Source organism: Astatotilapia calliptera, chromosome 10 (assembly GCF_900246225.1).
Source record: "Astatotilapia calliptera chromosome 10, fAstCal1.2, whole genome shotgun sequence".
In the NCBI taxonomy this organism is placed as follows: domain Eukaryota; kingdom Metazoa; phylum Chordata; class Actinopteri; order Cichliformes; family Cichlidae; genus Astatotilapia; species Astatotilapia calliptera.
This window is the reverse complement of record NC_039311.1, coordinates 2,737,731-2,809,523: the sequence shown is the minus strand read 5'-3', so window position 1 is coordinate 2,809,523 and position 71,793 is coordinate 2,737,731. Positions and strand designations below refer to the sequence as shown.

Here is a 71,793-nt window from a genome sequence, read left to right as displayed (position 1 = left end):
ACAAATCCGATATTTTCAAATCCGATCTGGGTCACTTTCGTATGTGGTACTGAATCCGATGTCTCAGAAAGCGACTGCTGTGTGAACGGTCAAGTTGCATTAAATCCGTCTTTTACGTCACTGACACAAGACAGAGGCCAATTATCAGCGCCAGAGAAGACACCGTGAACGCTTCCTGGCCATCCAGTGAAACTGCTGGGAAGACAACGTTGGAGAAACGTTAACATTTTATTTGTACTGCATAACCTGCAGGTTCTGACAGAAATCTGCAACTATCCTTTGAAGCACCGCTCCTCTAAAACAGCAATAAGGATCATTATGAGGTTATCTACATTATTATGTAAATAACAAAATAACTTAAAGCAAAAATCGGGAAACATGAAGTCCGAAGTCTTTATATTAAGGCCATCAGTCAAACAATATAGTTTGTTCTGGGTCTAAACAGAGCGCGTTGTGTGTGGCGTCTTCTTTTGCGCATGCGGCTGCTTTGAGCGTTCACACTAGAGCACGTTTGCTGTCGCATTTTATTTGTAGTGTGAACGAGCAGACAAAAAAATCGGATTTGATCAAAAAATCGGAATTGAGCATTAAGACCTGCAGTGTGAACGTAGCCTTAGTGACAACAGCTGTGTGCAGATCAACAATGGATCACATATCGATTGTGGGAGAGAGTATGAGCGTGCAGCGTTTAAAGCGTGGAAGTACTGACCTTACCTTGAGTTTGATTCCATAAAAAGTGACAAAAACATTAGCGTCCATCGTGCGTGGGAAGAAAACTTCTTTTTACAGCGAAAAAAACCCCTAAACTTCCAAGCAAGCACCGAGTAGCTACGACATAATGGGAAATTCACAGAGAAACTCGCGGATTCTTCAACTGACCGCGGCACACCTGCACCAGGGTAAACCTCCGCCTACCGCAGTCCTGCTTTACAGGTGAAAATAGAGCAACAGGACCGCTGAGTCTTTGACTTTATTTGTTTTCTGCTGTGTTTTACTTGCATCTATTTGAAAGAGTGAGTGTAAACACAAAAAAATATTTTATTTTATGTGCTGGAATGTGCAGAAAATAGGTTTAAATGTTAAACGAATTTATTCAAGTCAGAGAATGTTGCATATAATTAAATTTTTGTTTGATGCATAAAGTTAAAAGATTAAAACTGATAAAACAAGTAAAAAAAAAAGAGACTTTTCCATTTGATTACATTTTGTATGATGGATTATGCAGAAAAAGTAGAATTGGGCTGAAAGATCTATCACTTTATCACCTCTTCAGGTTGTAAATCGTGTTTTTAAAAAGTAACTAAGTAATTAATTACTTTTGAAAATAAGTAATCAGTAAAGTAACGGGATTACTTTTTGGGGGAAGTAATCAGTAATTAGTTACTGATTACTTTTTTCAAAGTAACTTTACCAACACTGGTGCCAACAGTCCCGTGTCCATGCCCTGACACGTCTATTTTGGCAGCACAGGGTGCACCTACACAATATTGTGCAATATAATATATACCATATTATGGTTATGCTTCCTGATCACTGTATCTAGGGAATTATTGTAATTATCCCGGTAATACACCCAAATGCAGTGTTTGTATGCTAAATTTATTTCAATTCTCTATTACAGTAGCCTGTCTAGAGACATTATTCTTTGCAAAATTGAAGAAAATTCTAATAGGAAGAGAGTCTAGAAATGGGATAAATTAACAATTATTAATTTAAGAAATTACAGAAACGGTTATGAGCTAAAAAAAAAAAAAAAAAAAAGTAAATAAATAAATCATTTGTCACTTACACACAGAAACAGTTTAGTTTATCATAGTATTCATCTGTTCCAGAAAATATTTAAACATTTCCCATGTATGTAGTTGATCATGAGCAGTTGTATTTTTGCAGCTGTATTTTTCTCAGGGCGGTAAAGAAGTACGATGTAACCGTGTCAGGGTAGTGTCATTCACTCAGGGGAAATGAATAAATGTCCCCTGCCGAACCGTGAGAAATGACTTCAGCACAAAGCCAACGCACTTGTTTCCAGTGAAGTCATGTTTGGACTGTATGCACACCATTGAGCAAGTGGACGATGACTGCATGAGAAGGGCTGCACAAGAGCACACACAGAGGCAAGAAGCTGTACCCACACGTATCCTGTCGCCATTTTCCCAAGCTAAACTACAAAGACTTGGCTCGAGGAGTACACACCCCTCTCACAGTCATATGCCAATGGATAGTCTTTCCACACTAGCACTGTAAACGCAAAATGTGTTTTGTTTTCGCGCACATAGACATAATTCAAAGCCGTGGAACGTTTAGAGAGAAAATTAAGACGTTTCTGGCCAGCTGAAAGACGGCTTTAATGACAATTTTGCCTTGTTTAGCAGACGGCTGCACAGAAAGACAAATACCTCACCATAATTGTTGACTGACGTGTCACGTATCCACACGGATAAGGGCACAGATTTGAAATGGTGTTGCCGACTGCTGTGTTCTCCAATCAGCGTGCAGCGTGGGCGGGCAGAAGCGCCGTCAATCATGCAGGAACTATAACTGTTTGAATAGGGAGGTAGGGGGAGAATCCAATCCGGTTTGAGCTAGTTTTTCTTCCAATGGAACATTAACGTCTCCCTGCGCTGTATTAGACTGTACTGGCAAAGCTTTATCCAGAATATACCACTGTACTTTCTCCTGTATTCAGTTACATTTAGCTATTTTTAAACCCACAAACCAACCATGCCTAAAAGGAGCAAAGTGAGTAGACCATTATCTTTCATGCCTTTAATAACACAGTATTTATAACCCACAGCTAAAATTTGTTAAGGGGCTTGTGGCGAGAGTTGTTCAAACGTTGCTGCAATATGTCCGTTTTATGTACCAAGTGAACGTCAACAGCAGTGTTGTGTATCGCGGAGTTTAGTTAGCATGTAGTGTCTGTTTTGATTTTGTCAAGCGGCTAATTATTGAAGCTTCTCTTTCGTGCAGTGACTGTCGGCGGCAAGTGGTTGCCCGTTTTATAGCAGAAAAACAGTTTGTGCAGCTGCATCGAATTCATTTACCGTGCCGATAGATGGCTTTTCTGCGCAGAAAGTTGGCGGCATATCGATTGTTTTCTGTTGGGGTCGTCACCCTGGATGCGAAAGTTTTCCTGAAAGAAGACCCAGTAGCGAAAAAAAACGTACAAAATTCCTAATTGGTTTATTATTCTGTGGCGGTTGGCTGTAACGTTAATTTTAATGCGGGCACAAAGTGGCCTCTGTAGTTCTTTTGTTGGACAAAACAAACAAACACATAATACGCTTTGATTAGCGATATTGTTTTATAAAGTTAGTGTGCAGGCGTTGTTTATTAATGCACGGCAAGCGAAAACGCAGTTCTTGGAAGGCGTACGGCTCGTTAGCCGAGAGGCTTTCTGTGTATTGTCGGCTCAGGCCAGTTGTAGGTTATGCAATGGCGAGCCTCCGTCAGCACAGCGCTGCTCCTGTTGCTGGGGGTTCTAGTAGATTCTGCATGCAGACCGACAGAGTCGCAGAGCATCTCGGAGATATTCTTTTTCAAATTCGTGGCGGGAACACTGGCTACGCTGCTCGGGTTTCTCCGGCCACTGGCAATCCCATTTATTACCAATGAATGAATGTGTCGTGAGGAGGCGGAGTCGGCCCCCTCCTCCACTGAAGTATTACTGTAGGCAAATCACTAGCAGGAGCTGGGAGAGCAGCACCACGTGACTCAGTTTAAACTACATTATGCTATTATATTGCCCTGACTTTTGTAGGCCAGCATGTTACAGGGCACTTTATTCCTGCTCAGTTATCGTTGCGCTGGAAAATGTAGTTCCTGAAGGAGTAGCATTTAGTGTTAACATGCTGATTAAACTGCTTTTAGTTTTTAAATGGCCTTGCATGTATTACCTTACTCAACTCAAATAGGATAATAACTTATTAAAAAAAACTGTCCTCACCCAGTACCAGATAAATCAATCAGAGGCACAGCAGAATGCAGACAGTTATCATAATCTGATTTATTTACTTTTTCTCTTGTTCTCCTTACAGGCAGGTGCAGGTGACTCAGAAGTAAGCAGTCATTTCTGAATTTCTTGTTTTTTGGTTTTAGATATTTTAACAGTTAGCCTCCACACTCACCAGGGGTCAGTAATATCTCATCTTTCAAAGCCATTGCCTGAGACTGACTGTTAAAAGTAATCACTATGTTTGTTTATTCTCTGCAGCCCAAGAGGAGATCTCTCAGGTTGAAAGATGTAAGTATGGAGAAGCATAGATAAAATGCTGTCTTTTTACTGTGTTATTTTTTTTTGGTTTAAAAGAAAATGATCTTCTTTACTCACAGAGACCTGAAAATGCAAAGCCAGAGCCCAAACCTAAGCCAAAGGTAGGGTCTCATTTTAATTACTTCTCATAAGACCTGAACTGTTAGCATATGGTGGCTAATATGTGGTTAATATTTGTTTTTGCAGAAGGGACCTGCTAAGCCTAAGAAAGCTAAGGAGGTGGAAAAGGCCAAGCCAGAAGAGAAGGCGCCGGAGGCTCCTGCTGAGAATGGCGAAGCCAAAGCTGAGGAAGAGGTAAGTGCTGCGACACGTTTAAACACATCGAAAGATAATAGTCTTCTTGGCGGTGCTGTTAAACTCTGAATGTCATCTTACAGGCACCCACTACAGATGGAGCTGAACAAAAAGATAAGGCAGCAGAATAACATCTCTCAAGCCACGTCTTTTACCAGTGCTCCCTGTACCTCTTTTCTTGTACAATTCAGGGGAATATTTTTATCAACTATTTTCTAAATACAGGTTTTTTTAGTAGTTTGATTGTAGAGAACACTTTTTTAAATGAAAGAGGGGAAAAAAACAAGTCAATTGGAGACGGGGAATTTCATCACATCTCACAATTGTGCATCGCCATGAAAATTGCGATCATTGTTGTTACTGTCAGTGGATTTTTTTTTTTTTTTTTTTTCAGTTTGTGTAAATGTGAAGGAGTGGAGGGTGCGGGACAGGTTACCGTGTCGGCACACAAGCATGACGTTCACAGGAGCTGGGGAAACAACTGGAAGAGCTTGCCTGCGTGGATTACATTCCATATGCTTTATAAGGGACAGTGTGTGTAATCTGTGCCGGGGTGGGGCTTGACAAAGTCACAGGGCACCTCATTCTCTTATTGTTTTTATTGAAGAACAGTGTTTTAGGGTGTGTGTAAAAGCTTTGTTCCTATTTGTTAACTCTTGTACTGATGCAGTTTTCTTAACAAATCTGACCAATAAACCTAAAACCCCTAGTACTGCGGCTCTCTCTTTCAGAACTGTGCATTGCGCGTGTTGGTTGTGTCTGTTCTGTGATAGCATTGCAATGAATTTGTATAGTTGCTGTGAAAAAGGATTTCAATCTTTCTGTATGCAGTGTGTAATGGTACTTTGTAAGGATGGTAAAAATGGAATTTGTTCCTCTTTTTTTTTTCTTTTCTTTTTGGGCCACATTAATGTGGTATGTAACCGTTAAAAAAATAGATTGGCTTAAAGGCCAACAAACTGTACATTTATTTGAAATGTCGAATTCATACCAGCAGTAGCAATATTCATGTGGGTTTTAGGTATTTGTGTCAAGTACAAGTGTGCGGTTTCTCATGATTTGTTTATAGATGTAACTGTGTATGATTGTTATCAACAAACCAATAAAACTCAGTTGGTAGTTGTTACACTGTTTTATTCTAAGAGCGTAATAATGCAGAAAAAAACAAGAACTAACATTCAATTCAATCTATAACAGCAATAAAATATCTGATAATTAAACTTTAAAGCTGATTAAAAAAAATGATTAAAACAAAACCTGTTTAACAGATTTTAGTAATTGGATTGTGCAAAATGAATTACAGCTTTTGACGCTTAACTAAAATCTGTAAGACAAGTATTAATACCACCATAAGTGATGTTGTATTATCGATTTTAAGGATTGTTGCTTTAATATTGACACAAATCAACATTTTTCTTTTAAATAATATTATAAATAATTTGTATATTTAGAAAAGCTAACTTATTCTTCTAGATAATAGAAAAAAAAATAATAAAAGGGTGGTTTCAGAAGGAATCCAACTAAAGTATTTGCCAGCTCAGGTTTTTCATTCCATAAGTTGTCAAAAAACAAAAGAGAGAGAAGGTAAAGGCAGTTTTCAGCACCACGGACAGCTCCGCACCACGGTGGGCTGTTCTTTATCCTGCGCTGCCCATTTCATCCATTTTACGAAAATAATATTAACTCGGTGTTAGCAAACAAACTGATAATGTTTGTCCTGACGTGTGAATGACACACTCGCGGCCTCGCGTTCTGATAGGTTTGCACAAACCGTAAAAGTGCGGGCCTTTATAACGTGTGGTGTTACACACCCAATCACCCCCCGCCCCCCAGTGTTGTAAATGTTTAGTAGTTACTTACATTTAAGATTCCACCTACAGCAAGTGAATATGGAGACAACACGTGACAATTCAATAATGGATTCGCGAGCTTTTAATTATGGGTTTTTAATTAAGCCTTATTCATTACTGATCGGAAAAGTGACATTTCTATTTAAATTTAAAGCTTGATTTGACTAGTGATTCCTGCATTTGCTTTTAGGTCTTTCTGATCACTGAAATAAATGTGCATTCAAAACATTTTGTAAAAAGCCCACGTAAATGCATAGAGGTGTTTTAAGATGGCTATAGGGTCAGGAATTGCTTCTGGGAGAAGTTTGGCATTACTGATGCATCATACTGGGCATATCAGGCCAGTGTGGCCAGAGACTGAGTAGATTCACTTTTTGTTTTTCCTCTTTAAGACGCTACTGAAACACACTGATACAAATATGATACTGAACATGAGTTTAAAAATACAACCCAACTCCCAAAAATGTTGGGACACTGGCTAAAATGTAAGTAAAATCAGAATACTACGATTTGAAAGTTTCATAAGTTTCATATTTTATTCAAAGTAAAAAAATAGAAAACATATCAAATATTTAAATAGATACATTTTACTAGTTCATAAAGAGCAATTAGCTCATTTTGTAATTTATGCCAGCAACATGTCTAAAAAAAATGGGGAGCAGATAACTAAAGCTCACAAAAAATAATAAATAAAAAAAACATTTTTTCAATGTATTAATACACATTACATGAGCGATTTAAGATGACATAGCAACAAGATACAGCCACATTGAGTCTCTAGTTCAATTTGGGTTGAAAGTGCAGACTTCAAACTATACACGTTTTAAATTGTGTGGATGTTTTGGAAATTGTGTTCCCACCTCTCTGGGGACATCTCAGGCTCTCCGAGTTATGGAGGCCTGTCTCCCCTCACCACACTCCCTGCCAGTGGCTGATGCCCTCAGACGTTGGTGTGTTGGTGGTTCTTGGTGTCTGGGCGCTCATTTATGTACCGACTCACTCCTGGTGGCCGATTGGCGGGGCCTGGCGCCTGTGGCCCGGCTGGGCCTCTTCCAGGGGGTGGGGTGCCCTCAGGCCTGTGGCCTCTGGGCCCGAGGCCTGGTCCTCTCTGTCACAGCTGGCTACCGGCAGAGCCCACGGGCATGTCACTGCAACCCCCTCTGGCCTCTGCTCCGTGGCTGCTGAGTGACCTCTCATTTGGGGCTCTCCTCAGCTCTTCCCAGGAGGGTGGCACAGTTGCCCCTGTGGTGGTCCTCCTTGGGTCCTCGTACTCTGGGGCCGCTGGATGTCTGGGGCCTGGATCTTCTTCATACCTGCTTCATGCCCTGGGGGACGGGGCTATGAGTCCCCACACTCCCTACTAGATCGATACATGGAGAAACCTTTTGAATACAAGCATGCTGATCCACACAGGTGTTCACAGACACAAACTACACCTTTCTTGGCTGCTACCTCAAAGCACATTGTGCGCTGTCGATCTTGCGTGCTGCACAATAACATGTAATATTAGTTAGTTGATATTAGTATCTACTGTTATCTACTGTTAGCTAGTATATTGTGATGGTGTTGTATTTATTATGTTGCTCTTTCTTGTTTGTTTTCTCTTCTGTTTTTTTCTCATCTCCATACAGGTGATCCAGGTGTTTTGTTTGCTTTTCTTTCTTCTTCCCCCCTTTCTCACCGTCTCTTCTCTCCTCTGGTTTTCTTTCTCTCCCTCTCTTTCTTTCATTCTTTCTCCCTGTCCTATCCCCCAGTCATGTCTGTCCCGTTTGTAGCAACTGAAAATCAAATCAAATAAATACATAATTATAATAAAGGTCAATCAAATGGACCAATATGGCAAGGCCATGATGATCCACTTGGTAAAGTAAATCCGCTTGGCATCTTTCTTGGCCTTCAGACAACAATTCTGACGGCTAAAGATCCAAACGGGACAGGTAAAAATAAATAAATAAATAAATAGTGTGGATGGACCACGTAAAACCAGAGTTATGATAAAAATAAATATACTCAATCCTTTTTCCTCAATACTATCGTCACTTTTAGTGTGGGAAGAAACGATAAGAACGGCATTTTCTAAGAGCAGTGAGGGAAAACGCAAGAAAAGAAAAACACAAAACCCCTTTCCTATGCAGGAAAACATTGTACCATGTCGACTAATATACTGATACACCTGCTGTCAGGCTCATGATGTGCTCCTCTGTCTTGTGGTGGACAGAAACTATTTTTTGTAGTGGCACAAATGATTTGTGTGCCATCTTATTGTGACACCTTATTGTATAAATTTACAATTTATATTTGAATTCCTACATGTTTGTTGTTTTTACACTAATAAATATTGTTTTTTCCTACTCTGATTTTAGTTTGTGTGTGTGTGTGTGTGTGTGTGTGTGTGTGTGTGTGTGTGTGTGATTTTAGATCAATTGTGCTCATACAGCATGTCAAAACACAAATTAAATTCAGACATGTAAAATAAAATGAAAGTAGGTTGTCTTTAAAGTTAAGATCAAAAATAGTAAAAAGACAGCCAGTTATACCCTGAAGTCCAGAAGTTGTAAAATATTAAGTAAAGATGGATAGAGGTTCACAAATCTGCAAAAAAAAAAAAAAAAAAAATCAAAAAAATCAAAATAAAATCTAGAAATTGTGAAACAATTTCAGAACAATTTTCATGTAGTGGTTTGTTGTTAATAAACCCTCAGACAGGATGGGATACAAGGCGTATTCTCAGTGGCAGGGGAACAATATTAGAACAGCTCCACCAAGACAGGAGATGGAGAAATAGGGGAAGAGCATACTGAAGAAGGACAAAACCCATAACAGCAATCCACAGTGGCTAGTGGATCTAAGAGCAGATCACAGCAACCTCCCTGAACCGGATCCAGTAAGCATCACAGTGGCAGGCATCTAAGAAAGGGTCTCCAGTATGATGAGCTGGATAGCATCACATGATGATTGACATCAAGACATGATTCACGCCTACTGGCTGAAGAGCCGGACCGCACTCCATGAAACATACAGGGAGTGCAGAATTATTAGGCAAATGAGTATTTTGTCCACATCATCCTCCACATGCATGTTGTCTTACTCCAAGCTGTATAGGCTCGAAAGCCTACTACCAATTACAGTGGGGCAAAAAAGTATTTAGTCAGCCACCGATTGTGCAAGTTCCCCCACCTAAAATGATGACAGAGGTCAGTAATTTGCACCAGAGGTACACTTCAACTGTGAGAGACAGAATGTGAAAAAAAGAATCCATGAATTCACATGGTAGGATTTGTAAAGAATTTATTCGTAAATTAGGGTGGAAAATAAATATTTGGTCAATAACAAAAATACAACTCAATACTTTGTAACATAACCTTTGTTGGCAATAACAGAGGTCAAACGTTTACTATAGGTCTTCACCAGGTTTGCACACACAGTAGCTGGTATTTTGGCCCATTCCTCCATGCAGATCTTCTCGAGAGCAGTGATGTTTTGGGGCTGTCGCCGAGCAACACGGACTTTCAACTCCCGCCACAGATTTTCTATGGGGTTGAGGTCTGGAGACTGGCTAGGCCACTCCAGGACTTTCAAATGCTTCTTACGGAGCCACTCCTTTGTTGCCCGGGCGGTGTGTTTTGGATCATTGTCATGTTGGAAGACCCAGCCTCGTTTCATCTTCAAAGTTCTCACTGATGGAAGGAGGTTTTGGCTCAAAATCTGACGATACATGGCCCCATTCATTCTGTCCTTAACACGGATCAGTCGTCCTGTCCCCTTGGCAGAAAAACAGCCCCATAGCATGATGTTTCCACCCCCATGCTTCACAGTAGGTATGGTGTTCTTGGGATGCAACTCAGTATTCTTCTTCCTCCAAACACGACGAGTTGAGTTTATACTAAAAAGTTCTACTTTGGTTTCATCTGACCACATGACATTCTCCCAATCCTCTGCTGTATCATCCATGTGCTCTCTGGCAAACTTCAGACGGGCCTGGACATGCACTGGCTTCAGCAGCGGAACACGTCTGGCACTGCGGGATTTGATTCCCTGCCGTTGTAGTGTGTTACTGATGGTGACCTTTGTTACTTTGGTCCCAGCTCTCTGCAGGTCATTCACCAGGTCCCCCCGTGTGGTTCTGGGATCTTTGCTCACCGTTCTCATGATCATTTTGACCCCACGGGATGAGATCTTGCGTGGAGCCCCAGATCGTGGGAGATTATCAGTGGTCTTGTATGTCTTCCATTTTCTGATGATTGCTCCCACAGTTGATTTTTTCACACCAAGCTGCTTGCCTATTGTAGATTCACTCTTCCCAGTCTGGTGCACGTCTACAATACTTTTCCTGGTGTCCTTCGAAAGCTCTTTGGTCTTGGCCATGGCGGAGTTTGGAGTCTGACTGTTTGAGGCTGTGGACAGGTGTCTTTTATACAGATGATGAGTTCAAACAGGTGCCATTCATACAGGTAACGAGTGGGGGACAGAAAAGCTTCTTACAGAAGACGTTACAGGTCTGTGAGAGCCAGAGATTTTCCATGTTTGAGGTGACCAAATACTTATTTTCCACCCTGATTTACGAATAAATTCTTTACAAATCCTACCATGTGAATTCATGGATTTTTTTTCACATTCTGTCTCTCACAGTTGAAGTGTACCTCTGGTGCAAATTACTGACCTCTGTCATCATTTTAAGTGGGGGAACTTGCACAATCGGTGGCTGACTAAATACTTTTTTGCCCCACTGTAAGCATATTAGGTGATGTGCATCTCTGTAATGAGAAGGGGTGTGGTCTAATGGCTGGAAGGCTGAAAGACGACCACCACTGAACAAGACACACAAGCTGAAACGTCAAGACTGGGCCAAGAAATATCTCAAGACTGGTTTTTCTAAGGTTTTATGGACTGATGAAATGAGAGTGAGTCTTGATGGGCCAGATGGATGGGCCCGTGGCTGGATTGGTAAAGGGCAGAGAGCTCCAGCAAGGTGGAGGTGGAGTACTGGTTTGGGTTGGTATCATCAAAGATGAGCTTGTGGGGCCTTTTCGGGTTGAGGATGGAGTCAAGCTCAACTCCCAGTCCTACTGCCAGTTTCTGGAAGACACCAGGTCGCTGATTTGTTTTTGTTTTGTTTTTGAATGTCAGAAATGTATATTTGTGAATGTGGAGATGTTATATTGGTTTCACTGGTAAAAATAAATAATTGAAATGGGTATATATTTGTTTTTTGTTAAGTTGCCTAATAATTATGCACAGTAATAGTCACCTGCACACACAGATATCCCCCTAAAATAGCTACAACTAAAAACAAACTAAAAACTACTTCCAAAAACATTCAGCTTTGATATTGAGTTTTTTGGGTTGTTCAATAATAAAATTATTCCTCACAAATACAACTTGCCTAATAATTCTGCACTCCCTGTAAATTAGCCAGCTGCTAGTACACTGGTACTGGCATACCAGTAGCTGATGGTTTCTACCACAAATCCAGCTCCCTGAGACTGTATGCTAAGCAAAAGGAAGGAGGACGAGGACTAGTGGGTGTCAGAACCACTGAGACAAACATCTATGAGTACATCAGCAAGATGGCCACAACTGACCGCATGCTTATTTATTTATCTCAGGCGGCAGAAACCGGAGAAAGAAATGGAGCAAGGAGAGGAACCATCGTGGAAGGACAGGCTGCTGTACGGTATGTACAGCAGCCTGTCAGTTAGAAGAAGTGGCTGACATCCAGAAATACTACCAGATCCTGTGGGACTTCCAGATACAGACAGACAAACTGGTGATGACTAAGCAACCGCACATAGTAGTGATGGACAAGCAGAGGAAAGCAGTTGTAGTGATACATGTAGCTTCATCGATTGATAGCAACATCAGGAAAAAGGAACATGAGAAGCTTGAGAAATACCGAGGCCTGAGAAAAGAGCTCGAGAAGATTTGGAGGGTGAAGTTAACAGTGGCAGTAATCGGAGCACTCGGTCCAGTGACTCCCAAGCTGGGTGAGTGGCTCCAGCAGATCCCAGGAACAACATCCAAGATCTTTGTCCATAAGAGCGCAGTCCAGACGTTCACCAACTTAAAACGTTTGGTACATAATGAAATCAAAGATATGTTACACCCTGAAAAGGGGATAAGTCAATGACGACGCTCAGACACGATGCTTCTCTTTCAGCAGCTTCATTGCGAATGATTCAGAAATATAAACATACATACAAAAGTATTAAACATCCTAACAACGATGTACAGTCTCTGTTAGTTGTAAGACAATATACCTCAAGACTGTTTTCTTTCCTTTTCTATAAGTTACAGATTAAATTGAATGTAAGAATTTACAAAAACAGGTTATGAATCAATAGACAAACTTAGATCATTAAACTGAAATGTACAGAAAATAAACAAAATATTCATATAAAAACACTAATAGGCATTTGTCTCTTCATACAAAATATACATGTTCTTCGTCCAGATCAAATGCAAAATGCACACAATGTATGTTTCATACACAGTCTGGCACGATAATGCTTCATGCTAGCCACCAACAGAGCGCTTAGCTTAGCTTGCTGCTTATAGCTTATCCTAACATCACAGTTAACACAGGTCATCTAAGTATTCCTAGTAACCTCTTGGTACATTTGGAAACATGGTCAGTACAACTCAACATACATATTTGTAAAGTCCAACAGCAGAATTGCACAATTATTACCTGAAAAGGGGATAAGTCAATGACGACGCTCAGACACGATGCTTCTCTTTCAGCAGCTTCATTGCGAATGAGGCATCGTGGCCAGAGCTCCCCCTTCCGGCAACAGCAGGCATAACTAATCAATCATGATCACTAAATCACATGGATTATTTCCCAGGCTCGACAAGTAGATCACAGATTGAATGTTACACAGGTTGTAGTCACATTAAGGATTATTATCCGGTTGAACATAGTCATGAACTCTTTTAACTATTTTAGCCTGTGTTACATTACGTCTCTTAATGGGACTTCTTTTACCCTTGTTTATACATTTACATATTTGAAATAAATTGAATAATATATTGGGTAACTTTTAACCACAACTTTTTACTCCATTATGGACTTCAACAAATAATCAATCTATCACACACTCCCCCACAAAATTAGATGTCGTCCCGACATCACAACTCTTATGAACTAAAACTTAACAAAATGTCACAAAATCCAGTTGTTTTTAATCTTAGTTTCCTCTTTTGTACTGAGTCTTAAGTCTGTTCTTTGTTCAGTATCCTTGCATGAATAGTGGCTGACAAATTTGGAATGAATTAGGCCACATGGTTATTGGTTGAATGTCTCTGTGTTGTATGGGCTGATACTGGTAGGGCATTTCGTTTGTACACACTGTACTGCAGCATGTTGGAGTACCCAGCTGATCATAGGTGAAAACCTTAGGGGCTCGTCTCTCCCTCCTTGGCAAACTATAGGTCCCTCCTTTGTTGCTTTCAGGCAAGCATGGGCGTGGAGATGCTAGAGTGTCATCCATTACCTCTCCAACTACTTGTCCATCTTCCTCTTGATGGTCTTCTTCCTGTGGCCTATTTCCGTCCTGTGTCGCAGGCTCCTCTGTGTACGACATGAGCCTTTCTTCACCCAGTGGTCCATTACCACCGGCCTCTGGTTTCTCCTGGTCATCACCATGCTCTGTGACCCTCTCTGTACTGGGCACTTGAGTCTGTGTTACGGGCCCATAATAGTACCCCCACTCCTCCTCGTCATCTTCTACTTCCTGGTTCACCTGTTCTGCGTCTTTTTCCCTCACTCTTCTTTTCTTTTGCTTCGGTGATACTTCTGGTGGCCTTTCCAGGGGTAAGTAATCACATGGCAGCAGCAGGTTGCGGTGCATGATTCTTGACCTTCCCCTCCCTTGCTCTGGTTTCACCTCATACACGGGGAGGCCTTCTGCAACTTGACGGATGACAACATTGATGTCCTGTTCCCAGTGATTTCGAAGCTTCCCCGTTCCTCCTCTAGAGGTCAGATTTCGGACAAGAACACGATCGCCAGGGTATAACACAGAGCTTCTCACTTTCCCATCATAATGTTTTTTACTCCTGTCTGCTGACTTCTTTGCATTCTCCCGTGCTATGTCATATGCCTCTTGCATTTCTCGTGTCCATTTCTCCATGTAGGTTCGGTGGTCTGTTTTCCCTGTCTCAGAGGTGAGACCAAACAGCAGATCAATAGGTAACCTTGGGGACCTCCCAAAGAGAAGGTAGAAAGGAGAAAACCCAGTTACCTCACTTCGTGTGCAGTTATAGGCGTAGATAAGCTTGTTCAAGGACTCTTTCCAACTTGTCTTCTGCCTATCAGTAAGTGTCCTCAACATTTGTAGTAACGTCCGGTTGAACCGTTCAACTTGTCCATTCCCTTGTGGGTGGTATGGTGTAGTTCGGGATCCCAATATGCCACAGTTCTTTTTCAGCTGGGCAAATAGCTGGTTCTCAAATTCGCCACCTTGGTCATGGTGTATCCGTGCTGGCAGTCCAAACTTCAAGGCGTAGTCATTAAAGATGCGATCAGCAACCGTTTTGCCAGACTTGGAGGTGGTGGCATAAGCCTGTGCAAAACGAGTAAAGTGGTCAACAATCACCAAAATATACTCGTAACCACCCTTACACTTGTCCAAGTGGAGAAAATCTATTGACACCAGTTCAAACGGCTGTGTGGTAACAATACTGGTGAGCGGTGCCCTCGCTTCTTTACATGGTATCTTTTGTTTCAGGCAAGTGCAGGTCTTTGTCACATAATGTTCAATGTCTCGTTGCATGTAAGGCCAAAAGAATCTATCTCTGATCAATGATGTTGTTCGATCAGTGCCCTGATGACCCATCTCATCATGCAATTCTCTCAGTACAGTTTCTTTGTACTTTTCAGGCAACACAAGCTGTCTCTTGGTTGTGGTTTTTCTGCAAAGAATACCATCTTCATCAATATGGAGTCTTTCCCATTCACGCAGGAGACACTTGCTTTGGGCACTTAGTGTATTAAGTTCATGCCTTGTTGGCTTTTCATTCCTCATTTTGCACTGCATTATTGGGCCAATATTTCCATCGTCTTGCTGTGCTTGTTTGACCTCTGTAACCGAAAATTGGTTGTGTGGTTCTTCACTCACTGATGTACACTGGAGACGGGTGAGTATGGGGCAGACCATTGGTGAGTTGAAATCTGGAGTCTCCACAACTTGGGTTATTGCTGCCACACAATCTGAACCCATTTCCTCTGTACACTGTTCCATCATTTCCTCTATCTCAAAAGGCATTCTTGAAAGACTGTCAGCATCCACATTCTCTCTACCTGGGCGATATCGGATGGTGAAATGGAAGTCTGCAAGCTCTGCCACCCATCTATATCCAGTTGCATTTAGCTTGGCACTTGAAAGGATGTAGGTGAGGGGGTTATTGTCAGTGAACACAGTGAAAGTAGGCGCATAATAAAGATAATCTCTGAATTTCTCTGTGACGGCCCACTTCATTGCGAGAAACTCCAGTTTTCCTGAGTGAAGATGATAGTTTCGTTCAGCTGCAGTCAATGTCCGGGAGCCATAAGCGATCACACGGAGTTTATTATCTTGTTGTTGGTATAGGACTGCTCCGAGGCCTTGGGCTGAGGCATCGGTATGGAGGATGAATGGTTTAGAAAAATCTGGGAACCCGAGGACTGGTGGCTCAACTAGGCAGTCTATTAGTCGTTCCAATATGCGCTGATGTTCTTCAGTCCACACAATTGACTTGTGTGATGGAACCCCTTTACTCTTTCTTGTGACTTGTTTTGTGTTTGTCTGGTTTTGGGATACATTGTTATCTTCCGCTGTGCCCTTCAACAAGCTATACAGTGGACCTGCAATACGGGAGAAGTCCCGTATGTACTGCCTATAGTAACTTAACAAGCCCAAGACAGTTCGCAGCTCTCCCACATTGCTTGGTCTCCTGTCCTTCAAGGCAGTCACTGCATTGGTGTCAGCTGGATCAATTTTGCTACCTTCGGCTGAAACAATTCTCCCTAGATAGCGAACCTCGTGTTTGAATAATTCACATTTACTGGGTTTAAGCTTGATTCCATACTTCCTCAGTAGTTGAAGCACTTTTCTGACATGATTGACATGATCATCAAATGAATGACTGTACACTAGAGTGTCATCAAGGTAGGGTACACAGATGTTGTCTCGCACCTCTTCCAGACACTCTTCCATGCAGCGTTGGAAGGCTGCAGGTGCATTCATCAGCCCGAATGGAATCCTTATCCATTCGTACAGGCCCCATGGTGTCACAAAAGCAGTTAAAGGTCGGCTGCCTTCATCCATAAAGCCCTGATGGTAGGCCTTGCCTTGGTCTAACAATGAAAACCATGAGTTGCCGCCAAGACTGTCGAGAATGTCCTGCACTCGAGGGATTGGTTGTCTGTCTGGATGAGTCTTTTTGTTTAGTTCTCTGTAATCTATACAGAGACGTAAGCTGCCGTCCTTCTTTCTCACACAGACAACTGGTGAGGCATAAGATGAGTTGGATTTCGTGACCCATCCTTGTGCAATAAAGTTGTGCAGATACTCTTTCATCTCTTTGTATAGCGGCTTTGGTACCGACAGGTAAGTGCGTGCTACAGGATCCATATCCTTCAATGATATCTTCAGTTTCAACTTGTCGATACATCCAATATCATCATCTGATTTGGAAAAGGAAGAGCATTCCTCACGGAGCATCTTTTGCACCACCCCCCTTTCAGCTTCACTCAGGTGCGTAAGGTCAATTGGTGGTTCCCATGAGGTGTCAGGAATTTGCTCGCTCTCTGCATTCACTTGATTCACCAATAATGGGGAGCACTGGTCAGATTTCTCTAAAACTGTCGCTGGGTACACAGCTTGAATTTGCTCTAAGGTGCCCACAACAGTTCTTCCTGACAGCTCAATGTCGTGATCAGTGGGATTTTGCACATCAAGAACAATATAGGGGGGGACCCCCCTTCTGAGTTCTACTAGTGTCTCACAAAACTCCAGACCTTCAGCCCACTGAGGGTTTATGTCAGGCTCAAAGAGAAGTGTAGTGTCTTTCTTCAGCGGGCGGGTCTGCACCTTACAGTCGATCTGAACAGAAGTGTGTTTGGGTACAATGACTTTCTCTTTTGTTGTTCTCACAACAAAATCATGTGATTGTTTAGCAGTCACTAAATCAATAAAGGTTGTGACATTTTCTCTTTTAAGGCAAGGGAAAGCCCCTCTTAATGCCTCGTGCAGCTGCTCAGTTCTTTCAGCATCCATTTGCTCTATAGTACTAGTTTTCAGTATTTGCTCAATGACATTAAAGCCTAGAATGGGCTGCGAAAGACTTCCGCCTTTCATCACTAACATGGGGACTACAAGTTCTTTAGGGTTTGCTCCCTCAGCAGCTAGACCAAAAATGACTTCAATGAAACCCTTGTAAGGGATGTTTTGACCATTAGCAGCTGAGATTTTTAAATTGTCAGGTGCATCAAGTAACTGAGAAACATCTCTTAATTTCTCATGTGGTAAATACTTCTTTTTCCACTCTTCATCAACAATACACACTTGGGAGCCTGTATCCCATAAGGCTTGAATTTGGTGGCCTTGTATATAACAGTCAACTATACACTGTTTCCCAACAAGAGCAACAAGATGGGACTGGCTGTCCATCCTTCTGGGGTGAATAACACTTGCCTTTGGGTGCGTGTGCTGATTTACTTGAGGCTGAGAGTGTTTGTTGCATTGTTTTCTGTGTCTGGGCCAGTGCTCAGCTTGGCACATCTTAGAACAATAAGTGGTTTTTTTACAAGATGCACACCTTCTGAGTCTTTTGAATTTTCCCAGAACACCACAGTAAGAGCAAAGCTGTTGGGACGTTACACTATTATTGGTTACTCCCTGTCCCGTGGGGGCAACCACTGTCCGTTTAAAGGTTGATCTTTGTCTGGTCTAGTTAGTTTCGCCCTGCAGCCTGCAAGAAAGTGTTCACTACTACCACATCGATAGCAATGGTTGCAGTACTCAGTCCCACTTTGCTGGCAGCCAAAGCATTTCCTTAGGCGTGCTCGGTTTACAGCAGGATACTGACGTTGTGGTGCAAACCTCTGTTGATACTGAGCTGTATCACCTCTCCGTCCAGGTCCCACAGGAGGCCAGTAGTTTTGTGGCAGATGCTCAAGATGAGAAAAGGGAACACATTCTGGTGCTGCAAGTGAGGCAGAATACTGTGTTTGTGCTGGACTAGGCTGTTGAATTATTTCTTTGATTTGTGCAACTTCAGCACCAAGATTTTTCAATAATGCCATGTCAGAACGGATTTCTTTAAGTTCATTTAGTAGGTCAGGCTGAGCTTTGCTGATGGATTCAGGTTTTAGGCATTTCCCTTTTTTATCTGCAGGGGTGTCAGACTGAAGTGAATGCATAGTGGTTGGCCGCTGCTGGGAGAGTAACTTCTTTTTATTTTGTCTCTCTGCTTCATTTGCACAGGCAACATTGAGTTTCTCAAGGAGGAGCTCATCACTGGTTGTGGTTTCGTGTAGGTAGGGCTGGAGGTCACTTTTAATGTTATCATTTTGCAGGCCTGTCAGAACTGTATGAAGGAACATGCTCTGTACAAGCACAGGGTCATATCTTAAGCCAGATTCAGCTTCTTGCGATGCAAACAGAATTTTCTGTCTTAAGTCTAGGGCACGGATTAAGAAAGTTTGTGGGGTTTCTTTAATGCTTTGGACCTCTGACGTGAGTTGTTTGTAAAGTTCTGTTGCCCCTCGTTCTTGGTAGTGGGACCTTAGAATCCTCCTCAGGGTAGGCAATGTAAGGTTGGTTTTGCCCTCTAGGTAGCTACGCAATTGTAAGCCTGGTGCTATTGCCCTAATTACTGCATCAACTATTTCTATTTCAGGGACTCCTTTGCTGATGCCTTGTTCAATCTGATGAGCTAGGCTGGAGAAAGTTAGTTTATCCTTTTGGCCAGGCTCACCAATCGGACCTGCTATTTTGAATTCTCTGCCCCACGGTAGTGTCAGAAAAGGTGGAGGGGTTTGTTTAGCACTATTGTCCCCCACACTCATCGACAGTTTGGCTGTACTAGGTTGCTTCGCCTTGTTCTGTCGTGATAATGCAAGAGCCAACTGAAGCGCCTCTATTTCCTTTATCAGTTGTTCTTCTTCTGAGGCCTCACCAACCTGTTCCTGCACCTCATCTGTCTGGTTAGTATCTGAGGTTTTGTGTCCCGATGTACCGTTCTGAGCAGCCTGTTGCAACTCAAAAATTTTATCTTTCAAAAACAGTAGCTCAGACATTCCCTCATCTTCAAGCTCACCCAGCTCCTCTCTTTCTAAGTGCTGTATTATATAGGAAATGAGAGAGGAACGACTTTTACCCGATACCCTTTCAAGTTTTGAACCAGCAATATTTAGGAAATCACAAATTTCGATCAAAACGTCTCTTGTCACTGTATACAATGTACCAGCAACTTCTAACTTCAGGTCCTCTAGCCCTGAAGACTCCATTTCAGTCTGTGGCTTGTGGAAAAGATTAGTGTGATGTAAGACCTCTTTGCAGAAGAGTCAGTGCAGCTTCCCTGGCACCAGTAGTTAACCTCAGGTTGCATGCAGGTCCCTCTGCGTAACTGTCGAAACCAGCACACTGTATCTCCCACCGTGGTATTTGATGTGAGGGGTTGAATGATGACTGGGGCGTCTATCTGGGACAGCGGGCCCTCATCACATCCATCCCAGCGGTGCCTCCAAAATGTTACACCCTGAAAAGGGGCTGAAAAGGGGATAAGTCAATGACGACGCTCAGACACGATGCTTCTCTTTCAGCAGCTTCATTGCGAATGATTCAGAAATATAAACATACATACAAAAGTATTAAACATCCTAACAACGATGTACAGTCTCTGTTAGTTGTAAGACAATATACCTCAAGACTGTTTTCTTTCCTTTTCTATAAGTTACAGATTAAATTGAATGTAAGAATTTACAAAAACAGGTTATGAATCAATAGACAAACTTAGATCATTAAACTGAAATGTACAGAAAATAAACAAAATATTCATATAAAAACACTAATAGGCATTTGTCTCTTCATACAAAATAAACATGTTCTTCGTCCAGATCAAATGCAAAATGCACACAATGTATGTTTCATACACAGTCTGGCACGATAATGCTTCATGCTAGCCACCAACAGAGCGCTTAGCTTAGCTTGCTGCTTATAGCTTATCCTAACATCACAGTTAACACAGGTCATCTAAGTATTCCTAGTAACCTCTTGGTACATTTGGAAACACGGTCAGTACAACTCAACATACATATTTGTAAAGTCCAACAGCAGAATTGCACAATTATTACCTGAAAAGGGGATAAGTCAATGACGACGCTCAGACACGATGCTTCTCTTTCAGCAGCTTCATTGCGAATGAGGCATCGTGGCCAGAGCTCCCCCTTCCGGCAACAGCAGGCATAACTAATCAATCATGATCACTAAATCACATGGATTATTTCCCAGGCTCGACAAGTAGATCACAGATTGAATGTTACACAGGTTGTAGTCACATTAAGGATTATTATCCGGTTGAACATAGTCATGAACTCTTTTAACTATTTTAGCCTGTGTTACATTACGTCTCTTAATGGGACTTCTTTTACCCTTGTTTATACATTTACATATTTGAAATAAATTGAATAATATATTGGGTAACTTTTAACCACAACTTTTTACTCCATTATGGACTTCAACAAATAATCAATCTATCACAGATACAGGACCAAGCTAAAATCCTATATCAGACAAGACTAGCACAACATCTCCCAAAAGTCAAGCTAGTCTTCTGGGAGTTCCCCACTCCCAGAAGTTTGATCCCAGAAGTTTGTTGTTCAAAGAAGAGGGGACAATACACAGTGGTAAATATGGCCCCCGTCCCAGCTTTTTTTGAGATGTGCTGCTGGCATGAAAATTTACAATTACATAATTTTTTTAAATCTACAAAAAGTTCTGTTCACGGTAAATATTTCTATTCCTGTTTCCACAAGTTACTTCCTTTACCTTAGTTATCTCTGTGCCTTCCTCTTTTTTTCTCATTGTTGTGTTACTGTGTGTTACCTTGGCACACATTTGTTAAGGACCACACCTTCATTTAATTTTTTTACCTCCATATGGGACAGCAGTTACACTACTAATCCTTTCCTATCCTCGGTTAACAACTACGTTTGAAAGTTAATTATTAGCATATTTTCTTATTTTTCCTGTTGCGAGTAATTCACCTTTGTTCCTCATGTTCATTCACACTTTTGAAAGTTAAAAAAAACAACATATAATCAGTGAAACATAATTTGATGGCTTTATTTTTTCATACATTCTCACTGCATACTACCCTAAACCTTCACCTCTGAACCTTGTGGTTAAAAGAATACTGCAAATAATATTGCAGCTTGTTCCACATTTGGTCATGTTACAGCCTTATTCCAAAATGGATTCAATTCATTTTTAACCTCAAAATTAACCACAACACCCCATTATGAAAAAGTGGAAAAGGTTAGTTTGAAATTTTTGCAAATGCATAAAAACAACAAAATATACCATATATAAATATTCACAGTAGTTGCTCAATACTTAACTATTATAGCATTAAGTCTTTTTGAGTATGAAGCTACACGCTTGGCCACACCTATTTTTGGGCAGGTTCTCACATTGTTCTTTGCAGAACCTCTCAGGCTCAGGTTGGATGGGGAGTGTCAGTGCACAGAGTCTGGGCTCTCGCTGGGGCAGTCAAGGACCTGAAGCCACTCCTTTGTTATCTTGGCTGTGTGCTTAGGGTTGTTGTCCTGTTGGAAGATGAACCTTTAAGGTTTTCCTTGGGTTCTTGGCCACCTCACTAATGCCCTTCTACCTTAAGTACTCAGATTGGCCAGTATCCAGCTCTAGGAAGAGTCCTGTTGAATCCAAATTTCTCCCGTTTATGGATGATGGAGGACACTGTGCTCACTGGGACCTTCAATGCTGCAGAAATCTTTTGTACCTCTTTCCAGATCTGTGCCTCGAAACAATCCTGTTTCTGAAGTCTGAAGACAATTCCTTGGACTTCATGTCTTTGTTTTTGCTCTGACATGTGTTGTTGGACTTTAAATAGACTGGTGTGTATCTCATGAAATCATGTGCAGACAACTGAATATACCACAGGTGGAGTCCAATCAAATTGTAGAAACATCTGACATGTAAATTACGTTCGATATGGTTTCTTGGCATTTTGTTTTTCCAAGATCAACTTTGACCTTGGGCACCAACAGTGAAGGTCAAAGTCAAATGCTTAGCCATCCTAAGTACGCATGTCCCCCAAGGCCTCATGTATCATTGTCAAGTTTGAAGACGACTCATTAAAAAAAAAGTTTTTACCCGATTCTCGAATTTGGGTTAGGACCGACCTTTACCCAATTCTCACCAAAATTATATCAGCTCAAACTGTTACTGGTGTCTACCGTCACTCAAAATATGGCTGTAAATAAAATAAGGTTGTAATGTGACAACATGTGGAACAAGTAAAGAACTGAAATGTACCACAGGTAGCCCTGGTTCAGAGTCATAGTTAAACGTTTACCAAGACTTCTTATTTTTAATATCATCCCATTTTTAGTATTATTTTTTTCTTCCAATTATCCACAAACTCCAAACTCCAATTCTCCAAACTCAAGCAGCTGCTATCTGGTTCACTCATTAAAATAAATAAATAAATCAGTAAGTATGAAAGCATTCCCACATCCCACCATTTAGAAATACTTACAAACGTGTCTTTGCTCTAACTCACTCTATTTAAATTAAACCTTGGGTTATCATTAAATGTAATGGCTGTGTGTACTTATTGTTCTTCGAGGGATCAGGTGGGATTCAAACTGGTAACACTTGGATTGGGGGCTTTTTGCAGACAACGTCCATCCCTTTATGTATTCATTCAAGCAAAGGCGTCTGTTTTTACTCCGCATTTGTTCCTGCCCGTTTTTTGGACTTTTACCTGTCAGACACTGAAGGTGCAAAGGTCAACAACACTTTGTAGATAAAGAAAATGAAGCTTTTATTAGATCTTTACCTCTTTGAAAACCAGCACAACTCCAGTAAGACATGGCAAAGCAACACGTGCTGTAACCTTTCAGTTGACAAAGATCAGGTGGTCGAGAGATTTTATTAACAGTTTATAGTCCAGATGATATGTACTTTGTTTATCCCAAAAATTAAGAAATCTGCTCCACAAAACTACAACGGCAGTGACATTATCATCTGTATTTATCTGTTCTAAAAACAAATAAATAAACATGCCAGATCAGAAAAGCTGACATAACCAGAGAACAAACTATCATTTAGCAAACGACTGTGTAGAAAAATACGGTCTCCAAATGCTTCATGTCAGTGAACACGTTAATGAAAAGAAGTTTTACAAATACTTGAGGTATAAGTGAACAATGTTACCTTTAATGTACAGACCCTTCAGTCAACATTCACTGTGTTAAACAGAAACGACCTGCACTGTAGGCAGGATGTGAAAATGGGCTCTACATACGGTTCAACTCAAGAAAACCGACTCACAGCTTTTGATACTTTGGTGTCGGTATGTTTTCTGAAACATACATCTTTAGACCATTTGTAAGCACATCGATATGAGAAACTTTTTCTATTGATTGGCTGATTAAGTTGAAGTGTTAAAACAGAAGCTTTTGATGAGCATGGATCTACAGGACCTTTGTGCACTTTAATATTAATCCATGCATGTGGGATTACCTGGGACTAAATAAGTGATTCCATGATCGGCATCAGCCCTGAGGATGCCGTCAAAGATTTCATGATTAGTCTTGTTTTGGCTGGTCAAGCTGGATCTGTATTAATGTGCGGTATTTTGCATATAGAGTCACCAGCAGTACCAACAGGGACTTTAGTCCACTTTCTCTGTGATCCGTCCCATTTTGGTGCGCATGTTACGTACAAGGAAGAATCCGATGGTGGTGACGCCCATTATCACCTCAGCTACCCAGAACGCCACGTCCCAGCTGTGCTGCTTGGCAATAGTGCTGAAGGGCAGCCCTGCCATGAAAGCTCCCACTGCAACAAAAAGAAAGCTTGTGTGTTCATATCAAAGGGTCAAAACCTGAAACATGACAATGATTTTACTGCAGCTCACCGTTAGCCATTAGAGCTACAACAGCATGAGATGTTCCACAGAAGTTTGAAGGAGCACTTTCACTGGCTATCACCCCGAACAGGGCGACTGGTCCATAAGAAGAAAATCCAAACATGGCACCAAGCAAGAGGATCCAAATCTGTGAATGAGAGAAAACATACATAAAATAAAAGCCTTCTGGTGGAAAAAAATTTTTCTAGGGTGTCCACAGGTACCGATACTGAAACTGGGACATTTTTAAACCTTTAGGTGAATCTTAAAGTTCATTTGAAGCTCAAAAGAGAATGAACTCTTTTAAAGTGAACGGGTAAAAAGGTAAAAAGACATATTTTGGTTGAGTTTGTCCAAATGCTGATTTTCCCAAATGAAATCCCAAATGTTGCAAGCTTGAAAATTTATTTTATGCAACACAGTTTGCTTCAGAAGCAGTTTCTTTTAAAGGTACAGGTGTTAAACACCAACAACATTTGCCATTAAACATCTATTGTCCCAGTTCCACAGACTAATAAATGCCTTTTTCTTCATCAGCTTCAGGGTTTCCATCACTGCAAGCTGAACGGGTAACTGGGCCCTAACTGGCCCCCTGCTGGGCCGGAGTGTAACCCACATCTCTTCCCAGAAATAGTCAGTGGATGGCACTGTAACACTGGGTAGTGTGTCTGAGTCTGCTGTAGAGAACAACATAGAGCCGCTATGCTCGCTGTTCAGAACAACTCACCAGCTAGCCTTTTGATAAGTAGCTACATTGTTTTTATTCACATGGAATGATTCTTTCCGGAGCATACCTCTTTCTCTGACACACCAATGAGGACGGATACAGGATGAATGACTTGGACCCAAAGTGGAGGCTCCTGAACAAAGACATTTACTCTTAGAGTTTTTTGAGGACTGAAAGGTATACATTTCACGTGGATTACAAAATGATGAATTACCTTTGGGATTTCAGGTGTGATGGTCACTCTGAAGAGGTACATTGACACATACATGCCAGCCATCATGACAATAAGCAGGCCATGGCGAGGGTTGCCATGGGTGCCCAAGCCTTTCTAGAAAAAGGCAAAGAAAGGAGCAAAACACTAAAATCAACACCCTTCATACTGAAACATGTGATGTATCAAAACCAGGTTTAAGTCTAAAACCTAAATAAATAATAATAATTTAAAAAAAAAAAAAGTCAGACTTCAACCTTGGAAAATTCGAGCAGTATGTTAATTTGAAATCAACCCTAACCCTGCTTATTCTCTCACTCATAAAATCAAACTGTGGTGAAAATGTAGCCACAAATGCACAGGAGGACTCAACATCACTGAACAGGCCAGTCGCAATAGTTGCGAGCTGCATTGACACGCAGTGCAGTTACATTTCTATGGAGGTGCACGTCAGGTTACGGTGTTGGGCTTTGCACTTATTGTGTAAATATCCTGCTACATCCCCGGTAACCTGATGTGCACCTTCCAGAAATGTCACCAGCTGTGTCTGTGTCGACACAGTGCTTTCAGTGCTCAAGTAAAGAACCAGTCCATTTAACTATTGGATTGGCCTGTGCATCCTGAACTCTACAAAGATTCATAGCAGTAGGTTAAAGAGGGCCTTAGATGAAATGTAACCATAGGTAAGTTACATTCTAAGGTTTCAGAGGGGTTTGCTGTTACAATGTAGCTACAGTCCGACTGTGTGGCTGTGCTGAGTGGGAACTCCCACTCACAGCCGAGAGGCTTGCTGGAGAAGGATTTTGGGGGAAATAGTGTGCAGTGTATTTATAGTTTAGGCATCAGAAACTGCGAAATAAACTACATTTTTTCTGTATTTGCTATATTTGCTAACTGTTAATTCATACTTGGCTAACAATTTAATTGCTAGCCAAATGTTTAGCAAAATATTTACTACTTTTATTCACAGTTTGGCAATAATAAGATTTCAAGTGTCTATCCATTTCTGTTAGCTTTCGAAGAATTTGTTTTTTAATGAATTTCAAATACCAGTGATACCTTAAGCAGAGAATTCCAACTATTTCTTTGTTAATATTACATAACTTATGGTTATTTCCGTTACTTTTAGTAGAGCTTTTTGCTTAAACTTTTTAAAGGCTCATTCAAGCCTTTAATTATTTGAAATAGTTGAGCTAACTAATCCACTTAACCAATCGCTACTCGTATGCTTGTTCAAGAATCCCTTTAACTGACCCAAGTTGTTTTAATTCAACTCCTATCGGTTACTCACCCGAGCCACAGCTCTGTCTGAAATGAAGCCTGACGTAAGGCTGCCCACAAAGCCTCCAACCTCCAAGGCACTCATGTAGGTACTGCCTGTTAGCAACAGAGCTTCCGTCATCACCCACAACCAGTCAGATGACGTGAAAACTATGTGGGAAGCAACAATGAACACACGCACCCATGAGAGCAGTCTGGCCTTTCTCCTGCATGAGGAACAGCTGTCCCCAGTCGGTGGCAGCCGTCTTCACTCCAAACACCACCAAGTAACCCAGAGACAGCACCCACAGGAAAGGAGACAGGAGGAATTCACTCAGGGTGCTTTCACTGCTTCCTGGTGAGCACGGACACAAAAAGAGCTCATGAATACTTAACAGTCCAAATAATGTAAAGAATGAAGTTTTTTCAATTATTCTACAAAGCATGCCTGTCACATGGTATGGTCATAAAGGGATGGACATATTCAGCAACTGTGGCATTTAAACAATGATCAATTGGTGCTAACATACAAAGTGTGTCAAGAAAGGGACCTCCAGACTGCTCATCCAAAGCAGGATGAAGCCATGCTTTCATGATGTTTACACCAAATTCTGACCTTACATCTGAATGTCACAACAGAAACGGAGAGTTTTTCAGTTTCTGATGACAAGTCACATGTTCGACATAACTTGGTTGTAACGAGTGGTTGAGTTACTGAAGCGTTCCTATTGGATCAGTCTGAGCATTCGCCTTTGAATTCCCACATCTATCCAGAGAACTGCCGCCCACTGGATATTTTCTCTTCTTCACACCATTCTGTGAGGATTGTGCAGAAAGATCCCAGCAGTTCAGCGATTTCTGAAAATACTCAGACCAACTCGTCTCGGACCAACAACTGTGCCATGTTTAAAGTCAATTAAACCACTTCTTTCCCATTCTGATGCTCAATTTCAACCTTTAGCAGGTGCCCCTCACTACCCGACTCACTGGACCCTCTACAGTTCGCATACCGCCACAACAGGTCCACTGATGATGCCATAGCCCTGACACTACATACTGCCCTGTCACACCTGGAGAAGAGAGACACGTATGTGAGGATGCTGTTTGTAGATTACAGCTCAGCATTCAATACCATCGTTCCCTCGAAGCTGGACAGGAAACTGCAGGATCTAGGACTGAGCAGCTCCCTCTGCAGCTGGATCCTTAGCTTCCTGTCTGACAGACGCCAAGTGGTCAGACTGGGCAGCATCACCTCATCCCCCGTCACACTGAACACTGGTGCTCCACAGGGGTGTGTACTGAGCCCTCTCCTGTACTCACTCTACACCTACGACTGCACAGCCACTAACAGCTCCAACATCATTGTGAAGTTTGCGGACGACACTACAGTGGTGGGTCTTATCACCAACGGTGATAAGACGGCTTACAGGGAGGAGGTCAGCGCCCTGACCCACTGGTGTCAAGACAACCATCTCACCCTCAACGTCGCAAAGACAAAGGAGTTGATAGTGGACTTCCGGAGGTGCAGAGAAGTACACACCCCCATCACCATCAGCGGAGCTGCTGTGGAGAGAGTGAGCAGCTTCCGGTTCCTTGGTGTACATCTGGCTGAGGATCTTACGTGGTCAGTACACACAAACAAAACAGTGAAGAAGGCGCAGCAGCGCCTCTTCTTCTCAGGAGACTGAAAAGATTCGGCATGAGCCCCCGCATCCTCAGGACCTTCTATCACTGTGCCATTGAGAGCATCCTCACTGGATGCATCACCACCTGGTATGGCAACAGCACCGCCTACAACTGCAAAGCTCTCCAGCGAGTAGTGCGGTGCTCTGATTGGATAATTGGAGGTGAGCTTCCCTCCCTCCAAGACATCTACAGGAAGCGCTGCCTGAGGAAAGCGGGGAGGATCATCAAGGACTCCAGTCACCCCAGCCATAAACTGTTCAGACTGCTTCCATCAGGAAGGAGGTTCTGCAGCATCCGGTCCCGTACCAGCAGACTGAGAGACAGCTTCTTCCACCAGGCCATCAGACTGCTGAACACGTCATAGACACCTCAGCTTCACTACTGGAACTTCAACATTATGCACTCCATACTGTACAGTAATGCCACTGTTTTGCACATGTCTCACTCTGTATATTTTATTTTATTTATTTTATATATTCTATTCATTGTTTACTCTATTTAATTTGTAAAATATGTGTACACACACACACACACACACACACACACACACGTAGAAAAATATTTAGTATACACATCCAGAAATGCATATACTATTATATATTGTACATATATTTATTAGTTTCAGATGTAGCCATTCTTGTATTTTGCTTGTTTACATTATTGTATTTTGCACAACTCTGTTGCTTGTGAAGCTCGCACACAAGAATTTCACTCACATGTGCTGTACCAATGTACCTGCACATGTGATGTGACAATAAAAGTGATTTGATTTGATTTGACTACTGTGATGGCCTCAACCACATGTTGGTAACAATCAGTCCAGACACTCACCTCATTAGTTTGTTTTGTGTTTAAACATTTATTTCAGGAATGTCATTCATTCATTTATTTACTTAAACCTAACAGTGACGTTATGAAGCGTGCACATATTAGCACTGTGTGATTCTGTTATATTAATTATGTTTCTCTTTCTTTTGAGTTTTCTCTTTGGGCAAAAGGCGTGGCCAAGGGCCGAGGACTATGAAAGCCAACCACACCCCCTACAAACAAGGTGGGTGTTTTAGGTTTGGTTAAGTTAATTTGTGCTTAGATAGTCTTCATGTTTAATTCGGTTTCCTCTATTGTGTCTAAATGATTTGGCCAAACCACTATAAAAAGTTACCCGCCTGTGTCTTTGCGTTTAAGTCAGTCTGTGAGTTAATTCTGTATATTTTGTTTGCTTAGTTACTTTTATGTTACTTTTTGAGCAGAGTTGTATTTAGTTGACCTCTTTTATGGGCCCATTAATTATATTTTGAACTTTGGTGTGGAATAAAAACACACCATGAAGACATTTTTCCTGTGTCCTCTATGCCTTTACTGCTTGATCCCTCAAAAATACATACCTAAATGCAGTGAGCTGCTGTCATGTGACCGGCTGATTAGATATTTATTTTAACTAGCAATTGAACAGGTGTACCTAACAAAGTGGCTGGTGAGTATAAGCGTACCAGCAAGTGAGAGTAAGATCTACAGTACGAAGTTTACAGACAGTGAGAAAGAGAAAAATATTTTTACAGTAATAGCTACTGCAGCAAAAAGAGCTAATGGGCACAGTTGTGAGTGAAATGTTAGCATTCAGCTGTACACTGTGTTCATCGCCTGCAGAGGATCAAAGTTCTGCTGGTGTAAACTTCTGATGCCTCACTTGGATATAAGTTGACCCAAACCTGAAAGCTAGTGAGCAGCTATGAGCCAAGCTCAGAACACTAAGCATCCGCCAGAGGTCTCTGTACTACAGAGCTGCAGATCTGGCAAAAAAATCTGCCATTATGACACTTATGTGCACATGAAAAAAATATGCTTTCCATATGGGTTGCAAATGTGTACGATATCCACAAGTAATGATTTGTCCACGTCTGTTTCACACTGGGACTTGAACCCAGCTTACCTTTGTGAATCTTTGCAATGCCGGCAGCATTAAACGTGCCTCGAAACCCCACGTGGGCACGCGACGTGATCAGTTTGTCCACATGTATTTAAGGTTTGGTGAGCAAGCGAGAGCGAGGTTTCATGTAGTTCTACACATTTGTACACACAGAAAGGTTTTTGAAAGTGTAAATTATCAGATTCAGAGCTGAACTTAATAAATGATCAGTATTTATTCTGGTTTGGATGTATGCGTTTTGTATAATAGTTTCACGTGTGGTCAGGCTGCTTTGTATTTGTGTGTGGATTGAAGCATGTACTATGAGTCCTATAAGTTACACACAAATCATTACACACAAGCTTAGTTTATGCTTGTAGATCATACTGTATGCATTTGTAACTCTATTGAGACGTGTTTTCCCATATTTTGGGAGTCCTGTCCATCTTTGGCTCCACATACCAATGCAAGCAGGTTTTTGCTCTAATTGTCCAATACAGTTCACCTTCATGAGCATCAAAGAAATTCACTGTAGGAATTCTGACAGGGATTCATCCATCATCCACTGGTTCAGGATAATAATGTCACTACTTAAAAAAGAGGAAAATTAGCTTACAAGTGAGTTGTTTGCATCCCTGAACACGTCCCCGTGTGACTGACATGATGATCGTTTAAAGCTACACAGGAAGTGACCTTTCCGTTCTTGGTTCTCTCACCTCCTTTCGCTCCCTTCTTGGCCGCTGCCTCCATGCTGGGCAGGCCCACATCCTTTGGCTCATTCTTTACAAACACTAGACAAACAAATGAGAAGGCAGCACAGAAAATGCCCGACATGGTCAGGATGGTCCTCCAGTCGTAGTAATGCAGCAGCACTGAGACCAAGATTGGACCCAGACTCCCAGCCAGGTTCATGCTGCAGGACAGCACAGACCACCATGTTCCAAACTGGGAAGGCTCATACCACTGACGGAGAACAGACACAAAGAATCAAATATTAAAGCCTATTTAAGCACAACTTGAAACCACATATTGCTCATATTAGCTACTTTCCATTTGCTGAGGCAACCCACAAGTTATGGAACTAAATTTGTCACTGAGTGCAGTTTATCTTAAAAGATTATATGTGAGCTGTGCAGAGAGATTATTGCAAATCTAATAATCAACAGAATTGTAGCACAATGACAGCACAGACAAAAAGCGTAATCTGTTTTTGACATCAGAGCCACACGCCCTCAAGACTTAATCGACCTAAACGCGACCATAAATAGTCCTCATACCGTACCCCTGAAAGATTGTCCTGTAACTTCAGAATCTACTGGGCAAATATTTAAAGTTGATTTAAATCTTTTTCTTCTCCATCGCGTGTGAATGTAAACTCAAGTATGGAACACACTTGGAGGGATGAAACGTGTTTGCTCTGACTGGGGATGGGAAACTCTTCTGAACAATGTTACTATTCTTCAAAAACATCTCCTGAGGATCTTCCATAAATACATTGACCTGTAATCTGATCCCCTGCCACATGCTGAACATATGCCAAAGCCTATTTATTGCCCAGCTGTTCCTAACCGCTACGTTTAAGAGAGCTTCTTACTTTAAGATACCTTCCAACGTATCTCAGAGTCTAATGGATTAGCATTTGCTCGAACATATGACTGTAGGACCGTAGTCCTACCAAAGGTGAGTCCTATATATGTCAAGGAATCCAATTACTGCAAATAAAATAGGAAATATACATGTTTAATGCACCGGAGTAAAGAATCCAAACACACAACATACAGGTAGTCCTCCCCTGTAAGTGATGTCTTTTCACTAGTTGCGAAAGCATTACAAGCATCATGGGCACCCTGCGTGCTGACAGCATTACACTTATACTGGTGCACGAGGTGGCAGACAGGATGATATTACCTTGCGGAGCACTTTCCCACATGGGGGCCAGCCACAGCCTTGTCCCAGGCCGTTGATGAACCACAGCAGAGAGAACATGGATACAGTAGAGGACCAGGAGAAGACCACATTGATGCCCCCTACCAGGAAAAGGCCAATGGAGAAAAGCCAGCGGGCGCTGATCTTATCTGACAGCACGCCGCTGATGAACTTACTGATGGCATAGGCCATAGTCTGGCTGCTGGTGATCAGACCTGCAGAGACACAGTGCAGATTGCTATTTCAGTATGATGCAAACTGTCTACTGAAGAAGATTCGGGTTGCTACAAAGTATACACATTAATAACTCAGTATCACAACATTTTACTTTTTTCTTTACCTGTGTGACTGAGCGATTAGCTTGCTCTGAATTAGGAGCTAGCTTTGTAAAGCTGACGTTTTGGTTGAGCCGACTTAATTTCAGTTTTCTTGTGTAACGTTATCTCGGGATGGTGATGAGATGAGGCCCCTTGTTCATAGCATTCCCTGACATTTGGTGCTCCTGTATTGAAATGCAAAATATCGCTATGCTACGTTTTATCAATTTTTTCCCCAACCATAATCTATAGTCACAAATTGATGAGCTTTTGAGTGGATTTACAGAAGGAAAAACATCCTTCCCACTTTGAAATTACTCATGCAATATCCACAGCCCAGAGGCCTCGAGTGAGGAGCAGGATTTTGTCTTATCCAGGTAACTGTGTGTGGAGTCTCAGAAGTGTAACATGACCTGTTCTTATCAGGTGAACTAATTCATCATTTGTATAAACAAATAAACAAAAAGCATGTCCAATGTGCTTTTTCAACAGGAAACATGAACGTGTGTAAAGTTGTTTCTAAATTCTTCATGCCGTGGGTTGGACCAGCCCTTTGTGAACACCACAAAATAAGCACAAATTGATGGACATGTTTATAAATGTTATCTTTTTGGGACCATTTTTAAACCAAAACTCTCCCCAGTGGAAATTTTGAGGTCAAATCAGTGCAAGTGACATAATAAGCACTCTGGTGGGTGTAGCAGCAATCAAACAAACACTTCACATAGCAACGCTTGTGCAACTGCTTGATTAAAGGCTTAAATGCTTGCTAAAGAAGCTTTTCCTTACACTCAACAGCCTAAAAAATAAAAGCACCCTGTTATTGTTTCCATCTTACCCAGATCATCTTTGTCCAGTTCTATCTCCTCCATCACAGAGGGCATGACAAATGAGAAGGTCTTTCTGTTAAAGAAATAGAGCGAGTAGCCGATGAACATGCAAATGAAGATGACTAAACGATAGTAGCCGTAGCCTGTAGCCCCCATGATTACAGTCAATGCAAATAATTATAATAATAATATTTGTTCTTCAGTGGAGTCTTGTTTCTGGGCCCTCTGGAATCAGCTAGATGCTGACACTACTGGTAAAGGGTTGTTTGCAGCAGGAGGTCTAAAATAAGATGTAGCATGGGATAAAATATTCTCCATGAGGTGACGCTCTACAGCAGGCTCCGTGCTGGCTGGTAGCTTTGCCTATCTGTGAGGCTGCTGCTTGGGGACACCGGGACGGAGGACAGGAACTTTAAGGCAGCCTGAAAAATGAGAGCAAGAAAACACACATTATTTTAGACAGAAGCAGCTTCATCAGGTCATCCAATTTATTACATCAAGCTGGAATGGCACAGACTGACTATCTGCAGTTTCTTTTCTTCAGGTCAAAAAATTGCCACGGTGCTGACCAGGTCAGGTGCAGGAGCTACAGCCCAGCTTGCTCAGTTTCACTGCTCTAGCATGCTGCCCTATAAATGTCAGAGTTGAAGGCTCCAGTTAGCAACCCTCAAACTATCAGATGTCAGAAAACCTGCAAGACTAGTCAGCTTGTAGCACACGGTACGATACGAAAAGCTTAATTGTCAAATACTTAGAATTCCACCATAAGCTCTGTGCTTTTACACTTTAATGGCATTCTGTACGTGTCCATTTAAACTCACTAAACCCTGGCTGCTGACGCCTAAAGCGTCTTAAACAACCGAACAAGTCGCTAATAGCAGTTGAATTACTCAAATGGCAGCGGTCTTGCTAACAAACATCGGCGAACTGATTTGTGGGACTTTCCGTGTCTGTCAACGCTCCCCGGGCTCCTTTAACCAAACCCCGACGTAAAGCGAGCTATAACCCCCGTCAGTGCCGCGGGGCACAGCAACCTAGCGGCTCGCTGAAGCGCTGAATGGAGAAATGCCGGCAGAGCCCGTTACCTTTCATTCGTGTCCCTCGTCCGTGCTGAAACACGGTGCGCGTTCGTGAATCTGCAGTCCCGGGAGCGCGGCTGCGCGACATACATGGAGTGGGCACATCCACGACACACAAAGACAACACAGCGTGGCAGGTTATCAGTTACTATGCTGCACTGCCAGTCACTAAAACAGACAATATCAAGTATTCGCACTTAGGTAGAGGTCGGTTTTCATGCCGCCAAACTCCAGTGAAAAATATCTGAATTTAAGCTTGTGATGCCTCGCAAAACAACTAGCCCCATATTACTGTTGAGCTGGCATATCTTAGGAATCACTCGGGCCTGCAGAATAATACGGCACAGCCAGCCTTCTATTATTACACGAAGACATCAATATTTAGCTCGCATTGCTCACTACCGCCCTCCTCTGCAAACTGGTGTGAAGAGCAACTGAAAGAGGGGGTCTAGAGAAATTCCTCAGATCCCCACAGAATCTTTATTACATATAAAAGTCTCACATTCACTAGTTAAAGTACACATTCTGCATTAAAATATTTGTTTTTGACAGTAAAACTAACTTTATATGGAGAAAACAAAGAGTACTGACAGAAACATGACAAGGCCAAAATACCCAGTGCTGCTGGCATTTAGACATGTAAAGATGACCTGCTAAAGTTCAAAAGGCACATCAGAATAAGAAGGAAAGATGAGATAAAAGACTTTGAACGTGCCATTGTTATTTTCACCAAGCATGCTAGGGTGAGTATTTCATAAACTGCTGATCTAATAGGATTACAGTGAATGGCTATATATAGTGGGGCAAAAAAGTATTTAGTCAGCCACCGATTGTGCAAGTTCCCCCACTTAAAATGATGACAGAGGTCAGTAATTTGCACCAGAGGTACACTTCAACTGTGAGAGACAGAATGTGAAAAAAAAATCCATGAATTCACATGGTAGGATTTGTAAAGAATTTATTCGTAAATTAGGGTGGAAAATAAGTATTTGGTCACCTCAAACAAGGAAAATCTCTGGCTCTCACAGACCTGTAACGTCTTCTGTAAGAAGCTTTTCTGTCCCCCACTCGTTACCTGTATGAATGGCACCTGTTTGAACTCATCATCTGTATAAAAGACACCTGTCCACAGCCTCAAACAGTCAGACTCCAAACTCCGCCATGGCCAAGACCAAAGAGCTTTCGAAGGACACCAGGAAAAGTATTGTAGACCTGCACCAGACTGGGAAGAGTGAATCTACAATAGGCAAGCAGCTTGGTGTGAAAAAATCAACTGTGGGAGCAATCATCAGCAAATGGAAGACATACAAGACCACTGATAATCTCCCTCGATCTGGGGCTCAACGCAAGATCTCATCCCGTGGGGTCAAAATGATCATGAGAACGGCGAGCAAAGATCCCAGAACCACACGGGGGGACCTGGTGAATGACCTGCAGAGAGCTGGGACCAAAGTAACAAAGGTCACCATCAGTAACACACTACAACGGCAGGGAATCAAATCCCGCAGTGCCAGACGTGTTCCGCTGCTGAAGCCAGTGCATGTCCAGGCCCGTCTGAAGTTTGCCAGAGAGCACATGGATGATACAGCAGAGGATTGGGAGAATGTCATGTGGTCAGATGAAACCAAAGTAGAACTTTTTGGTATAAACTCAACTCGTCGTGTTTGGAGGAAGAAGAATACTGAGTTGCATCCCAAGAACACCATACCTACTGTGAAGCATGGGGGTGGAAACATCATGCTATGGGGCTGTTTTTCTGCCAAGGGGACAGGACGACTGATCCGTGTTAAGGACAGAATGAATGGGGCCATGTATCGTGAGATTTTGAGCCAAAACCTCCTTCCATCAGTGAGAACTTTGAAGATGAAACGAGGCTGGGTCTTCCAACATGACAATGATCCAAAACACACCGCCCGGGCAACAAAGGAGTGGCTCCGTAAGAAGCATTTGAAAGTCCTGGAGTGGCCTAGCCAGTCTCCAGACCTCAACCCCATAGAAAATCTGTGGCGGGAGTTGAAAGTCTGTGTTGCTCGGCGACAGCCCCAAAACATCACTGCTCTCGAGAAGATCTGCATGGAGGAATGGGCCAAAATACCAGCTACTGTGTGTGCAAACCTGGTAAAGACCTATAGTAAACGTTTGACCTCTGTTATTGCCAACAAAGGTTATGTTACAAAGTATTGAGTTGTATTTTTGTTATTGACCAAATACTTATTTTCCACCCTGATTTACGAATAAATTCTTTACAAATCCTACCATGTGGATTCATGGATTTTTTTTTTTCACATTCTGTCTCTCACAGTTGAAGTGTACCTCTGGTGCAAATTACTGACCTCTGTCATCATTTTAGGTGGGGGAACTTGCACAATCGGTGGCTGACTAAATACTTTTTTGCCCCACTGTATATCCTTGTCGATATTTGAAGTCAGAGGAGAATGGCCAGACAGCTTCAAGCTGAGAGTACAACCAATACAACCATACCTTTGAACAAAGGTATGGTTGGTTCACCTCACCTTGGTTGTAACATTACAACCAAGGTGAGGTGAAGAGCATCTCCGAATCACTGCTCCGAATCTAGTTTTCAGTCCTTCATTCGTCCTCATATGACGACTGAAGGTTTGCAAAATCGCTCATGTCAAGTAGTCAAAATAGCAAAATGATATCTAAGTGGGATTTCAGTGTTTTTAAAAACATGAACTTCTACAAAATAATTTGCTCCTCTATGTGCTTTGATTGCAGCTTTATGAATGGATGGCCAACATGCTCATGAATCAGAATGTCAGCTAGTTTGTTCAGGTGCAGCAGGAGGGGCGGAGTCAGAGAGAAAGTCAGAGTTTGTTGAAGAAAACCTGACAGTGAGGCTTAGTTCACAGTCTGTAACTGACTCGGAGTTGAAGTGAACTCTCTTACTTAACAGAAAACCTGGAGCTTTCCCTCTGCTCGCCACTCTGTTCTTCACTCACTGTTCTGTGTGAGGTTACAGACACTCACTGGTCGTTTGTATAATCACAGCTGAAGCTTCGTTATCAACAACATGCCATTAACATTATTTTTTCTCAATTGGGGGGAATCTTTTCCTGTACACACTGCTGGGTTGACACAGGAAGGAAATATCAACAGGATATTGTTTCAAAGATTTCTGAATGTGCCCTCGTCAGGCAGTACTCTCTCACGATGCAATTCACGTAGAGAACGAAGGAGCCTCTAACAGTGGGGGGAAATGAGTGTAATTATAGATAGTCCTGGAGCTGTTTCACTATTATCAAAGAAAGTGTAAAAAAGCGCTGAGGATTATATGGCAGTGACAGCTACAGATGTTCTGTGCCAGTATTTTTTTAGCTTATGAAGTGGAGCGTAAAGATTTCCCTTATGCAAAGTTTTTACTACAAAACACCGATAACATGTGGAACAATAGATGGTGTGCTGACAAAACACTTTTTTGTGATTTACATTTTATTAATTTTATATATAAATGTTTGTGTTGTGCTTGTACATATGCAGGTAGTTATAGAATAGAACAGAATAGAATAGGCTTTTACTGTCATTGTCTATGTACAGCAAAATTGTGGATAAATTATTATAAACTGCTCCAAGTGAGCTGTAAGCAGGTGAAGGTGGTTGTCTATTTGGTGATTAATGTGTCCTATACTGCACTGCAGTAAAAAGACACGCAGCATTGTTGTGATTCATTTCATTTCATAGCAAAGCTGGAGATGAGAATGAGTTTCAACTAAAGCACTGTTACTGAGTCAGTGATATTGGATTGTTATTAACGCTGATGAAAGATTTTTGATGAGGTGGACGACACTTAACCTGTGTCAAAGTTCTGCCAAGAGCGTCCTTTACAGTTTTACCTTATGGATGTGGGGTAGTTGCTGTGGTTCAGGTTAAGTCCCACAGTAGTGCATTTCAACTGTCACAGACACACGATATACAGTAGAGTAATGCATGCACAATACTGAAATCCTGGAATTATAGTCCTGAAAAATATTCCAGAAATTAGTGTCAAAATGAACAAAATCTAGCCCAATTTCCCCTCATTTATCTTCAAAATGACACTTATGGTCTATTATAATGACAATTTCATTCTTATCCCTTGTTTTTGATGATAATGATGGGGACGATGATGTTTCTAATACAGAGATTAATACTAAAATAAGATCACTATCATTGTGTAAGCCATTCAGTTATCAATGTTGGAGACGCTGTATATGGGGCGACACACAAAATGTTCTGGAGGCAGAGGGTGAATCATGCATTTCATTAGCAACGTCAAACACAGGCCTGAACATTATGAACAATTAATGTTTAACAACGTGAACTACCCTACACAAGCATCTTTGATTGGGTGCTCATTTGCTCTCACCTCAGGCCTCTGTGAGTGATTAATCCTTGAGCAGAGTGAGAAAAGAAATAATCTATGTAATGGCAAAAACGGGGAAAAGGAAACCTATTTCCCTGGATTACCTCAGTTTATCAGCCTGAAGTAACAATTTCCTCTAAATCACAACCTCAGTGTGTTTCGGTATGAAAAGACTGCTTCTTTCTAATTTGGTACTCTTAAATATATTTCTAATATATTGTAGAATAGTGGATTCTGATCTTTACTTTGAGCTCTTTTTATCTCTAGTCTAGTCAATCAGTCAAGCTCTAGTTATACAGTTTTTTTCATACAAATCAAATGCAATTCGAAAATTCTGGGAAACTCAGGTGTAAAAAAATACACACATCAAAAATGACAGAACTGACTTAAGAAGAAGACACCAACTGAGGTAATCAAAAATAATACAGAAGGAAAAACAGCAACAAAAATAAACCATAGTGACAAAGACATGGCCCATCTGAGTGTATTATAAAGCACATTACACACAATATTGTATGAACATTTATGAGCCGACAAGTCTGTTGATGTCCAGTGATTCCTTTTGTCAGTGGTACAAAATAAGTTGACCTATTATTATGAGTTTGATTCATTTATTTTTTGACAAATTGCACGAATTCGTAGTTTAACATTGTGTTCCTGTTTTGAGATTTCAAACCAGACAAATGAGCAATTGGAAAAGAAGACTAAAGACAAAAGAAGCACCATCAGTGCTTCAGCACACTTCCTGCCAAAAGATGGAGCTCAAGTAACGTGTTCATTGTTGCCGATGTACTAGACTGCAGTCATTATACAGTCTGCCTCAGAGAGAGGTAAAAGCTGTTTTGTGTCTTCTAGAGACAGATGCTGTTGTATTAAACATGTCTCTGTTCTCTTTCCTTGAAATGCATTTCTGTGTGGTACCTCTTAAGCAGTTATACTGGCAAAAGTGAGGGCTCGCTGTGTTAGGACACTGAAGACATTTTAGAGCGTCTCGTTACCACTCAGCTGATGTTCATAAGCCAGCTTTTATGTTTGCAGAGAACAGCAACATGCAATACATGATACATACATGATCCTTTTTCATTCTTTTTTTCTTGCAGAAAAAATGGATTTAATGCAAAAAAATGCCACACAGTGTTGTCTTCTGCTGCTGTAGCTTTGTAGTAGCTTTACTGTTTATTTGTGTTGTCAAAGCAGTGGAGTCCCATCATTGCAAGCAAGGCAAACAGTGCTTATCTAATGAAATCTAAAAATAAACATCAGTTACAACATACCAAAGTGAAATGGATCTTTCTCCTTTCATCTCAGTGTTCTGCGAAGCTTCTCAAAAGCCTGTTAGTGTCCACAACAACACTCAGGAACAGGACAGCAAGAGAGTGTCAGTTTGTTTTAATGTGGTCCAACTGGTCTGGTTGAATGAATTTGTTTGTTTGTTTGTTTGTTTTTGCTTGCCTTTTGCATTGCCCCCAGAGACATCATTTAGCCCTTGACTCTGGATTTACTACTGCTGACACCTGTCACCACTGTCAGCCATACGAAATGGTCTGAGATCGTCAATAAAACCAAAAGGCATCAGTAGATGTGTGACTTCAAATAATTGATTTGGCTGTTATGATATTCTGATATATAATATATATGCAAAGTATAAGAGTGGAATAAGAGTCTCTCAAAGCTGGTTATCATTTGGCTCTGACTGAGCCAAATGATAACAAGAGTTATTATTTCTTCCCTGTTTAGTCTTGTGAAGTGCAGTGTGCTTTGTTTGTGCTTTTTGGCTGTGTTCGTAAAAAAGCTTTTATTTTTAAAATAACAAACTAGCTACTTTCAGTTGTTCCCTTATTCACATGGTGGTCGTCACAGCAAGTAGATCCACATGATTTTTTTTCCCACACTAGACGCCTTTCCTGACACAAGCCCAAAGGGATTTGTGTCTCCTCTCTGAATCAAGAATGAACAGCGCCGCTCATTTCCATAACTGTTCAGTAAAAGGTTGGTTTTTTTAATGCTTTTAAAGTTTTATTTTGTATAATGAAATTAAATGTCATTTTGATTCTTTACTATTTTTATGTTAACTCTTTTCTTTTTGTGGTTTTGCTTTAACAAACTTTGCATTGTGCTTTCAGGTCCATCTCAGACCTAATAACTGTGACTGCAGAATACAAGCCAGTTTGGTTCCTCTGGAGACCCTCTGATATTTTTAATGACACTCATTGTTGTGACACTATTGATGTGTGTGTGAATGGGTGAATGACTGAATGTAGTGTAAAGCGCTTTGGGGTCCTATGGACTAGAAAAGCGCTATACAAATGCAGGCCATTTACCATTTACCATATTAACCCTTGTGTGGTGTTCGTATTTTTGTTACTCAGCCAGTGTTCATGGGTCTGGTGGACCCGCTAGAGTTTTGGCTTTCCAAATTAACACTATCAAACAATTTTATGTTAAATTACTCAACAGATGTTTACTTCATCCCAATTACAAGACATATGAACAGCAAACATGGTTAATTTTTTCCCTTTACCTTTGTTAGATCACATTTATGAATTAATGTGCTTCTCGTTTTTCTTTTATATAAAATGTTATAAATAAATCAGTTATAATCAAGTGGAGTGAGTGGAAAGACACAACACATTTACACGTGAAAAAATAATTAATTGTTTAATTTTTCTTTTGAAAAAAACTGAACACGGGTCTCACAGACCCGAACACCATACAAGGGTTAATAATGATCGGCTTTGTCATTAAAGAAAATGTGATTGTCCTCCTTTGTATGCTTGATATCCATTTAAAGTCATCGGCAGCTCAAATGTCAAAGCAGCTTGAAAGAGAAAAATAATGAGTCTGGGACCGTTACGCCCAACCAGATGAGCTACAGCTTCTTCAATCACTTCTTACCAACAGCAATCATAGTTTCTCAGCGGGAGAGACGGGCCACAGAGCAGGATTTAGCTTTGCGTCGCAATTAATGCATCAAAACCAGCCTCAGAGGCTTGAGACAGGGCCTTTACAAATCTCCATTTTTCCATTTCTTCTCTCACTGTGTTTGGGCATGGAGCTGCCCCCTGTGGTTACATGTACTGTACTCACTGGGCTTCACCTGTCTGCAGTACTCACAGCTTTTCTCTTACAATCGTTATAACCATATTTCTGGTGAAGGGGGAGCTGATGAAGGCTTAGAACAGTTATGCATTCATCATCATGTTCAGATAGGCTGACGTAAGTTGTAACTGTCCATGGGTGGATATCTAACAGACTGATCATCTTGCTCCTGCCAGATCAAATACTTGGCCTTGGGCACAAGGGCTAAGAAGCCTTTGACTACTTGAAATTACAAGCCATCTTTGAAAGTGTCTGATATTTAAAGTGCAATGGTCAACAGAAAACTTCATTCATTGTCTGTGTAACCAGCTGTGCAATGCATTTTAGTAGTGCTGCATTTCGACAGACTCAGAATCAGAATACTTTATTAATCCCAGAGAAAATGATGCAAAGACAGTGAAGAGACAGGGCATCAAGTTGTCTGCGGACACAGTGCCTCTGGAAACTCAAAATCTCTGAAATTAGTTGTTATCAGTCTAAAATAAAAACAGATTCAACAGCTGGAAGCCTTTCTTCTCAGCTCTTCAGAAACACATGAAACTTGACTAGATCCAGGCAAGTGTGCTGCCGTGATGGTTTCAGTTTGATACGCAGGAGCAGTCAGACACCACGAAGTGTCCGTCCACTCAAGTGAGGCACAGTGTTTTCATGCACTTGTATGATATTCTAGGAGAGGAAGAACACCTGTCAGTTAACTGCCATTACAACAACGCTTTGGTTGTTAGCATTTAAGCTGAAGACACTACACAATCTCCAAGCATAGTTCACTCTCTAGCTTTGCCAACTATCCACAAAGCCCTGTGCAGAACATCTGCTGCAGGTGTAAATACTTAAAGGACACATTCAGTTACATATGTGCTCCCCAAACATGCTGAATATCCTGGACATTTAGTGCAGCCATAGTGTCAGTGTGCCAACATCACAGACAGGATGGCAGAAATCAAAGGGCTGCAACTCTAGTGAGTCTAACAGACTCTCCAAAAGAACTTGAACAACCTAATAAATGTGAGTCTCTGATGGATAGGTGGGTCAGCTCCTGCTGGGATCTGTAGCCTGCATCTTCCCACAATCACAGTCCCAAATCTCATGATGGTGCTTTAAACATTCAGTGACTGGCTGTTGTTTTTCATACTGAAACAGGGTTTACAGCTGGGCCAAGTTCAGATGTTGTAACCAACCTGAGCACTCTACGAACATCCAACTGTTCCCAACTTCTTGTTAACCACATTCTCATCACTGCTATTTTATGTTAAATGCCACTACATTGACCCATCATATGTGGTATTAGTGGACACAGATAGATAACGGGTTCTAGTTTAAATAGAAAAAACGTCCATATTTGGAGTTTGGAGCAGGGGAAACGAAATGACTCAAGTTTGCGAAGCAGGAGACCAGAGTTTGTGTCCCATCTGGGATTTTATTTACCTTCAGTTTTACTTGTTCGTGCTTTCTTCTCTCTTTAGTACTTGGACCGGTTTTTGAAGCAGAGGTGTTTATGTGAGAATCTTCCCCACCGTAACAATCAATTCTGTCACGGTTGTGGGTCTTTGACCCAGTGTTTTCTGTTTTGGACTTATGAATCTTGTGTTTTTTACTGTTTGATCTTGAACAGTGGGTTATGTTTCATAATTTAGTTTTCTCGTGCTTGTGTGTTTCTGATTATGTTGTTTATCTCTGTTGATTCAGGCTGATTTTAGGTTCCCTTTCTGTCTGGTCCTCAGTGTCTTGTCTCCATGCTTATGTTCCTCCCTGTGTCTGTATCTCGCTCCCTCTCAGTCTGTCTCGCGCTCTTTCCCTGTGTCTCTCTATCACTCTCTCTCATCCCAGTCATGTCTCATTGTTCTGTCTCCTTTACCTGTTCCCATGCTCTTTTCTCTGTGTTTCATCCTTGTCCCCCCCAATCTGTCGTGGGTTTACATGTTGTTTCACTATGTCTTATTATCAAGCTCACGAGTTGGTGTCTGTGTCCTGGTGTTTGTACTACTTCCTGTTTTATTTTGATAGTCCTTGTCTAATGTTAACTCCTGTGTCCATGTGTCCATATTTAGGTCCTCCCCTCAGCGCCACACAATCTACTGCCACAGATCATGAATAATGGAAAAATCCTCTGTGCTTTAATGTGATCCTATCCCACACACAGGTGTTAGAGTGTCTGTGTCTAGGGTCTGGTTGGATCTCAGTAGCACTATTTTGCCCTCACCTGGTGTGTGCGAGGGTCAACACAGATGTCCATCTGCCTCCCAATTTTTGTGACCATGTGGACTCTTTGGAGACTTTAAATTACAACGTACCAACTATGCATGTGGTTCAGGCAGACTTCAAAGAAATATAGCAGAAATAAATGCAGTTCAGTTATGGTCTCCAGGTGTCCATGTCTGCACCAGAGTATAATTGAGGCCTTACAGGCATCCATGTTTATTTAAAGAGTGTGAGACTCGGCTTGCTATTACCATAACCTGGTGTATTGCTGGATGATGCCAGAGGCTTTGCCACAACTGCAGTATTTGACACCCAGGGGAAAAAAGTGTGCAGCAATGTAATGGGAGAGGAGAAAGTAGCAATTTCTACCCAGAGTGGAAGAAGCCCACCAACAAGCCCCAGGTTCCTTTGCCATTAGTATAAACTCCTGTTTTGGCTGGATGCATATCTGCTGGCTTCTACATTATATATTCATTATTGGAAAGAAAGCAAAAAATATATCTGCATTTATAAATTATTTAAAAACTCAAACATAGTTTTATATCAAAAGGTACTCACTGAAATTGATACTAGCTCCTCCAAGTAAGTACCTAAAGCTGTAGGGCAGAGAGCAAAGGGAAGCGAGGAAGCAGAGGAGCAAAGAAAAAAGACATCCTCACATAAAGATGGAAATTTAATAAAAATGTAAATTTCTTTCAACAGCAAAGAAGGAGTTTGAGAATCTCAGAGCAACTTTTGTATAATTGGTACAAGTGTGCAGATGGGTTTCAGTGATTGTTTATTGAATGGAGGCAGCAGAAAGCCGGTCTTGGTATTAGATCCACGGGCTGGTAAACCCTACTGTGTAAGATGCAACATGCAATCATCCCAAGAGAATTACCAGTGACATGGACAAGTGGCCACATCAGTGAAACACTGACATGTATTGAAGGTAAGTGTGGCCACCCACTCAGTGTGATCTGGTTTTTTATACCTACTGTCTAAATTCCTCTTTGTAATAACTGTATTCCACAAAACTGAACAATACTGCAATCACTGGCTGTCTGCACCATTATAAATTAGGTAACCTTTGTTAAGTTATTCAGCAATAGGTTGACACAAGATTTATGTAAATTTTAACTGAATAAATGCAAATATCATCAAAGTGGACTAGAGTGGGAGGGAAGGAAAGCAAGCAATAATAAAGGAAGAGGGAGAAAGAAAGCTGCTGTCTCTTGACATGTACAAGCCCACTTTTCCACAAACTTACAAAGCATAATTCATAATGAGCGCTCAAATAATTTTAGGCTGCCAAAATGTACTTTGTAGTGCACCAATTAGGCAATCAATCTCAGTGAAATTTATATGAGAGCTCGTTCCAAGTTTAATAATCATAAAGAAGTGAATCACTGTGTGCAGAGAGAAAGGATATTGTCATATAATTACTGATTAAGTCAGATGAAGTCTCCGTCACACTAATCAAACAACAAGGTTAGTTTAAATGTCAGTAGAGAGAGCGGATTGACCTGCCATGGAGTGCCTTATAGTGTTGTACACTATGTTAGCCGTGCTAACTCGAACATGAGAGGCTGAGTGCCACATGAACTCCATGGCTGTTAAACTGACAAATTACGCCTGCCGATTTTTGTCCAGGGGCGGCGAGCTGACATTTATGTAGGCTCTTATACAAGAGGAAAAGATTTTTCCTTTTATGGTGTCACTCTTTGTAAAATGTGTTTGAAAAGTGGGTTACATTTGAAATTTGCATTTCAACACAGTGTCCTTTTCAAGTCTTCTACAGCCATGCTTGCAGCTCTGTGGGACTCTAAAAACACACAGTATTTCCTAAACGCTAATGTTAGCATGTTCAAAATGCCAATATATATTGTTTACCATGTCCGGCAGCTCTGTTTACCACTAAATACAAAGTAGAGCTTTGTTCAGTTTTTGGAAAACAAGTACAATTCAGTTTAATTTATATAGCATCAAATCATAACAGCATTTGCCTTAAAGAGCTTTGTATTGTAAGGTTGAGACCCTACAATAATACAGAGAAAACCCCAACAATCAGACAGCCTCCTTTGAGCAAGCACTCGGTGACAGTGGGAAGGAAAAAATGCCTTTTAACAGGAAGAAACCTCTGACAGAACCAGGCTCAGGGAGGGGCGGGGCCATCTGCCACAACAGGTTAGGGGTGAAGGGAGGAAGAGGGGACACAGCCAGAGATGAATAGTAACTAATGACTGAATGCAAATTGGTATTTAAACACAAAGTCAGTGAAAAAAGGTGAACGATGAAGAAACACTCAGTTCATTAAACCCCAGCAACCTTGGCCTATTGCAGCGATACTAAGGGAGGATCTAGGGTCACCTGATGGATACAAACTAAATATTTTGACCAAAATTAGTGTATTCATTCAGATCCATGGGCTCCATGGCAACAAGTGCTCCAACCAATCAGTTATTTGGTCTTGCTATTGAAATAACTCACGTATACATTTCTGAAACTATTTAAAGGAATGTTTTAAGAATTAGTAACACAGTCAGTCACAGTGGTATGTCTCATGGTTCTGGGTCATTTTGACCCAGCGTTTTGAGTTTCTTGTGTTTTGGTGTCATTTTGTAGGTTGTTGTGGTTTTAGGTTCATTAGTTGTCTTAAGTTTAGTCTGTTTTGAGTTTCTTATATTCCCTGTTTGGTTCCTTGTGCATTAGGTTCCCCTTGTGTCTCTGTCCTATGTGTCCCGCTCTGTGTGTTTATGTGCGCGTGTGTCCTTGTCTCTCGTTTCCCTTTCCTGTTCCCACGTTCCCCTCCGTGTGTTTCATTCTCCCCGGCCCTGTCATGTCTCTCTCCCTTGCACTCTCTCATGTTTTTTCACCCTCTCTCATCCCCTCTCGCTCTCTTGTGCTCTCTCTCCCTCTCTCTCCCTCTCGGTTCTTTGCTCCCTCGTTCACTCTCTCTGTCTCGTCTCCCTTTACTGTTTCTGCGTCCCCCTCGTTGTCTCCTCCCGTTGTCTCCCAGCTCCGTGTCATGTTGTCATGTTGTGTGAATTAGTTTGCGTCTCAGTGCTTCGTGTTTTACTTTGATAGTCTCCTGTCTGGTGTCCGTCATGCTCAGTTTTGTTTCCCCCGTCTCGTTAGCTAGATTACGTACAGCTGTGTTTTCTCCTGAGGTTCGTTTCCTCGTTTGCCCTTGTGTGTATTTATGTCAGGCTCTCCCTCTGTTCTGTGGCGCGATCGCCCTCATTCCTAGCTGTGTGTTTCCATGTATTCGTTTAGGGTCCAATCCTGTCTGTCGCACACAGCTACATATGACAATACGAGGTTCACCTAAGTTGTCTGTAAAGGTTCTCAGTCATCCAGGTCATTGTAGTCTAAGGAGCTTGGAAAGAAAAAGCGTCTGGACTTCTTCAGATTGCTTGTTCCAACCAGGACAATAGAGTGTTACACCGAATGCGATAGACGCGACCAGAGCTTCAGGTTTACATGTAAAGGAACGCGATGAAGCGGATTTGCGTCGCAAAAACGCTTTTCTGCCTGATTTAGCAACCAAGTAGCGCGACTGGCATGTTTGAAGCGCGAAGTAAAAATACGCGCTGCAGTTTTTGTGTTGTATTTTGTGCATTCGTGCTTATCACATCTACCACTCGAGTTGGAAAAATCTGAACTCCAGCGTCAAGTCGCGCCACAACAACCAATCAGGAGCCTGGTGACGTGATGCTCTGACCTAGTTCAAAGGGTCCGGCCAAAGCCCTTCATTCTAGCAATGAAGTAAGCTGTAAGCTGGGTCCTTTTTATTCCTGTCTCTCTGTAAATAGTTATATTTTATATATTTATGTTTAATGTTTTTCTGTTTGAACATCTTAATATTATTTCAAATACATTTTTGTAATGACTACTGTGTAAAGGGTCCTCTACGCCGCTGCTCTGCTCTCCACAGTGAACAGAGAAGGGAGACTCTCTCTTCAAGCCCTATACCGACAGCTGCCGTCTTGCAAACATACCGTGTGGCACTACTTCCTCCCACATTTCCGCTTCACGCACGTGAAAATTGCATATTTTAAAGCGCGACCAGATCGCTTTGGATGCGCTTCGAGGTGCAAATGTGCACGCGACCAGCTAGGGGAGTGTGGCGCTTTTTGGTCGCGTTTACCCCGTTCGAGGTGAACGCACCGTTATTTGGGCCGATTTTCAAGGGTTTTTTTCTGTTTTTGTTTTGAGTCAGTACCACTTCTGGTCAGACCAAGTAAAAGTACTTAGTACTTTATACTGAGTACATTTATTCTTCTTCCCAGTAATGTTAGATATTTAACAAAGAGAGAAAGAATTATGGGATAGATTTATGAAAATAACTTGTGCAATCCGCTAATAGGTTTTTCAGGAGATTCACAAAAGTTGTGATATTTTCTAAACACAAGCACAGTCAGTTCATTTCTTTTTGATATCAAGCTTAAAAAATAAGACGTGTTTTTCTGTGTTAAACACGAGCACATCAACAATAAATTCAGCAACGTCAGTAAATCAGTTTGCGTGCTTGATTTAAATATTCTCCTCTCTATTTTGTGCGCTTTTGAGTTCCCTTCATGTCACTTTGCTTTCTTTGACCAACTAGTTAAACTGCCCTGTAAGTGTTAAGGAAGCAGGAAGATCTCTAAATCAAGAGCCTCTATTACCAAAGAACCAAAGATTATTCCAAGAAGGGTTTTCCAAAGGCAAGGTGGCTACACAAAGGGATCTCCAAAAGGTTTAGTGGTAGGTAGGGAATGAAAACAGAATGAAAAGATGAAAACACTGGAACCTGGAGACCATAATAATGGAAGAGTAACAGCACTGAAAGAATCCTGAATTTAAATTGATGGAATAAATCTGCAACAGAAAATATGGTGGCAGAAATATAACGTTCATGGTAGAAGTCCATTAAGTGAGTGAGAAAAGGCGTCTCATCTTTTACTCTCACAGCAGCTTCTTCTTCATGCCTCTTTAGTCCACAGGTTCTAAGAGGCAACCAAGCATCAGCGAATGGGGTTGTTTTATGTGCCGACATGTTTGGGTACTAAAAATGCTCGGTGCTTGAAAAATGTTAACTGATACATTTAAAATAACGATGAAATGGTTCTGAAATGGACATTTTGCCTCTCTGTCCCCAAGTGAATTTAACTTACACATGTTCTCACTCGTTTTATTTGAAAATAATGACAACAATCACCAGATTTCAACGAATCTCACAAAGTAAGTTGTAACGAATATAAAGGCTGCTCTTTGTTAAAGGTTTTGGGTATCACAGTCTATCCATTTGATGCCAAATCGCAGAGCATTATCAAAGACTCAAAGAACAGTGGTGAGCTTGCTGTGAGTCTGACACAGAGCAGGAAATAAATATTTAATTCACTTTAATTTGCTCCTGATTTTTTTATTAACTTCTTTTACCCAAATCTGCACATTACTTATCACTGCCTTCTTAATCATTTAAAAGACTAACACGGGAGGAAGCACTTCAGCCGTTTTACCACAAAGCAAAGAAGGTTCTTTGTCAGTTCGTCATTTTCTTCTCGTCTTTATTGATAATAGTCCTCTGCTGAGGGAGTGCTGCAGCAGATGTTTGCTTGCTTTCTGGAATAAGCATGATGACGATCACTAACCATGAGTCTACTTTCACAGGCCCCGATTAATCATCGAGTCCCAACATATCTATTTGCATGATATGCACTGAATGTTAAATGCCAGAAAGACTCATTATCACTTACATTCTTATTAAAAGTGAATACCACTGATGATGCTTTCCTCATGGGAAATAAGAAAGTGAGTTCTTACACTGTATAAATGAGCCGTCATTTCAATTCCAGCAGCTCTTCCTTGTCACGGATGTGAGAAGTTGGGAACTAATAAGAATCTGACACCCACACTCATGACTGCTTGAATATGCATGAATAAGACATTCTGTGGGTAAGTTAAAGGTTGATGAAATGTGTGTAGTTTATTTAAGACTACACAGAGATTTATTTGTGCATTTTCTGGATCTTCATTAGAGAAAAAAAAGACTTTAATAACGCTGGCTGCTCATTTATACACCGATCACTGCTCACGATTCACAGTACCCGGTCTCTGAGTAGCACTTCTTACTGTGTTATAAGAAGATGAAGTATCTTTAGAAGGTGCGTTCACAGTTCAACCATCTGCTCAAAAGTGTTTTCAAGCATGAACAAGCCTTTGAGGCTGTCTGTGCAGGGCGTTTTTCTTTCTGCATTTGAAGCTGATAAATACTAAAGAGTATTAGGGTCACGTTAAGAAAAAAACATTGTGTCCATTTTGAGATTGAAGTCTAAATTTTCTTGATTAAACTGGAAATATTAATGAAAGCATGGAAATCAGATTTTGTGAGTAAAGCTGACATGTGCAGATTAAAGTTGCTGCTTCAAGCCAAACAACTGCCACACAGTGCTCTGTGTAGATCAGCCATCTTCATTGTGTCTTGTGATACAACATACATCCTCTTTTTTTTGCACGAGGGTGTAACCACCAGTATCCTCGCATCTGTCCACTGCCAGCCATTTCATTTCTACAAATTTTTGTGTTTTTTTCTTCTGACCAGATTCAGTTTTCTGCTCCATCTTTTCAGCGTCCTGATACTCATCACCACACTGTGTTTGTAATAAAAGAGAAATAATTTCCTTGTAACTAAAACCAATTCTGAAGTATGATTCACATTTAACTCAGCTAAAGGCATTTTGTGGAGGGTATAGCAGCCGTGACAGTTTGCCTTGAAACAACTTTAATCTTTGTATTTTGACTTTTTTCTCAAAATAAAGAATTATTCTTTTTATGTGGCCCTAATACACGTTGGTAAATAAAAGCACAATTCTTTTTATTATTTTGCTTTGCACACACCCACACATACCTGCCAGTACACAAGCATGGAACACAGGAACAGCAGCAGTGCAGAAGACACACACATCAAATAATCACAATAACAATAATAGTAATAATAATAATCAGGGATGCACCGATACCACTTTTTTGGAAACGAGTACGAGTACTTGCATTTCAGTACTCGCCGATACCGAGTACTTAATAAAAACATGATTTAAATTTGCAGGTAACAGCTTTAGTCCTATAATTTAACAACAAACAAACAAGGGACTAGTTTGGAATTAAGAACATTTATTTAAAATGAAAAGCAACTGGTTTCATAAAAGGTAGGCACTCATCAACAAATACACGTAGATTACTTAATTTGATAGACTACTCATACAGTAAAAACTAGAGATGGCACGATACCACTTTTTTATGTCCGATACCGATATCATAAATTTGGATATCTGCCGATACCGATATGAATCCGATATAGTGTTTTTTAATCAACAAAACTGTTTTTTAAATATCTTGCTGCATTTTGTATAAGTTCATACTCAAGTTTAAAACAACAACTACACTAAAGCTATTCTGTTATACCTGTATGCAAAAAAAAATATTTCATAGTTCAGCAATACTGATCAATCTAATAAACTTAAACCTACACCATCCTCCCTATTCTGGTATTTTAAAGAGTACTTAGCATATATATTAAGCAACCTAACTAATAGAGTTCCAACTCCCAGCAACAATAAAAATAAATAAATAAAAAATAGGGAACCACCCCTCACGCTCCACCTCATGATGCTTAATCGACGTAATCAACCTTAATTTGATGCAGTGTGAAAAAAAAATGCACAGAAATCAATTATTTTTCAAGAAATATTAAATAGATTCAACATCTTTCTTCAACAAAATTGCAGACTGCACAGATGGTACCTTCCCAAAGGAAAAAGTACTATAGCTTACTAGGGTATATATATTAGACTTAATAGTTACTATATACAGTAATTGACTTCTATTCATTTTACATCAAATTAAAACTTTGGGTGTCAGATTATTAATTATTAAAAACTAGACATTTTAAATGAGAATAAGAAAGAAAAGTATGTCTTTGTGCCCCCTTTTCCCTGTTCATGCCCTATCGGCCCCCCTGGCTAAACTTTGCTAGATCCGCCCCTGCACAGTTACCAGCGTCAGCTACGTAGAAAAAGATCCTGGAGTAGAAAGTAATATTAAATAAATTCTAACAATAGCTGATCAAGCTTAAATGTGCTGCTGTTGTTCAGCCGCTGGTTTCCTCTTTCTGGTGCAAAGTGGGCCAAAAACAAACCAGAGACACGGACTCGCGACAGAAAAGCCGATCAGCTGATCGTTAAGCAGTTTCATGATTGAAGTAGCAGCAAGAAGAGGCAGTCGCTCCATATATCGTTTGTTAAGCTTAACGCAGGAATGCTTTACAAACATTCAGAGATGGACTTACACACTTGCTTTACTTCTCTCGGGGATAACTTTGTCGGAGATGAAATGCCGGGTTGCTAGCGAAGCTCCAAATGCTATCCAGACCACCGACAGGTCCCGCATGCCACAGCCGCTCTATCACGTGATGCATACTGCTCCAACGTGCTAACGTTCTGAGGTGAGTTACGGCGTGTTGCAAGTTTTGTGAGGTGCTTTCGTGATATTTAATGGATCGGATTACATTTTTTATTTTTCTCCGATATCCGATCCAGTAATTTAGGTCAGTATCGGACGGATCGGTCCATCTCTAGTAAAAACCTAGAAACTACAATATTCTCTTTAGACGCAGAAAAAGCATTTGACAGAGTTAACTGGAAATTTCTATTTGCAACTTTACACAAATTTGGTTTTGGATCCTCTTTCATAAACTGGTTAAAAATATTATATAACTCCCCAACAGCTTGTGTCAGAACAAATGACCAGACATCCTCCAGCTTCTGTCTCTTGAGGGGCACCAGGCAGGGATGCCCACTCTCCCCTTCACTGTTTGCGATTTTTATTGAACCACTAGCAGCAGCAATTAGACAGAAGTCAGTAATTAAGGGCATAAAATGCAAGAACGTGGAACATAAAATCAGCCTTTATGCGGATGATGTGTTACTCTTTCTCCAAAATTCACAAACCAATATCTCTGGGGTGATTGAATTGATAAACTCTTTTGCAAGAATATCAGATTACTCAATTAACTGGTCAAAATCTACAGTTCTACCGATTAATTGCTCCCTCCATAATTCCTCTTCTACACCACTGCAATCGGGAAATATAAAATATTTAGGTATTAATGTTTCTCCCAAGCTTGCAGATCTAACTAAATTAAACCATATCCCACTTTTAAAGAAGGTAGAAGATGATCTGGCTAGATGGAAATGTCTACCCATATCACTCATGGGAAGGGTTGCTGCTATAAAAATGATGGTCTTACCAAAAATAAATTATTTATTCTCAAAGATCCCAACTAAACCGCCACAAGATTGGTTCAGATCTCTAGATTCATGTATGTCCAAATTCCTTTGGAAAAATAAACCCCCACGTATAAGCTTAAAAACACTACAAAAGACCAAGGATAAAGGAGGATTAGAACTGCCTAACTTTCAGCACTACTTCTTAGCCAACAGGCTTCAGTTTATCTCAGGATGGCTAAAACATACCCTCTTAGATGAACCTTGGCTAGATGTAGAACAAGCACTTTGCAATAATCTAGAGATCTCAGACCTACCATTTATCAGCTCAAACATCCAACACATGAATGCTTTAAAAGCATCAACATCAGCTCTTCTCTGACAGCATGGTGGGAGTTTCTAAAATTGACGGCGTCTTCATTAATCCCATGCAAACGTACACCTATCTGGAACAACCCTGACATATTACAAAACAATAATATGATAAACTTTTCAGATTGGAGTGGTAAAGGAATCAAATATTTAGAACATATACTAGAAGGAACAGAATTTATTTCATTTGACAGACTAGTTACACAATATGGGATCAACAAGAAAAGATTTTTAGAATATCAGCAAATTAAATCCATAGTAAAAAAGAAATTTAAACCGGGTCAAGTTGAACTACAAACACCACCAAGTGTGGTTCAATTTCTTACTCTTAAAACCCCCAAATTACTATCCAAAATATACAGAATGCTTTCTAAAACAGATGAATCAACATCACTTCCTATTGCAAAATGGGAAGCGGATTTATCAGTTAACTTAGACCTAAACTTCTGGTCTCAGATTTGCTTAAAAACCTTTCATCTAATTAGAAATCCCAGTCTTCAATTAATTCAATACAAAATATTACATAGAGTGCACTATACAGGTCATCGGATGTTCAAGATGGGCTTTACGTCTACCAACAACTGCTCACACTGCCAAACCAATTCACCGGACAATTATATCCACGCTCTTTGGTTCTGTCCACCAGTTCAGAAGTTTTGGCGCGAGATATGTGAAGACTTATCGAAGTGTCTGAAATGTAACATTCCAACTTCCCCCTTAGTGTGTTTGTTGGGCAGCTTAGATAATGTCACTACAGAAAAGAATATCGCCCATATGGTTTTCACTGCCCTATGCAGTGCATGGGGGCCCAGCCCTGGAGCAGGGTGCCGCCGGTGCATCGAGCCACCTGGGGGGCTCTTCAACTGGTGGGGGAGATTGTCACAGAGGTGGGACCAAGTCATTGTTTTGCAAGTCTCAAGTAAGTCTCAAGTCTTTATCCTCAAGTCTCAAGTCAAGTCTCAAGTAATGTCAGGCAAGTCAGAGTCGAGTCTCAAGTCACTGGTGTAAAAGTCCGAGTCAAGTCACAAGTCTGAAACTTTGAATTTCAAGTCCTTTCGAGTCTTTAAAAAAAAAAAAACGAAAAAATAATGTTGCAGTTATGCTAAATGTAAATATTAGACCATGTAATTTTAAAATCTGTGTTTTTCTCAACACATGACAAAATAGTGAACTTAGAAAATATACACAAATTGTGAAATTGCACCTCTTTAAAATGCAGCTCAATTAAACCTAGCTCCAAGAATAATTTTCACCGACAGTTCTGAGATAAGCTGCATGTTATTCTTGGATGCGGTTGTAGGACTGGCTTTAAAATCGCATGACAAAAATATCATACGCATTAAAAAAACTGTATCACCAACGTAGCCTGGACAACATTTGCTAGTTAGATGAAGTCAGCTATCTCATCTTAGCATATTTATATGCATATTTATAATTATACGCTTCTTGGAGTGAGTGCATACACTCGTGAAGTTTAGTAACTTCAGGTCACTGCAACAAGCCCAGGTACAGTTTACCGACGGATGGGTGCAGGACCTTGAAATGCACCGTGTAGAAAGTAAAGACCATCGTACATATCATAAGTTTACCAGTCTCACAAATCGTCGTCATAAATACACATTTGTTAACCGTTTATTAATATGACCTTTGAGCTCAACGGTAATTAATTAGTAGTGGAAATAATTTCTGGTAGCATCACAGAAATGTAGCAGTGACAATAATATTGTATGTTGTAATCGTACTGGACAATTAGTGATACAAAACAACTGTTTTACCCTGTGAATAAAAGTATATGTTTTTGTCAATGTACCATAATAACAGAAGCGAAACGCAATATTGTGTCAGGACAATTTACTATTTATGCACAATAAACAAAGGAGCATAGCGCGACAATTTCTGTTCAGCGCCAGACTTGCTTGTAACCTATATCACTAATTATGTTATGAAAATGACGTATTAAGTACTAAAAAACACTGACCTTCGTGTAAATGCTTGGAGCAGACTAACCTGTGAGCTGGAGTGTTCGGGGACGTTATATTTGATCTTTGAATGGCTGCAATCCAGGCCATCCGTCACGTCTTTGTTACTTCGGAAACATGGCTCGAACAATTTCTCTTCAACGACGTAATCCGATAACAACCGATCTCTTTACCCGTCGGCTTCCCGTGGCTGTCATGCGACCGGCTATTGCAGTTAATAATACAACGGCTTCTTGACATTTTTGTGTTTCTTTTTATCGCTGTATAACTGATTTTAATTGAAAGCCTGCGTGCGCTAGTACCGCTTGCCACGAGTTCCCAGAATCCTTTGCGGTTCTACCCGTGAATGACGTCACATTTTCAATCTCTATATAATATGCATGTTAAATTTTATATTTGGGGTAAAATATCAAGTCTTTTCAAGTAAACCGGTTCAAGTCCAATTCAAGTCCCAAGTCATTGGTGTAAAAGTCCAAGTCAAGTCACAAGTCTTAGAACATTTTTTCAAGTCAAGTCTAAAGTCATAAAATTAATGACTCGAGTCTGACTCGAGTCCAAGTCATGTGACTCGAGTCCACACCTCTGGATTGTCACATCTTGCAGGAACTTTCCTCTCCTCAGGAGCTCCCTCTGCAGGAGGGGGAGATACAGGAGAGGTGGAGGAAGATCTCAGCCTGGGCGTTTATTGTCTTATGTAGTCTGGAAGATGAGTGGATGGTGGGGTGGGTGCAGTTTTCTCTGTGGTGGGGTTGGGTGGACTGTCCTGGGCTCTGTGGGGCCGGGAGGTGCTGCTGCACTTGGCCCCGGTCTGGATGGGCCTGAGCCCCCTTTCCCTGGCGGGTCACGGAGTATGGGGGTGCCTACTGAGGTCAGCGGGGGAGCTGGCCCCAGGGAGGGGTCACTTGCCCCTCCCTTCCTTCCCTCCCCATCTCCAGCTACCTCCCTCTTCCCGCTACACATGCAGGACCTTGGAGTAGGGGTATGTCACCAGGGTGCAGAGGAGGCTACCCCCCCCCCCCCCCCCCTGTCCCCTTCTGGCTGCCTCTGCCTCAATTTTATCCCACAACTTAGACATTCACATTACTCACACTCTCATAACACATACATATAGGATCTTGGGGGTGGGCACAATACACGGAGTCCAAATTACCATCAGGGTGTACACCTCACCCCTGGCGTCGTTGCCCACCTCTCAATTTTATTTTTTTATTTTTTTATTTTTTTTGGCCTGTCCCGTTTGGCTCTTTTGCCATCAGAATTGTTGTCTAAAGGCAAAGAAAGATGCCCAACGGATTTACTTTACCAAATTGACCATCCCAGCCTTGCCGTAATGGTCCATTTGATTCACCTTTTATTGTTTATTTTATTTTCACTTACTGAATATGGGACAGACTTGACTGGGGGAAAGAAGGGGAGAAAGAAAGAGGGAAAGAGAAACAGCTGAGAAGAGGGACGGGGGAGAAGGGCAAAAAACAAAAACCAACAGAACGGGCAGAAAAAAAAAAGAAATAAAATAATGCATATATCAATCACCTGGGTCACCTGCTGAGAAAGAAAAAAGAAAACGAGCAGAAGAGAACAAGAGTAATAGAATAAACAACATCACAATGATATATGGGAATATGACAGTAAATACTAAATATTAAACATTATTGTGCAGCACATAAGATCAACAGAACACAGTGTGCTTTGAGGTAGGAGCCAAAAAGGGTGTAGTTTGTGGGTGTGATCACCCGTGTGTACACCTGTGAGCATGGACGTGTTTGTTTTTTTGTTTTTTTAAAAGGTTCCTTCATGTAATGATCTACTAGAGGGTGTGGGGGGGCCACAGCCCCGTCCTCCAGGGCATGAAGCAGGTATGGAGGAGATCAAAACTCCAGACATCCAGAGGCCCCCAGAACACAAGAGACCAAGGAAGACCAACAGAGGGGCAGCTGCGCCACTGTCCCAGAAAGAGCTGAGGAGAGTCCCAGATGAGGGCTCACTCAGCAGCCGCGGAGCAGAAGACAGGGGGAGTTGCAGTGACGTGTCCGTGAGCTCCGCCGGCAGCCAGCCGTGCCTGAGTGACCGAGCCCCAGGCCGAGAGGCCGGGGGCACCCCACCTCCGAAGTGGCCCGAGCAAGCCCCAGGCTCCAGGCCCTGATAAGCGGCCGCCAAGGAGTGAGCCGGTGTGTACCTGGACGCCCATCCCCGGACACAAAGAACCTCCAACGCACCGATGTCTGAGGGAGTCCGCCACTGGCAGGGGAAGTGGTGGTAGGGGGAGATAGGCCTCCAAACCTTGGAGGGCCTAAGATGTCCCCAGAGAGGTGGCGCCTGACACCCAACCTGACATATAGACACAGACATACAGGCACACACAGATACAAACATCCATTCCCACCCTCATGCTCTCATATGCACTTACTCCACACTCAACCAACGTGGAGACAGACATAAAGAGACACTGTACACACGATCACACTCCCCAAGCGTACTCTAAGCCCCAGATCTAGGTACCCTTGCCCCTGGAGGGGGGGAACTGCCCCCAGACCCAGGTGGTGTTACCCTTTTCCCTGCGGTGGGGGGAGGCAGACTGCCCCGACTCCGCAGCAGCAGGGAGGCCCCACACTCCAGACCGCAGTCGGACGGCCAACTCCTCTACCTAGCCCCCCTGCTCCAGCAGGTCGCAGAGAATGGGGGTGAGAGAAGACTCCAAACCTCCCTCCACCCGCTCATTGTAGTGTTGATGCATGTGTGTTCTAAGGTGCATTTAAAACCCAGGAGGGCTTGGAGCTACCTGCCAAAGAGCAGCAGGTAAGCGCATGGTCCCTCCTGCTGGCCCTCAATGTCTACGTGTATTTAACATTGAGAGGTGGGCAACGACGCCAGGGGTGGGGTGTACACCCTGATGGTACTTTGGATTCCGTGTATCGTGCCCACCCCCAAGATCCTATATGTATGTGTAATGAGAGTGTGAGTAATGTGAATGTCTAAGTTGTGGGATAAAATTGAGGCAGAGGCAGCCAGAAGGGGACGGGGGGGTGGCCTCCTCTGCACCCTGGTGACATACCCCTACTCCAAGGTCCTGCATGTGTGGGTGGTTGTGGTGGAGCGGGAAGAGGGAGGCAGCTGGAGATGGGGAGGGAAGGAAGGGAGGGGCAAGTGACCCCTCCCTGGGGCCAGCTTCCCCGCTGACCCCAGTAGGCACCCCCATACTCCGCGACCCACCAGGGAAAGGGGGCCCTTTCCCTGGTGGGTCCATTCACATTACTCACACTCTCATAACACATACATATAGGATCTTGGAGGTGGGCACGATACACGGAGTCCAAATTACCATCAGGGTGTACACCTCACCCCTGGCGTCGTTGCCCACCTCTCAATTTTAAATACACGTAGACATTGAGGGCTAGCAGGAGGGACCATGCGCTTACCTGCTGCTCTCTGGCAGGTAGCTCCATGCCCTCCTGGGTTTTAAATGCACCTTAGAACACACATGCATCAACACTACAATGAGCGGGTGGAGGGAGGTTTGGAGTCTTCTCTCACCCCCATTCTCTGCGGCCTGCTGGAGCAGGGGGGGCTAGGAGGAGGAGTTGGCCGTCCGACTGCGGTCTGGAGTGTGGGGCCTCCCTGCTGCTGCGGAGTCGGGGCGGTCTGCCTCCCCCCACCGCAGGGAAAAGGGTAACACCACCTGGGTCTGGGTGCAGTTCCCCGCTCCAGGGGCAAGGGTACCTAGACCCGGTTCGTAGAGTACGCTTGGGGAGTGTGATCGTGTGTACAGCGTCTCTTTATGTCTGTCTCCACGTTGGTTGAGTGTGGAGTGAGTGCATATGAGAGCATGAGGGTGGGAATGGATGTTTGTATCTGTGTGTGCCTGTATGTCTGTGTCTATATGTCAGGTTGGGTGTCAGGCGCCACCTCTCTGGGGACATCTCAGGCCCTCCAAGGTTTGGAGGACTATCTCCCCCCACCACCACTTCCCCTGCCAGTGGCGGACTCCCTCAGACATCGGTGCGTTGGTGGTTCTTTGTGTCCAGGGATGGGCGTCCAGATACACACCGGCTCACTCCTTGGCGGCCGCTTATCGGGGCCTGGAGCCTGGGGCTCGGTCACTCAGGCACGGCTGGCTGCCGGCGGAGCTCACGGGCGTGTTACGTAAGGCCCAAAATGGCCTCCGTACAAGAAAGTAGTAGTTCTAATATTGACCAGTAACGAACCACCACACGCATACTGTAATGGGTTACACAAGATTTATTTGTTCTTTCTCCGGGTAAAACTACTGGCTGAAGACACAACTCTGGCCAGGAATCCAAGGCCCAAAGCCACCGCGGTCAGGGTTGTTAGCCTGGTTACAAACAGGGGAAAGGTGGTCACTTGGAAGAACAAGCAGCCAAAACGTATCAATCCTGCAGCTTCCTCAAAAAGGCTTGCCACCCACCTTTTCAGGCCTGACTTCGTTCGAGGCTGGGTCTCCACATCACATCCTGGGAGCTGGAACTTCCCCAAAACTGGTCTAGTTTCCTTGTCAGGGGCACAGAGAGTCTCCAGTCCAGTGTTTGTTTTCCTGCCTTCCAGCACATCCACTCACATCCCAATAAGAATGAGTCCTCCCTCCAACATCCTCAGTTTATTTTAAAAGCAAAACCAGGCCAGGTTAAAAATCTTTTCCATTAAAATGTGCACACTTCATCCTGGATCTTCGAGGCTTCCCTGCTTCACCAGTGTCCTACTAAAAAAACAACAACAACCCCTACTTCCTGTTTCCTCTCCCCTTTATAGAGAAGGGCTCCAATCCTCCCCAATCAGCTGCTCCCTGTATTCAACTCCAAATAGCTGGCAGCTGGACTAGAGTAGAATCTCCACTCCCACATGGGTGTGGCCCACACCTCACATCAAACACAAAAAAAACACCAAAGCATGCAATTAATACAAAACAAAATCTAAAGAAATGCCAACCCAAAAGCTTAGTGGGGGATTCTCTCCATCCTTTTCCACCATGCTATACTCTGTAACAGGCGCGTCACTGCAACTCCCCCTGGCTTCTGCTCCGCGGCTGCTGAGTGAGCCCTCATCTGGGACTCTCCTTTTTTTTCTTTTATTTTTTTTCTGCCCGTTCTGTTGGTTTTTGTCTTTTGCCCTTCTCCCCCGTCCCTCTTCTCAGCTGTTTCTCTTTCCCTCTTTCTTTCTCCCCTTCTTTCCCCCAGTCAAGTCTGTCCCATATTCAGTAAGTGAAAATAAAATAAACAATAAAAGGTGAATCAAATGGACCATTACGGCAAGGCTGGGATGGTCAATTTGGTAAAGTAAATCCGTTGGGCATCTTTCTTTGCCTTTAGACAACAATTCTGATGCAAAAGAGCCAAACAGGACAGGCAAAAAAAAAGAAAAAAAAAAAAGAAAAGCATGTTGTCTGCAACATATTACAGAATAAATAATTAAAAAAAAATAAATAAATTTAATTTTAAATTTGTTCGTCTGTTTCTCTGTTTAGAAGTCACACTAGCACAGTCACAGCTGGGATGACATCAGAGGCTAGTGCATCGGAGCTGCTCCCTTTTTTAGTTAGTTCCTCAAAGGGGGTGAGGATGGCAACAGTCGTCTCCATAAGAGCCCATTGGTGAGCGGTGAGATAGTCAGGGAGTTCGTGCACTCGCTTTTGCTCAATGAGGGACTGGAGCATGTAATACGTGCTGTTCCAGCGCGTCTGTACGTCCTGCTGCAGTCTCTTTATTGGCTGGTTGAGCTGTCCCTGAATGTCCTCGAGGCGGGAGTAGGTAAGGCGGAATGTTTAAAATGCCCAACTATTTTCCGTCCCACTGCTATAGCATCAGCTATGCTCCTCTGTGCTAATAAGCGTGGGTAAATAAGTGTGGGTAAACTCTTTGTACTCGTTGTCGTGTTGGGATTTTAGGTGCTTGATTAAATTACTTGTGTTAAATGCGCTACCTTTAGAGCCTCCTCTGGACAATTTCGCTGAGCACAATTTGCAGTCCGCCTTTGTTTTCGTGTCTTCGTTCACTTGGAAATAGTTCCACACAGCTGTTGGGCGATCGTGGCTCAAGAGTTGGGTGTTCGTCTTGTAATCGGAAGGTTGCTGGTTCGAGCCCCGGCTCGGACAGGCTTGCTCGTTGTGTCCTTGGGCAAGACACTTCACCTACCGCCTACTGGTGATGGCCAGATGGCGCGATATGGCAGCCTGGCTTCTGTCAGTCTGCCCCAGGGCAGCTGTGGCTACAACTGTAGCTACCTCCACCAGTGTGTGAATGTGAGAGTGAATGAACAATGGAACTGTAAAGTGCTTTGAGGGGTCCTGAAAAGCGCTATATAAATGCAATCTATTATTATTATTAATATGTCTCGCCTCGCTTTCTCCCCTCCCTGAGCTGCAGCCGGGGCCTGGGGGCGGGCACTCGGAGCCTGTGATTAACCCCTTACATGCCGCTCAAACATAGACAGGTCTCAGACCGTGGTATCGGTCCTCGGAATCGGGGGACTTTTAACGAGTACGAGTACTTTAGAAAATGTGGTATCGAGGCCGATACCCGATACCGGTATCGGTGCATCCCTAATAATAATAATGATAATAGGCCCCACTGCTCACGGACCCTGAGTCCTCGGATCCGGGTCCGTGACACTGGGACAGATTTGCAGCACATTCTGTGTTTGTGTGTACGTGGGTGGTGCAGCTGGTGCATAAATACTGAACAGGAATCACTGAGGTAGGATTATGTTATTTTTTTCCACTTTAGGATATTGATTTGTATGCATTGGTTTTCATTCATTATCATGCAAAACTGCCAGTTCTATCTGCAGTAAAAGTAAGCCCAGTATCACAGGAAAACTGCTGAACTAGACTTCATATTTTAGTCTGATTATTCTAGTAAACAAATAAGAATTCATCTCACAGTTCTTCCAAGTTCAAAGTTTATGAATTTTGCTTCTGACTTTTTAAAGATGTTATCTGCAGCCCACTAAGGTCATGGCAGTCAGTCCATACAGGAGATGCAGTATTATACGTGGACTGGGGAAAAAGACAGATAAGACCTTAAAAAAAATTAACTCAAGAAAAAGATGCTCTGAAGCTTAAGAGCACTCGCGCCGTGCTGCAGATCAGCGATCTGTGACACACCAGCAAGTCCACCTGAATGGCTCAAAAAAACAAAAACAATACAAAGGTTTTGGTTTGGGGCAATTACCTTTTCACATAGGGTCAGGTAGATCTGTGCTTAATAAATGAAATCATTTAAAAATGCATGTTGCATTTACTTGGGTTATGTTTTTCTAATATTAATATCTGGTTTGTTTGAATATCTGAAATAATTAAGTGCGACAAATGTATGCCAAAAATAAGAGACCACGATGGGGGCAAATACTATCTCACAGCACTGTAAGTGAACTGTACTTTGGGTTACATAGCACACATATTCAAACCAGGTACAATGTTTCTCCTAAGTTAATCAGGGAGCAACATAGCAAGACTTTAAATGATTTATCAGTTATTTATTGCCTACATGTGTCATGGTTGGCTGTGTGGCAGGCGGGCAAGCAGGAGTGGTGGATCCAAAATGCAGGACTCAGACACAGAAGTTCAACTTAAAGCGCAGCTTTATTGCTGGAAAACCTCTTACTAACTAAACTCACCAAAAGACAAACAAAAACGCTGGTGGACTAAAACACTGAAGCAGAAATACTGAACTGGAACTAGAGCTGGAAACAAAACACTGGTAACACGGAGGCAAAACACACACAGCTTGTTGAGGGTACGACGCAACACAGGGACTAAATACACTGGGAAGTAACGAGGAGAATGAGACACAGAAGGAGGGCACAGCTGGGGGAAATTAGAACTGATGAGACAAGCAAAGCAGGACACATTCACATAAGACACGGACCTACAAAGTAAAACAGGAAGGATCACACAGAGACGCGAACTTGACACAGTGGAGACAGCAACTAAGAAAAACAGAGACATAAACCATAAGGCAGAGGACTCTAAGAACCGAGAGACACAGAGGGGAACTCAAACATGCAGACACAGACTTACACAGAACAGAGGGGACATAGAGAAACATGAAGGGCAAGGGATCGAAACTAGAAACTCACACCAAGTACAATAATACAAAAATCACAATGAACTAAAACGCTGGGTCAGGAGACCCAGAACCCTGACAACATGTGTGTTCATTTGCATTACATTCATCCTTTACTTATCCAGCTGTCACTGAGTGAAAACCTGGACATAGAGATAAACCATTTACACTTAAATTTGCCCCTATGAGTCTCTATTTGTACCTCTGAAAGAGCCCCCGAGTGGTGCAAAAGCAGCGACATCAGTCAATATAGTTTTGATCAATAGTCATTGTTTTGTGATTTTCCAGGTGCATGTATCCACATGAGCAGCAGGCTCCACATTCTTTGTAGAGAGAGTCCTTTAATGAAAACCTTAAAAACCTTCTGCCTCTACTTATCTTATCTTAATGGAGCCTCACAGAAAAGCTGCAATGATGAAAGAAGAAAACGGTTTTTATCTTTTCATTTGCCATTAAAGTCACTGCAGTCAGAGCTGGAGCACCAGAGTACGTCCACATTTTTCATCCATGTGATGGAAAGTCTCTCGTCCTTGTTTCAGATTGATGAGGTTTGTACACGGCCCTTGAAAAACTATTTTAATTGAGCGGGAGAATGGGGAAATTACTTCTGGTGTAAAAACTCATATTTGGACACATAAGTGTGTCTTTAAGAGCATTTCACTTACACGAAAACCCGTAGCAGGTAGCCCACAGGTTTATATTGACTATATGGGGTTTCTGTAATACATCTGGGTTCCTTCCCCAGTGATTCATATAAAGTGTCATAAAGTTCTATTCAATTCAATTCTTTATTTATTTGTCACATGTAGTTATAGCTGGTACAACATACAGTGAAATGTTTTTTCTGGCTAAAAAAGTACTCCCCCCGACTGTGCAAACATGCTAAAAAGGATTTTACATAAGCTAAGAAAAAAAGGAAAAGAAACAAAAGTTAAAAGTAAAAACATATATAAAAAAACAATGTAAAAGTCCATATGTTTGTGCTTATAAATATATATCCATGACGTGCAAGATATTGCACTGTAATGAGTTGAATGAGAAGACTATAAAAATATACATATTTACATAGTACAGATGTATATAATAAGGTACGGATAAGGTTCAGAGAAGAAAGATAAAGTGCAAATTATGTACTGTGTGTGAGATTGTCCATCATGTTGTCCGGTTTGTGTTTTGGTTGAGGAGTCTCACAGTTTGTGGGTAAAAACTCCTCCTGAACCTTTCTGTTCTTGTTTTCAGGCTACAGAGGCGCTTCCCTGACCTCAGTGGCCTGAACAGTTTGTGGGCGGGATGGCTAGAATCCCTAATGATCCTGATGGCCATGGATCTGCACCTTTCAGCATAGATGTCCTGCAGTGCTGGTAGAGATGTTCCCATAGTGCGTTCAGCTGTGCGCACAACCCTCTGCAGGGCTTTCTGTTGCTGTACTGTGCAGTTCCCGTACCACACCATGATGTTGTTGCACAGGATGCTCTCAATGACACCAGTGTAGAATCTCCTCTGTATATTCTTGGAGATCTTAAACCTCTTTAGACGCCTCAGGTGATAGAGGTGCTGTCTGCCTTTACTAATGAGGAAGTCCGTGTGTGTACTCCAAGTAAGGTCCTCGTTGATGTGGACACCGAGGTATTTGAAGTTGGAGACTCTCTCCACAGGGGTTCCATAGATCTGAATTGGGGTGTGAGTTTTCTCACCTCTCTGTTTTCTGAAGTCAATCACCATCTCCTTTGTTTTACTGATGTTCATGGAGAGGTGATTTGCCACACACCACTTTGCTAGTCCATCCACCTCACTCTGGTAGGCCGTCTCGTCGTTCCCAGAGATGAGTCCCACCACCACTGTGTCGTCAGCAAACTTCACAATGGAATTAGTGGGGTGTCTGGCCGTGCAGTCCGCGGTGTAGAGGGAGTAGAGAAGGGGGCTCAGTACACATCCCTGGGGGGCCCCTATGTTCAATGAGAGTGTATGGGAGTACACATCCCCTATTCTCACTGACTGTGGTCTCGTGGTCAGGAAGCTATAAATCCACCTGCACAAAGATGTACTGAATCCCAGATCTTGGAGCTTACCCGAGAGGGTGTGGGGAACTATGGTGTTGAATGCTGAGCTGTAATCTATAAACAGCATTCTCACATAGTTCCCACATCCCTCATCTAGATGGCTCAGTGTGGTATGCAGTTGTTGTCCGCTTGTGGCGGGATGTAAATCACAGAGATGATCATAGCAGTGAACTCCCTGGGGAGATAGAATGGCCGACAGAGAATGGTGAGAAGCTCCAGGTGGGGTGAGCATGACCGGGACAGGACCGTGATATTCCAAGGGTTACACCATCTGTTATTGACCATAAAGCAAACCCCTCCACCCCGCAATTTACCGGACTCCGCGGTTCTATCCGTGCGGAAAACAGAGAATGATTCCGCCGGGGTTATCGCGTGGTCCGGCACAGAGCTGGTCAGCCAGGTTTCAGTCAGGCAGAAGATGTTGCAGTCCCTGATGTCTCGCTGGTACCTGGTTCTCGCCCTAATATCGTCCAGCTTGTTCTCAAGTGACTGGACGTTGGCTAGCAATATGCTAGGCAATGGAGGACGGTGTGCTCTGGTACGCAGCCTGTTCCGGACCCCTGCTCTTCGTCCCCTGTGTTGCCGTCTCCTTTGACTCCGGCGACCTCTGGGGTCATTGTTCTCATCACGGAGGATCTCTTTCGGCCACGACGTTGTATCAAGCACCGTAGCAGAGGTAAGTGGGAAGTATTGTCCTATGTCCAGTAGTGTGCCAAGGTCATATTGAGTCAGACCTTGTGCAGCACGAGCAAAAAGACCAATGAAAAACATAGATAGAGCAAAATAAAAGCACAGTCGTCGCGGAGCTACCAGGACGGCAGCCGAACTCAACGGCGCCATCATCCATTCTAGCAGACTGAAGGAAAATATTTTTCCAATAAAGTGTTTCACTGAGGGAAGGACCATGGTGTCACTGTGAGAGAGGAACGTAAAATATCAGGCAATCAGCAATCTTGGGTTATTTTCTGGTCACCTGGTGAAAAGCATTTAGGTCAACGCTTTCACAGAGGGACCGATTTTGTTTTCAAGAGCATTTTCAAAGTAAAATCCTGTGAAATGACCTGCGGTGATGTGTGAGCCTTTTCACAAGCCTCAGCTCAGCAACATTATTTCCTGGTCATATACAGCGCTCACCTGTTGAAGCTATTTATATGACAGCTTCATTAATGTCCGTGAGTGGAAAGCAACATCCTATCTCTGAATAATGCTGTGACATGTTCATTAATATTTATTTTTTTATTTTTTTAAATTAATCAAAAGTGCCTGTGATAATAAAGGGAGGTGGTGTTTCTCTACACACCCTCTGTGGAAATGTACAATCTTTTCTCCAAGCTTATATCAAACAGGCCAATAAATTCATTAGAGGGTTTGGTTGCTGTGACAACCACATCGTTTCAATACGTGGTGTAAATATGTTTGGTTATATTCAGCTCACTCGAGAAGAGAGACAGTACAACAAATATTTTATGTCACGTATTTGAATGTGCAAACTACATGTAAGTGTATAATGTGATCATTTTTTTGTATTTATAGTATTTATGCAAGTATAAAACATACATAAATTCTGCAAAATTATCAAAAAAGTTGTGTTTCAAATGCAGTCCCACCCAAACATTTAGTCTATTGAACTCTGAACACAGAGCAAAATCTCCCCGTGCTGTGGTGCAACAATGTTATTGATTGATGGCATCTCCTTCTCACATCCAGCTGAGAAGAGCTCTTCTCCTTGTTACCATCTGGCAGACGTTACAGGAGTCTGTCTACTCGGACTACAAGACTTAAAAACAGTTTCTACCATCAAGCCATACGACACCTCAACCACAACACTTAAACACACACACTCCACAGGACGCACTCAGAAGCTACCCTGCAGCTTCACAAGTACTCTGTTTAATCCGCACTGGTCACTCCACTTTACTGATATTTATATTTTTTTAAAAAGTGCAATACTGTAACAAATGCCACAAAAAACAAAAACTTTTGCACTGTTTAGTTGTACTGCTGCTCATTCCTGTGCAATATCCCATCTGCCCCCCCCCCCCCCCACATTCCTATTTAAGATTTTCTTTATTTAATCACTAGTGTGTACATATATTTATATATACACACATATATATATATATAAATATATATTTAGTCAGTTAACTGAAAATCTCTTTTTTCTTTTACTACATCTTATTAATATTTTGCTCTTACTATTTTTCTATTTATTTTTATTATTTTTTTCTACTGTACCATTCTGCTGAGTGACTGTCTTCTGCTCGTCAAATACATTTCATTGCGATGTTGTCCCTGTGCTAACTTGCATATGACAAATAAAACTGAAAACTGAATATGTTGTTGCACACAAAAGCAATGCATGGTTCACAGGCACTAAACACACCTTGGTCTGAACTTTGCCCCAGCATCATGTTGAAGATTTTGGTGTTCATTTATTTATTTAGTTGAAACGAATTAATATTTCACCTAATATGTTCTAGCAAGTTCCTTCTGTTTCAGGCTTACATACTTGTGATGATGCACTGCTGCATCATAGCAAGATGTTCTGCATTTCACCCTTCCTGTCATGGTTCTGGATCTTTGACCCAGCGTTAAGGTTTTTGACATTATTGTTGTATTCTTAGAGTGACTTATGCTTCCTAGTTTAGTTTTCTTGTGCTTATGAGTTTTCTGCTTATTGTGTTTATCGCTTATGGTTCTGATTTAGTTCCATTAGGGTTTCTCTTTCCCTGTGTTTTGTCCTCAGTGTCTCCTGTGGATGTCAGTCTTGTTGTCATGTCTCATCTGTCATGGTCTTCTCGCCTTCTGTTAACTCCTGTCTTCACGCATCTGCATTTGGGTTCTCTCTTGGACTCGCACCATCTGCCTGCTTCAGATCTTGACACTCCTGAACCTTTGTGTGCCTAGTGGACTTTGTGCCGTTGTTTCTTTCTGTAATCCAAAAGCATGCATGTTAGGTTTGTCTGTAATTTTCAGTTGGCCATACTATAGGTACATCTGTGAGATGATCTGTCACTAAGACTAGAAAAGTGATATACAAATGCCATTTCCAAGTGTACAAAAGATTAAAAGTGTACAATAACAATTATAAACTACTCCTGCACTTTTAAATGTTCTACTTGCCAAAATTTTCAGAGGTTCCTATAACGGTACAAAAAAGTACCCCCTGTCAAGATGACAATACCTTAGATACTAGCACACCACTAACAAGGCCTTGTAGCATGAAATGCATAATGGCATACTTCCTTTTCTAAGGTTGTCCTGTTACACCCCCCTCGCCTGGAACGTCTAGGAGACACAAAGAGTGTAACACAAAGTGTCAGCAGTGCAGACCATAGACTGAGCCTCCAAACAAATTATCCATGCGTCAAAGGAATTGATGTAACAATTTTACAATGAACTATTTACAATTATTGAACTATGTACAATTACCCAACACCATAAAATTAATAGGAGGGGGAAAAGAAGCAAATGAGCATCACGGTTTCCAAGGCCAAAATAACAAACCCCGACTCTTACTAGAAAGAAAAGAAACGTCTCCCGATTAAAACCAAACATATACTGCCTAGTCTCCCTGGCAGGCCACAAAACAGGACAAAAATATATACTTTCAATTCTATCTATCACTATATATCTACATACAAACACTAATCCAGCAGCCACACACTTCTCAGAGCCCAGTAGCCATTTGGCTACTGGAGCTATATGTGAACCTCTCACGAATGATCTGAACGGTGTCCAGCTGTGGAAATCAGGTGTGGGAAATCTGGAACAGAGATGGAAGTAGAAAGCAGTTTTCTTTCAGATAGAGGCCAAAAAGGTCAGTGAATGTAGTATGTCCTAAACAACACTGACACTCCTGCTAAATGAAAAACAGGGACCTTATTAAACTAAATGAAGAGGCTGTTTTTTTCTGACACATAGCTGAAAGCAGTATGAATGTAGCCTGTATAAATGATTTTCAGCACGATCCCACCTCCCACCAACTTTTGGATGAACTGGGATGGTAAAGACTACGTAGCAGCATGCTTCATTTGTGTATGCAGTAACTCCCAACGATCTTTGGGTTTGCTCCAACCACAAGCTTCGCCTCAAAGGCCCTGGTCCCACACAGCTTTCGACTTCATTACTGGTCTACCATCTTTCTCCGGGACGACCGTAATCCTCTCCATAATAGACAGATTCTGAAAATCCGCACATTTTGTAGCCTTGGAGAAATTGATCATGTTTTCGGTGTTTTCAGGCTCCATATATTTCATAATCCATCCATAATTTCCCCCAGGGATCAATAAAGTATTCTGATTCTGATTCTGATGGCATACCTCTGGAGATTGTTTCAGACAGGCACCCTCAATTCACCTCCCAAGTCTGGAAATATTTCTGCACTGGGCCAACCTGAGTTCTGGATTCTGTCCGCAGACCAACGGCCAAACTGAGAGGCTCAATCAAGAGCTAGAATCGGGCATCGGCTGCATTACAACTCAAAACCTAGCCACCTGGTCCTCACAGTTCCCACGGGGAGAGTACACATACAATTCACGTATTTGGGCACGTATTCAGGAGGCCCCACTCCACACCGTCGATTGGCGGCACCACTCTGCGGATCCCCTCTGAACACCCACTCCCAGATATGAACCTGGACAGAAGGTGTGGTAAGCAGTGAAGGACATTCCTCTAAAACCCTTCTCGTAAGCGCACTCACGGTTTATTCAGACCGTATGAGATCGAGGCCCTTTGGCAGTTAGATTCAAGCTGCAAGCATCTATGCGCATCCGCCGCACATTCCCAGGTCAAGCCCGTCTACAACAGCCCATTGTGCCGTCCATCCGACTCCCCGCCATCCAGCTGGCTCGTTGACGGTCGCCTGGCCTACACAGGATTGTTTTTGCCTATTTTGTGTTCTGTGTTTCAAGCTGAATTAAGGTTCATGAACCTGTCAAGTCATTTTTAATCCAGGTAATAAAAGAGAGCAGATGTATTACATTTTACTACAAAGTAAATGATCTCATAATAACTAATAAAATGTTTAATGGACCTCATCTTAAATTGTACCTTAGTAGATAACAAACAAAGCTTATGGCGTCATTTAATGAACAGAAGGAATATACTATACTCTTGATTTGGTCAAAAAATTATTTATGGCAGTTACGGATGGAAAGGGAGGCTGCTTGGTACTACAGGAGCGTTAGCTGTGCTCTACAAGTGTTCAGTGGCTTGTGTGGACACATAAAGTGCCCTTATAAAGTCCACTCGTCACATTATTACTGCCACAACATGCTAATGTGGTAATACTGCACCTACTGAGAGCTTCCACATCATGGAGCCTCTTCTTAATGGATAAAATAATAGCTTACTGTGCAAAATCTGAAACCCTCGGAGCGATATATAATGCAGTCAGAAGAGGGATGAATCATTTTGACAGTGATGCAGTAGCGCTGTCATGTCCAAAGGTGTCCTAAACACCCATTGCCTGTTTTGTGCTGCAAGATGTATTCTCATGTTTCTTCGAATCTGAGCCCTCTCAGTTTGACAATGTTATTTGTTACCTACGTGTGTCAGAAACTCAGATGGAGAAGAATGGATCACATGTGTGGGGCTGGCAAATAATGTGTTTCCCCCTGATAGAGATATTCGCTTTGTTTTATCGAAACAACAGCAGCTTTGGAAATAGAGGCTGCCTTTGTGTGGCCTTTAAATTATTCTAGATTCCAACTGTGGGTGGAAGTTTGCTTTGTTTACTTAACTAAAATTAGCACTCTGTGACAGTGCTTATGTAAATATATACAAATCCTTCATAAAAAATAAAAAGGAAAGCAGCATTATATTTACAATATAAGAGAAATACATTTCCAGTTCTGAAAATGTTGAACATACTGTGTCTAGATTTGCACTTTGATGTCA

At 42.0% G+C, this 71,793-nt stretch overlaps 3 protein-coding genes and 1 long non-coding RNA gene across 8 annotated transcripts; 1 reads left to right on the top strand and 3 right to left on the bottom strand.

Moving 5' to 3' along the window:
• Positions 1 to 2,546: 2,546 nt before the first annotated feature.
• hmgn1b (high mobility group nucleosome binding domain 1b) lies at positions 2,547 to 5,686 on the top strand. The gene is made up of 6 exons (XM_026182942.1): positions 2,547 to 2,739; positions 4,038 to 4,058; positions 4,214 to 4,243; positions 4,333 to 4,374; positions 4,460 to 4,567; positions 4,651 to 5,686. The coding sequence occupies exons 1-6, from the start codon at positions 2,722 to 2,724 to the stop codon at positions 4,696 to 4,698; spliced, it is 267 nt and encodes an 88-aa protein (XP_026038727.1). The 5' UTR covers positions 2,547 to 2,721; the 3' UTR covers positions 4,699 to 5,686.
• A 12,603-nt stretch (positions 5,687 to 18,289) lies between these two features.
• On the bottom strand, positions 18,290 to 21,995 carry LOC113030902 (uncharacterized). Its single transcript, XM_026182694.1, has 2 exons — positions 20,756 to 21,995; positions 18,290 to 20,171 (listed from the first exon to the last, which is right to left on the bottom strand). Exon 2 carries the CDS (start codon positions 19,907 to 19,909, stop codon positions 18,290 to 18,292), a length of 1,620 nt encoding a protein of 539 aa, XP_026038479.1. The 5' UTR covers positions 19,910 to 20,171; positions 20,756 to 21,995.
• Positions 21,996 to 23,444: 1,449 nt separating this feature from the next.
• On the bottom strand, positions 23,445 to 34,877 carry LOC113030615 (glucose-6-phosphate exchanger SLC37A4-like). 5 transcript variants are annotated; one of them, XM_026182218.1, is made up of 11 exons: positions 34,698 to 34,877; positions 34,507 to 34,577; positions 33,430 to 33,843; positions 32,257 to 32,489; positions 31,065 to 31,311; positions 26,959 to 27,111; positions 26,788 to 26,873; positions 25,500 to 25,613; positions 25,353 to 25,418; positions 24,568 to 24,706; positions 23,445 to 24,488 (listed from the first exon to the last, which is right to left on the bottom strand). In XM_026182218.1, exons 3-11 carry the CDS (start codon positions 33,575 to 33,577, stop codon positions 24,322 to 24,324), a joined length of 1,353 nt encoding a protein of 450 aa, XP_026038003.1. In that variant the 5' UTR covers positions 33,578 to 33,843; positions 34,507 to 34,577; positions 34,698 to 34,877; the 3' UTR covers positions 23,445 to 24,321. The 5 variants fall into 5 exon arrangements, with proteins under 5 accessions (XP_026038003.1, XP_026038001.1, XP_026038006.1 ...); XM_026182216.1 differs by having other exon boundaries at positions 34,507 to 34,877; XM_026182221.1 differs by lacking the exons at positions 34,507 to 34,577; positions 34,698 to 34,877 and adding an exon at positions 34,312 to 34,357.
• A 25,098-nt stretch (positions 34,878 to 59,975) lies between these two features.
• On the bottom strand, positions 59,976 to 60,478 carry LOC113030861 (uncharacterized). The gene is made up of 2 exons (XR_003273662.1): positions 60,181 to 60,478; positions 59,976 to 60,087 (listed from the first exon to the last, which is right to left on the bottom strand). It is a non-coding gene; the product is annotated as an uncharacterized LOC113030861 (long non-coding RNA).
• Between the last annotated feature and the right edge of the window lie 11,315 nt (positions 60,479 to 71,793).

Coding starts and splice junctions, on each gene's coding strand:
- hmgn1b (XM_026182942.1), top strand. Junction 4,059..4,213: donor CAGGTGCAGGTGACTCAGAA/GTAAGCAGTCAT, acceptor TATTCTCTGCAG/CCCAAGAGGAGATCTCTCAG. Junction 4,568..4,650: donor AAGCCAAAGCTGAGGAAGAG/GTAAGTGCTGCG, acceptor GTCATCTTACAG/GCACCCACTACAGATGGAGC.
- LOC113030902 (XM_026182694.1), bottom strand. CDS start 19,909: ATGGAGTCTTCAGGGCTAGAGGACCTGAAGTTAGAAGTTGCTGGTACA.
- LOC113030615 (XM_026182216.1), bottom strand. CDS start 33,577: ATGGGGGCTACAGGCTACGGCTACTATCGTTTAGTCATCTTCATTTGC. Junction 25,614..26,787: donor CAGACAGAGCTGTGGCTCGG/GTGAGTAACCGA, acceptor GCCTTTTTCTAG/AAAGGCTTGGGCACCCATGG. Junction 24,707..25,352: donor TTGGTGTGTCAGAGAAAGAG/GTATGCTCCGGA, acceptor TCTCATTCACAG/ATTTGGATCCTCTTGCTTGG.